A 72,089-nucleotide genomic window follows, 5' to 3' on the forward strand; every position below is an offset into this window, starting at 1 on the left:
TCATTTCATTTGCATGAATTTAGCATTTGAATTTTTGGATTCATGATGCTATAGATAATTCTCTTATTGTATATGAATTTGAAATATTAAATGAATTGAAAGACTTTCTAATATCATGTTCCTTGGATGAAGTGATGATTTGTCAAGACTTATCTTGGAATTTCTTCAAGTGATGATAACCTCCATCATCTTAAAAGTTTTCATCTTCCATTTCACTTTTCATTTATTTTTAAATCGAGAAATTATTCATTTTATATCTTCTTCATGTTTCTTTATACTTTTTGTTTTGTTCATGTTCATGTTCTTCTCTTGAATGTAAGTTTTCACATTTATATAACACCTTTAGATTCAATTTGCTTTTGTGGTGATTGGTATTTATTGTCGTTATGAATTCATAACATTTTAAGTTTTTTATTTATTTATTTATTTATAAAGTTTTGCAATATAGAGTATCACCGATATCCGTTTTCAAAGGATACATATATATTGTATGTAATGCATAATATTCTTCACATAAAAATTAATCTGGAGATTTAGGTTTAGAATGCAATAAAATGCAATGAAATTGTAAGTGCTAGCTAAAGAAATTCAAGAACTGAAAATGCAATTGGAAAGAATATTCAAGAAATGAAAATTCAATTTAAAGATTCAAATCTACACTACTACAAAAACAAAATTAAATAGCAACAAATTTTAGAGATAAAAAATAATTGGTCAGTATAATAACTAATTTAGATACTAATTTATGAACTAAAAATTATTGATTTCTAAAATAGTTATTTTGAATACAAAATTATAGTTGGTTTGTGAATTAGACTCTAAATTGGTTACTAACATTAAATACTTCACTTTTGGCTATCAAAGGAATTAGTGTCTAAATTTGTCTCTAGTTAATTAGTAACCAATTTATACACTAATTTTTTTGGTAGCCAAATCTTTCATACCTAATGTTAGTAACTAATTCATGAAGTAATTATAATTTTGCATTCATAGTATAGACAATTTTAGATGCAAAAAGAATTAATTTATAAATTGATATCTAAATTAGTTACTATAATAATCAAAATATCAGTTAATATAACTTTAATTGTAAAATCATAATTCAATTGATTTCTTACGTGACTTCTAAAATTAAAACACAATTTAATATCATAAAGTTCAATATGAATAAAATAAAACTCAAAATGTTAAACAAACATTGCACATCTCAGATTGCATCATCTTGATTTCATAAATTAAACTTCAAAAACTAATTTTTCATTGATGAAGAACGTGACACAAAAGAAAGAAAAAAGACAAAGAAACATTTGAAATTGAGAGAAAATGTGACCAAGAGACCAATTTGAAAACTAAAAAAAGCTAAACAAATGAATTAAGTATATTTAAAATTAAAACACAATTTAATATAAAGTACAATATGAAATTAGATAGAATAAAAGAAAACTCAAAATGTTAAACAAACATTTCACATCTCAGATCAAATTGTATGATCTTGATTTCATAAATTAAACTTCAAAAACTAGTTTTCCATTGATGAAGAACATAACACAAAAGGAAAAAAAAAAGACAAAAGAGATATTTGAAATTGAGAGAAAATGTGACCAAGAGACCAATTTGAAAACAAAAAAAATAAAATAAACAAATGAATTAAGTATATTTAATTAGACCTCACTTATATAAGCTTTGAGTATTTACACACATGAAATTAATTGTGAATTCTAATTAAGTCTATAAACTCGATTATAAAAGTTCAAACTAAAACCAAGAAAGTCAAATCGACATAAGTTTCTATGCAAAAACATAAAAGTTAGTGCATCCATTATAAAATAATGAATATAATAGTAATAGTCCTTGAATGTGACATATGCTAAAATTGTATTATTTTTTCTTATTACTCTAACAATGTTATTTTTAGCCACCATCTCTTGAATTCAATCTATTTTTCCAGCAATCCTGTTGGAATAATTAACCATAGGGGAGAGGCAAATATTTTGAAAAAAGTCATGAACTTCTTTTTGTGAACAACTAGACCAAACCATCTAACGAACAAGTAATATTAACAAGACATATCACATTCTAAAAGAAAATATGGTGTTAGCGATGGTCAAAATCCATCGATAATCACATAAACTCATTAGCAAAACAAAATTACTAATAACTTAAAGATGACCAAAACCCGTTGATAAAATGCTAATAAATTTTATTGAAGGATATAAGCCAAAAATCTATTGCTAAATACCTATTGGTACAATTCATCTGTAAAAATCCATTACTAATGAATTTTACCACGATATGGTCAAAGGTAAAGCGATAACTTTGACACCTATTTTACCGATAGGATTCAGTAACGAAAATATTTGTTGGTATTCAAAATTATGATTTACCAATGGATACATTAATGACGAATATTTTCGTCAATAGTTAAAATCCTAAAAAAAATTGTCGATATATTTTATTTTACTAATGATTTTTTCTTTCATCAATAAAATTTGTTTGTAAATAATATTTTATGGACATATTTTTTTCTATCAGTAAAATTTCGTTGGTAATATAGTAATTTCTTGTAATGATATTTATATTGATTCACTTAAACTCATACAAATAATACATCTAATTGTTTCTTAAGACAATTTCTTTAGAAGTTCTAGTAATCAAGTTAAGGATACATAAAACACTCTTTACTATGTTACCTTAATCTCCTTCTAAAACTAAAACTCTAAAAACAAAAATAATAACATTTATCTTAAAAAAAACTTCTCAATTAAGTAAGATAATAATAATGGTTATTGAGATATACTTTTTCTAGAAATAAATGTTAACTTTTAATCACTTCTATCTATCAACCATAGTCAAACAATCATTATTAAAAAGTTTTTTAACTATAATTAAAATCTCATTCTATATGTGGTTTACAAAACATATTCATAAAAAAGATGTTAAATCTAGATCATGAAATGAACATATGTATTATAACTAGCTAAGAAAAAAAATAAGACCATGAACACTTTTAGAAATAACAAGGATTTCTATTTTGTACTCTTGTCTAGGTTTTCACATAAACACTTTTAGAAATAATAAGGATTTCTTTTAATTTCTCTGGTCTAAGTTTCCACAATAAGACATATACCCATCAAACTTATATTAAAAAAACTATATGATATTAATTTGTATAAAGTTCTAAATGCATCACTTTAAAAATATTTCAACGAACCTCTCCTCAAGAAATTTTAAGAAAGAAAAAATAATAAAATTGAGATCTTTACAAATTAAAGTTAATCTATGTAAAGGTTAAAAGTAAAATTGTGAAAAAGTTATGTGAGAGAACTTTTGCAAATTAGTTTATTTATAAGATAATTTTGATTTATAGAAAAAAAATCATGAATATGATTTATTTTTCAATTTTCTGAGAAAGAAAACTCGTATAGACCTATCTTTTTTCTTTCATAGCTAAAAAATGGTTAAAGAAATGGATTTATACCTTCAGCATGCGTTCTACATGCTTCTACCAAATTATGCACGTGCATATGATATGATATGTTCCTCTTTTCCTGTTATCTGCGCGTGAGAAGGAATGCAACCACTTGTGTTGTGCAATTATCACCACAATCACAAAGTGCTTTTTGGCGTTATGTGTCTTATAACGTGGATCCTTCTAGACACTTTCCTTATTCAAAGCTTATTTACCACCTCAAACTTTTATAATACCATACCAATGTGGTTTTCTTTCTCGAGATTTATTAAAAGTTGATTATTTATGAGATAAATTAATGTATTTAACAATTCATATATTTTATAAAGATAATTAATATACATTAAATCTCATAAAAATACATGATTAAATGTAATATTAAATAAATTTGACATAATAATTATTAATGTAATTTTATTTTATTTAAAAGATAAAATTGTCCATAAATATTATATAGTATCTTTAATATTTTATCTAATGCTCATTAATAAAAATTAAAAAATATTAAATAATAAAATAATTATATTTTAATGTTGTTAAAATTAAATTTTGAACATAAAAAAATTTAAATTAACAGAAAAATCATTAAAAAATAGTGTTAAACATCTAAAAAATTTACAAAAAAAAAACTAAAGTAGAGATATTTTTTTACCTTTTAGTAAAGACCTTAAAAATTCTAAAGTTCTTATTTTATACCAGAAAGTTATTATCTAACAACGTGAAAAAGGATATTTTGGTATTTATAAAATCTATTATATGTATTTATACTATTTTAATTAATATATTTAATTATCTCTATTTTCACTATAAAAAATGATGAAATTAATACATATTATTTATTTTTTAACCAATAAGCACTTGTTTCTCCATTTTATAATATTTGAAGAAAATAGCATTTGTGTTTAGAAAAGTATCCCCAGTAAGTAAAATTATAATAGACAACATTTTTTGTTAAAATATTGAATGCATATGATTAAGTAATATTATAATTTAATTTTATTATTTTAAACCAATAATTAATTAACTCATTTATTTTAGAATTGAGTACTAATATTAAACTATTAGTAATGAACATAGTACTACCAAACCAAAGGAACACTAATTTTAGGTCTACAAAAAATAAGACCTATAAAAAAATTTATTTAGTAATAATATTTTTTTATTAAATTAATTATAAAATTATATTTAAGAAAAAATGTCTAATTTTTTAAGTACTAATATATCTCTATTAATTGTTTACTGTTAGATTTTTTGTTAGTTATATAATTTGGCAGTTATCTTACATCGTCACTCTCACTTAAATATCCGTCACATAATACATCCTAGAAAGTTAAGGGTAGATTGGTTTAATCCTTATGTCTAGGCCAATTCGAATCGACCATCGGCTTGGGTTGACCCTTCACAATCTTCGTCCTAGACTGGCTCATCCCTACCTTCGTCTCGGGCTGACCCGACTCGACTTTTGGCCTGACTCGCTTCATCTCGACTTACGGCCAACCTCGGCTCGACTTGTCTTTCGATATGGCTTGACCTTTGACCCAACCTGGTCTAGCTTAACCTTCGGTTTGACCTAACTCCACCTACGACTCGACTTGTTGGCTCAAGCTTCGGCCTAGGTTGGCCTGGACTCACCTGACTCAACTTTTGGCCTAGGTCAGCCAGACTTGACCTTTGGTACAAGCCGAATCAGCTTGACCCTCGGCCTGGGTCGAATCGCCTTGACCCATGGTCCGAACCGAATCGGCTTGACCTTCGGCCCGAGCCAACTCGGTTTGACCTTCGACCTAGCCTGACTCGATGTTTTGCTTGGGCCTAGCCTGGCTCGACATTCTGCTTGGGCCTAGCCGGGCTCGACCTTCGACTTGGGTTGATTTAGCTCGACCAACGACTTGGGCCAACTCGACTTGACCTTTGACCTAGTCTGGCTTGGGTCGATCCAGATCGATCTTTGACCCGAACTGACTTGTCTTGACTAGATCTTTCAAAGTGGATCAGAACCTGTGGGCAACCCGGTGCACCACAGGTTCAGGTTGGCTTGGGCTAATTTTTTTTTACAAATTTTAGTACGGGTTAATTTTTGACCCGACCTACCAAGAACCCGGCTTACCCGAGTTGAACCCGTGGTGAGCTGGTTTGGCTCACCAACCTACCCGCAGATAAAAGGTCACACAATTTTTTTGTATTTGGGTTTGGTTGGGCTGGTTTTTTTAGGCAACATATTTGGTTGGCAAATGCAAACATAATAATTTTATGATTTTAGTTTATATTTGGGTTGAAAATTATTTTGGATTGTAGTTGGATTATATTGAAGTTTATTTAAATTTTAATCACAATTAATTTTTAGTTTTTTGGGACAGAAGAAAAGATATTATATATATATATATATATATATATATATATATATATATATATATATATATATATATATATTTAAGTGAGTCAGTGAGCCAACCTGTTTAACCCATCAACCTGTGATGGGTCGGGTTAGGTTCAATTTTTTTTGGCTCGCTAATAAGTGGGTCAAGTTAGGTTGGCTCACTAAGTGACCAACCTGTGGTGGGCCGAGCTGAACCAGGTCGGGTAGTCCGTTTTGACAGCTCTAGTCTCGACCTTCTGCCCGACCTGACTCGATTTTTGGACATGTGAACTTATTTTGTCCTAACCATTGAGCAATTCCATAACTTGGTGAATTTCAATTTTCTTTCTTTTTTTAGTGAATATCAATTTCTATTGTTTTAGTTATTGAAATACCTTCCTAAAATTTCTCAATTTCAATTTCCTTTTAATTTCCTCTTCCAAAGATTTTTTTTTCCTTGAAAGAGTTTTAAATTTTCCAAATAAATGAATTACTCTCTTAAGTTGCCTTATCCAAACACAACATAACCTTGTGTTTGGATCAAGGATTTCAACGATTCCAAGAAATTGAAATACATAGTAATTAAATTCTCTTCATTTTTTAAATAATTAATTTGGATGAAGTAATTGAAATATTTTAAATTTTGATTTTCTTGTTTGGATAAAGCAATCTAATTTCTATTTTAGGGCGAACTCAACCCTACTTTTGAGTCTAACTTAACTTAGCCCGACCTTCAATTTAGTATAATTCGTTTTGATTTTTTGTTCAAGTCGACCTTTGTCCCGACTCGACCTTTGGATCGTGTCGGCCCGCCTCGACCTTTTGTTCGACTTAGCCTGCTTAACCTTCGACCCGAACCAGCCTAACTTAACCTTAGTCCTGACCTAGGCCGACCCGAGTCAACCTTCGGCCCGAGCTAAAAAAGCTCAACCTTCAGCCCGAGCTAGTCCAGCTCAACCTTCAGCCCGGGCTAGGCTGACCTGATTCGACCTTTGGCTTGACTGGTCCGGCTTGACCTTCAGCCTAGGCCGACCCAGCCAGGCCCGACTCGACTTTCGGTCTGGACCGATTCGGTCGACCTTCGATCCAAACTGACTCGTCTTGACCTTCCTTAATTTTTAATTTAATTTCAAATTCTGTGTTGGAACCGGCTGCTTACCAATGCCAATGAGCAGCGTTTCAGGAGGCATTTGTGTCAGATTGGTACTTTTTCTCGAAGTTCCTTCCTATGTCTCCCTCAGCGAGGGTTTGTGCGGTCTTCAAAGCGGCAGGATGAAATCCTATACCTGATAGCAATCCGCCCTGATACGATAGTGACTTGATCTAATAAAGGGAGCTTTAGTCTGGTTATCAAAATTATGTATAGAAAGAAGATTCGTCTTGCTGAGCGCGGTAAATGCTTTTGACTTTTCCTCAAGTTGTTCTCTATCCGCTAGCACGCAGACAATTCTTCAATCCTAGAATGGAGACTGTCGTTGAATAGATAGCGTCAGAGATTAGAGAAGATGCTCTTTCTTTGTATACGAAATTCAATTGCTTTCTTGAAATCAATAATTGATAGACAGACTAGATAAGGGAGCTGCCTTTACACCGGTATTCAAATAAGCTGCTGCAAAAAATCAAAGAGGGACCAGCCTCATCGTGGTAATTATCGTTCACCTCTAATGTGACACGTTCCCTCCCAGTTATATGATCCACGGGATCAGTCGGCTAGAGAGCGGGGCTATTCTTCTTCCGGGGAGGGAAAGTCGTCCCCTCTACTGATCGAACCCTCAGTTCGGGGGTCTAGTTGGGTTTGTATTCCAAGGAAAGTTAGTTGGGCCTTGTTTGATAGAATAAGAAAGAAGTCTGTTTCCTATTGATAGTGGCACTCCCACAGGCTGGCGGGGAACTCCCATATGGATGGAGAAGAATTCATATATAGGCTTGACCACTTGAAAACTTGTAACATCCCTAGGGAATATTATTTAAAAATAAACATTAAAATGAATAATTTCATTAAATAATCATCTCGATAAAAATCCCAACGCGGGAAAATTTTATTTCATTAAATTAGCGCGCCAAAACTCATAACTAATTCATAATTCATTACAAGTTCCAAAATTTGCATTTAAAACATAAATTACAATTTAGTAAAACCCTAGCACTACTCCCATGCTAGCCCTCACTCCGCCATCTGGGCATCCTCAGCACCACCTGTATCAACATTTGCTCCCGTGTAACGAATTACACGATCATCGCCACACACAAACAGAAAGGGTGAGCTGAGAAAATAAAACAACAAACATAAAAATATAAGGTAGATCATTTACTCATCTTATCCATTAATTATAAATCTTGGCCAAGACCCTAACCCCAAGACTTAACAGTCTTCAATTCGTACAATTGGTTAGCCTTGGACTCGGGAATCTGATGCTCACACGAACCTGCCCGCTCGTGGTCCTGCCTCTACGAACCTCCCCGCTCGTAGTCCTGCTCTACGGACCTACCCGCCCGTAGTCCAACACATGTGATCCACCAGCCCCCGTACCTTCCCGCACGTGGCATCTCTCAACGTGAGCACGGAACATACGAACCTCCCCGCTCGTATCCCCACGTGAGAGTAACTTGATATGAACCTCCCCGCTCATATCATCACATGTCACACCATCCATGAACCTACCCGCTCATGGCACAGCATCTCCCGATCCAAGCAAGCATTATTGTCAGTCAAAACAGCACCAGGAAGCAAAGATCAACAGCGTCTCCGCCTGGCTCCAGACCACACGTCGCCAGGCGAAAATGCTTCAGACCGCCTGGCGGTATTCACCTCCCGCCAGGCGCCAACGTCCTCCTAGACCCCACTGTTTTCTCGTCACCGCCTGGCGGAGCACACCGTGCCGCCAGGCGCCTGCTCAGTGCAGACCCTCTTACGCTAAGGCTATCGCCTGGCGGTTTCGTTAGCCCGCCAGGCGCTATGCCAGAACAGTACCTCACTGGTTTTAGCATCTCAACTAATCTGTTGGTTACATACTCACTCTTATGGATCAATAAGGATTCCCCCCTGTAGTTAGTCTATCACAATCCTGGTTAATCAAATGTCTATACACTACCCAAACAAATCCATCTGTCTATCTTTTCCAAATAATAAGAACCTTGTCTAACAGTAAATCTCCATTCGTCCCACGAAATTAGCTAGAAGTCTAGTCCCTTACTTCACACCATCTCTGCTGCCATGACAACTAACCAATGCATAAACCCTCTTAGTACATTCTCAACTTCCTCATTTATTCTTAACGAGCATACCAAAAACATGAGTCCTATATTCACTACCCAATTATAATTATCTCTACCACACTATCTATTTATATCAAGTCCCCTATCCTCATCGACATTTTCATCTCTTATCGAACATCAACAATTTCACTCTTTCTCTCTTCACTTACCAATAATTACGTATAAATCAAATACCACAACTTTCCCCCCCTCCACGGCCATCCACTCACTGCACTTACACTGAGACTGCTCACATCATCGCCTGGCGGCTAGCAAGGCACCGCCAGGCGGCATACCAGATGCAGACCTCCTCACACATTTTTCTGCATCCTCCGCGATCTTAACTCTCTCCTCTTCTCCCACGATCACCCCACAGATTCATTCACGTCAATTTTAGCACCCGTTCTGACCAATATCATGTTATACGTATTCCAAGTTCCCACTTACATCTTAATTAACCCAAACAACCCAAGGTTTACATTCATTTCTAGGTTTCCATCCAACTACCCATACACGAAAATCTAATATGATTATAAACATTCCAACATATCAATCCAGTACAACAACTTTTACATAAATACACATATACAATCACAGAACCTCAGTACTCAGTTACATTCATCCAAAATAGCATTAGAACCATCAAACAGCACTCGAACAGCGTGATGCCGCCTGGCAGAAACCCATCGCCGCTAGGCGATTCAAGCCAAATGAAGAACAGTGCTCATCTCTGATGAGCCGCCTGGCGGTAGGGATTGAACCGCCAGGCGGTTTCTGGGAAAAACCCAGAAACCCGATCAAACAGCGCGGAAAAATAGGTGGAAAGCATACAGTTCCAATCATCAAAGTACAGTACAACGCAAATGTATCTAAAACACTGAAAACAACTCCCCTTACCTGGATTCCTTGCTAAATTCGAGTAGATGTGCTTATCCTCTCACCAAACCTCCCTAGCCCTTGCTTTCTACTCCAACCTTTGCGTTTTTCAGCCCCAATACTTTACTTTATCAGTTCCAATTCTCAGAAAGACCTCTGCTTATGTGTACCACGAACCCTAAGTGTTATTTCCTCTCTTTTAACCCTTGCTCTCACTATCTCCCTCCCTTAATTGTTCATTTAGTGGCTTATACGAATTTTTAATAAAAAGAATAATACAAGGTTAACCAGTTTGTTTAATCAACCCTCTGTTTTCCAGCCCTTAAGTTGCCTCCCTCTTGGCTGCTAGGTTTCCAACCCTTCCACCTTCATGCACCAAAAATTTGGCAAAAGAAAAGTAATTTAGTTCTCAACAAGGTTTGAACCCACACTCATGCACATACCAAACCAAGGCCAAACCACTCAACCAACACATGTTTCATGCTAAATCCTACAATTTTAAGAGTTTAACATGATCCATACGAGTTCAATATATAATCACACAAAAACACAAAATTTAAATAACATCCAAGTGGCATACATAGGACTCGAACCCAAGTCCTCACACACAATAAAGTACTCTCAACCACTTGGGCTAGTACCTTTCCATGTCATAGCTTCTCGCATTTATTGCTTTAAACATTCTCATTATCCGTCCTAATTAAATAATTATTTAATTTTCCCGGATCTTACAAAACTCTCCTGGGATTCGAACAACTCTTGGCAAGTCTGAACTCGACGAAGAAGAATCATCGATTGAAGAAGAGATTCTTCACTTAGAGACTTTTCCCTAGCAAGCTCCTACAACAGCTTATCTAACTAGAAGGGTTCTTTCAGAGATCGGAAAAGGAAAGGGTTGTAAATGAAAAGAGCTTGGCCGGCCAGGTTCATTATTTTGTCATGAAGCCTTCGATAACCCATGGATCTTACAAGCTGCTTTACAACAACAGCAAGTTTCATGCTTTGATTGAGCAAGTCGTCTATGCGAGAGGAGAACTGGATAGAGGGCTTGCTTGACCACTTGAAAACTCTCATGGGATTCGAACAACTCTTGGCGTCTGGTACTACACCTGCAGCAAGCACATTCACTCGCTAGCACTTAGTCCTCATCTCCAAGAAAATGAAAGAATTGGGGGCGATAGTGTAGAGTCAATTAAGCGGAGGCTTTTGGCTGGATCGAATCTGTCTCGTTATGTCGGGAGTTCCATTCTATAGTGGTCAGCCTTTCCATTCCATCTCTTGGCATTTATCTTACAACCATTGTTAGCTCTCTGCCAGCCCGTGCCAGGTCAGTGTCTTATTTGTTCTGCTAAACAAACGAGCCTAAACGGGTTTCCGTCGGCGGAGGACAGCTAGGCAAGCTCTAGCGGGAGAAACAAGGGCGTGGCCAGCCGTCCATGCCTGTGGAAAGTTCCTTGCCTCTTGTGCCGTGCGTGAGCTGTGCCCGCTTTTCCCTTTAAAGTTAGGATGAAATGCGATCCATTCAAAGTCTGAGTTTGTACAAAATTCCTTCCTCACAAAGTAGTCTCGTTGGTCTTCAAAAGAAGACAGTCTGAATATTGTGACTCTTCCATGCTGTGTCTCAGGAACCTTTTCAATACGGTCCGGATTGCTAGCTTCCGTTCATAGTTTTGCTACAGATGATACACGAGGAATCTTTACCATAGCAGTTACAGTCACTCAATGGAAATGTTCGCCTTACCGGTGCATCAATCCAGCGCATTTAGACCTGGTTACGCCTTGATCTTGCACCGAAAAGATCGTAAAGAACTCGAAACCAAGATGATGGAAAAAGAGAGGATCGAAGAAATCGAGTTCCCGCTTTAGAAAGGCTTTTGACAGGCTGCTAAAATAAATGTCTTTTTCGATGATTATGGAGTTGGAGATTCAAGTTCATGCCAATCCTATACAAAGTAGTATTAATAAAGAGGATAATCATGCAGTAGCTGGAATAAATCTAGATGAAGTTGCTGTTATAGCACATCTAAAACGTTTTGAATGCTAAAAAACGATCGGTCCTCTACCTGCTAAAACCCTCTCTATATCGGTCAACTATCTTCGTTCCTAACTAAACGACGCTTTCCCTCCTTCTTTTTCTCTTGGGCATCTCAATGTTCATGCAATGCATTCTTTTCGATCTTGTACTTGAACCTTCACTTTTTGACACTGAAGACCAATAGCGTGGAGAGAGGACTTACGTTAGGGTGAACAAACGATTTCAGGGGTGATCACGCGCTTCACGTGGTATTAAGACTGACCAAAATGACCGCTTATTTCAAACAGCTCAGACCATCGCTTTTATCGTCAACAGAGACGGACTTAGAATCTGCTTATTCAATCTCTTGTCCAGGGTAAAATATCACTCCACCAGGGCTGTTGGCTTTCGCGAATCCAGCTGGTGGTGAAGGAAAGGGGGAAGGAACTATAGAATAGAAGGAGCTGGACATGAACCGTCACGGTCTTTCCCTGGGATCGGTCCTAAGGCGCGTGCTTCAATTCAATATTGTCTTGATTGGCAGTCGCTCTTCTGTATTTTGAATCTTCAGAGATACCCTTAGAGTTTTGTCCTGAATTGGAGGGTTGTTGAGTCAAGTCAAGAAGCGCGAGAAGCCTAATTGCATTTAGGAAGGAACGCATGCGCATTGGCTAGAGCAGTCACTTCCGGAGTTAGCTCTGCAGATGAAGCAAGCAGTGGTAAAAGGAAAAGATTAGATTTCATCCATCTGGCTCAGCCCATTAAACCCTACTATACCATACCATCTTATTGGAATCTGAGTGAACCGGGCCTTTCCTCAACCGAGACATAGAACTCCTAGCTCTGGAGCTGATTGAATTGATTCTTTTAACAGCTACCGAGTCTTCGTGGTTCGAGCCGGTCGAGGGTACGAGATTACTGACCGAAGACTCTTCCATTGAGATGGGCTGAAGCCCTGCTAGCTAGCCCCGATGCCAATGCCCTTTCTGTTTTCGAGTCTTTGTAATCTTCTGCCATTCCTCGAGTACTAGCACACTTTGAAATGGTTAGACCACTGTCTTCGAGTCCGGTTGAGAAATAGCGGAATTCGCCGGCTCACGGGACTCGTAAAAATGTGTTCACGTAACGTAATAGGTCGTTGCTTGCTGCTTGCTGGCTAACGCACCTTACTAGCCTACGTAAGCGCTTTGAAGCCGTAGCTTGCTCCCCAGACAGTAATCCCGGGGAGCTATGGGGGTCGGAGTGGTCTCTCTAGTCATACCAAGTAGCTATATTAGGTTCATTTCCTTCTCGATTCAATCTTTCATTTCGTTTGATTTTAGGTATAAAGCCTATGTCATGGCAGTCAAATCTCTCTTTTTGAATAGACTTTTCCCTGACTAGTCAAGTGGTAAGTAAGGTAGGGCGCTATTCGATGAAGAAAACATAATTTAGGAAAGTGGTTCAGGTAGCTCAACTGGTTAGAGCAAAGGACTGAAAATCCTTGTGTCAGTGGTTCGAATCCACTTCTAAGGGGCTCCTCGCCCGTTAAGGTACGAGGATTGTCCAGGGCGCGCGCTCCACGGTTCAGCCAATCTCCACTTTGACTTCCATGAGATCTTCGGCCTCAATCCGGGCCATTGTGATCTCATGGGCGGAAGGAGAGTCGTATTTTGCCAAATGGCTAAAGCACCGGTAAGACCAAGAGCGTCTGCGTTGAGTAGATCTGGTTACCTTTTCTGTTTGTGCCCGAGAGGAAGGATTGATTTGATTGCTCATAAGAATAGCCTCGTCAGATAGAAAAAGATTGACGCTACCCTTTTCTTTATCTTTTCCCCTTTGCCCGTTTTTGACCGAGAAGAGAACCCGCTACTGCGCGGCCGAGGAAGCATCTAAAGTAGAATAATCCGAATCCGTTGAATAGGAAGCCTTTGATCCGCTTTCTGAGAGCGCTCACTTTCCGCCGGTGGTACGCACTACATGAAATCAATGCCCAAACCACTATGTGCGTAATCTATATATCTATCCTTATTGATTTCTTTCGCCTATGGAGTGTTAGGGTATTGCGAAGCTTCTCACTGGAATAGACTCGAGATTAAGCACAAGAGACGCTTGGGCCTATTACAGACAGGCTCGCAAGCTTAACACGATGAGAATGCGTTCAAACTAGAACTGCCCGCCACCCACCCCGTCTTCAATGTTGATCAGCTGAGATTGAAAGAGCCCTCCATCTTGGATGAGGCCACCTCTCAGGATTATAAAAAGATGGAAAAAAACTCTTTTAGAGTTTTCGACTGGAGAGAGCGATGTGCATGGACCAGGTGAGTAGGGATGCAGCCCCGCTAATAGAGTTCAATATTCTATGGAGTCCATATAGAATCTATGGATCCGCAGGATCCGCTGTTGGATATGGGTCCGGTGGAACCCTAACTTCTGCTTCTGCTAGTGGATTCGCAATTTCGTTGTTGGAACCGAAGTTAAACCGGAAACAATAGAGATCACTCCATCTTTGAAGGTAGCTGTTGTTTGTCCTTGGTTTGCTTAAGCAGTATTAGGAGTTGTAGGTGTCCGTGTCCAACCTGTTATGTTCAGTACCATAATCAAAACAATTGCTAGATCGAGCACGCGACGCCAAATTCAAATTGATGTTTTCATAAGGAAGCCATCGAAGGCTTTCCACAAATTGAGATTTGGCCGTAGAAGGATCGAATTGTATCCGAGGAACAGGGGAATACAAAAAAGTAGGATGAGAAACAGCCCGACAAGGAAGCAGCATGGATCCGGTATTTGTAAAATATCAGTTTGACTTTCTCTTTTACCACAATAAGCCGTGTAGTTACCGGATCGGGACACGATACCACAGGAGAATCAACCAAATCCATATCATAGGAAAGCAGAAAAAGAAAAGCTCTATCCTCCGCCGATGAATAAGTAACAACAAGGGTTGGGATCAGCTTACCCCATTCTTATAGCGGAGAGAGTGGTACCGTACTGGCTTTCAAGCGGCTTTCCTCACTCCCTGGCATGACTACAGAAGAGAGGGAATTCCTACCAGACCAGAGAGGGGTGATTCTCTAACAAAGGAAAGAAAGGAATGACTATCGAGCTTTATAAGGGGGTTCTATAAGGTTCACGCCCCGTCTAAGGCTCGACCGAGCTGTACAAAACAACGAATGCTATGAATGCTCCCTTAGGGGTTAACAATACAAAGATTCCACAGAAGCAGAATAACAAGTCTATAGGTCATGAAGGCATCTGGGATGCTGGCTTTGACGAGTAAAGGCAGTTCCTCTTTCTTTCAACAAGGGTTGCGGACAATCTGATTGTGGGCATCTTTCGATTGAGTAAGTCAGGAAAGAGACAACAGGCGATTATCCCTTTTTTTCTTCCAACAGCGGAAACGCCGCAATTCCGGAGTAGTCGTAGTTAGCCTAAGGACTGGAATAAGAGGTTTTGTGGGGCTACCTACTTTTTTTTTGCTAGGAACGACTTGCCTAGTTGGAACTCTTCTCCGCCGACTCCTGAGGCTAGAAGAGGTGGCAGTTAGCAGCAGGAACAGGACCAGCAACTAGGGTTGTTCAAAGAGCAGCCGTCTTTCCCTCTCAAGCGTAGAAGACATCAAAAGAATCTTTATCTATGGCTCTACCAGGGAATCCTAGTACTAGCTCTACTCCAACCAATCCGAAGACTACAAGACCTTCACCTCAATCTCCACCGTAGCGAAATCATATATATATATATATATATATATATATATATATATATATATATATATATATAACTTCTACTATTATTAAATATATTAAATAACATAAAACCTGACCAATAAAATAGTCAGCTAGTAACCATCATTAACCAACACAATACTTTAGCACTATTCATTAAATAATCTCTTACGCATCCACTGTACCATCTCCACCACTAGAACATCTCCACGAGACAAACAAACTAAATTTTTTTATTAGACTATTTATAAATTATATGAGACGAAAAAGATAGAGGATAAAACTCAACAATTCAAAAAAATAAATCTTCCAAAATAATAGTGTAAGAGGTTTTGTTTATCCTTAATTTGATCACATAGAAAATAATCTTAATTCTTACCTACCGCAGTGTTTGTTTTGGTGGACTTTCCTCGAAGCTCCAGATGTGTGCCAGCTTTGAATGCTACCAAATAACACAAGTTGCATATTTTTCAGCAGTAAAACCATGTGGAACAAAACTACAAAAGCAAAACCACTTTGCTAATTTATATATTTAAGGTAATTATTAATAATATATAAATGCATTCCATATATACTTTTTTAAATAACATAAACATAACAACCTTTATCTAATACACCTTTTACAAACAACTCTCACATAAAAAATATGGGATACAATTAATAAATAATTATCTTAATGCTCATGTATATATAATTTAAATAATTTAAAAATATATTTGCGTGTCCTCCGGCAATAGAAACTCACTTATATTCTAAATATTATATTACATATATTACAATAAAGTAACATAATCAAATATTAATTAGTTCTTTAATTTACATAAACTTCTACACACTTAATTTAATAATGAAAACTCTAAAAACAAGGATTAAATTAATAAAAAATATTTTTCATGAAATAACACTCGGGGTATAGGTTTATACAGTATGATACTTAACCTTAATATTTTAAGTGTGATTATGTAAATTAGTCTATTTACAAAACGTATTGTCGCAAAGTCGTCAATTTTTTTAAATTTGTATGCCAACTTTAGTAACTTTTTTTGGATATTAAAATTTGACAAGCAGCATATTGCATCAGAACATTTTATACAATAAAATAAGTATATAATTTTTAAAAATTATTTTTTGAGCAAAGTTAGCCTGTTTGTCAGCAGTAAAAGACTAATCCTATTTCTGACTGCTGAAAAGAAGAGAAATTACAAAGGAAAAAGTTTGAAATTCAAATTGAAGAAAAAAAATGAAAAAAAAAATTGTTTCAACTCTTACTAGAAAATTAGCTTTCCTTCTACTTCTAACAAAATAAAAAACTGATCTTTCTGTATTTTCATTCTTATAATAATCCCTTCCCAATACATATCATTGGTGTTCATTTAAAAAATTTGATTTCCTAACATATATATATATATATATATATATATATATATATATATATATATATATATATATATATACTCTTTTATATACACAAATTTGAAGATAATGTTCTTCCAAAACACCCAACTATTTCTCAGCATTTATTATTTAGTACATAATATTTTTTTGACTAGATATTTCATGTGTAATGTATTATTTGAAGTATTCATAATTTCTTATTATTACACTATATATTTAAATATACAAATATTAAGAAAAAAAAACTAATGCATAAAATTTCCAAAATGTAACAAATTTATGAAGGCAATTTATGCAATTCATTAATTGAATTAAATTAAATTAAATGTTAATAAATTTTTACTCCATCAGCTTTGTCATAATAAATTAATCATGTTGCATATGCAACGTAATTTTTTTTTAATAACAAATATATCGATTTAAAATGTTCTGCGTTGTCCAGTTCCAACCCAAAATCCCCTTCCATTGACTGACTCAATATATTAACACGTCAAAATTTCTTTCTGTGGGTCGAATGAAGACCACGCGACAGGGAAGCGCGTGGAGAGGCAACAAGAAAGGAAAAATAATAAAGAAAGGGACACCCTGTGTTCTTCCCAACTCCATATTTAACCACCACTATCCACTCGCTAATTCCAACGTTGTAATGCGTGCTTCTTAACTCCCTCCTCTTCACTCACTCTCCCACATCGTTTAACTCGAACGATCATCAAACTCTGTTGAAAAACAAACCCTTCTTTCTCTCTCTGATTCAGAGAACATCCTAAGAACTCGATTGATTCTGCATATTCCTGGTTTTCTTGTTCTTTGTCTCAATGGAGGTTCAAACTCACACCCACGCTCACTCCACCTTCGATGTCAACCCCAACCCCAACGCACCATTCCCTTACGACATTCATCATCCTCAATTTCGGAGCTCCGATTACCCGACCCCAACATTCCCACTCTCCCCTCATGACCCGCCACTACCTTCACCCACCCACGACTCATCCGAGCCTCACGCGCCGGTACGCGCCTGCCCCCAGACTACTGCTGCCCTCAAGGTGCAAAAGGTCTACCGGAGTTACCGCACACGGCGGAGGTTGGCTGATTCCGCCGTCGTCGCCGAGGAGCTTTGGTGCGTCTTCTCTGCATGGAAACTCTCTCTCTGTCTCTCTCTATATAAATATAACTTGTATATTTTTTTATTAGGACAATTTTTTTTTTCTTTAAAATTTTATTGGGTATGAGTTCATTTTGAGAAAGTGGGGTTTGAAAATTTGAAGGTGGCAAGTGATTGATTTCGCGAGGTTAAACCACAGTACAATTTCGTTCTTCAATTTGCCGGAGAGTGCTGCATCACGGTGGAATAGGGTCAAACTCAACGCTTCCAAGGTCTCTCTATTTTTTTCTATAGACTTTTTTTTTTGTGTAATACGGATACTATACGGTACTTGTACGTTTTGTTGGAAGCTATTTTTCCTTTTGCCTTTTGTTCCGTTTGATACTAAGGTTATGTTTGATTCTGAAGTCAACTGTTTTTTACAGGTGGGAAAGGGCTTGTTCTTGGACGCTAAAGCACAAAAATTGGCTTTTCAACATTGGATTGAAGCTGTGAGCATGCATTTCCTAACACTCCACATTGGCATTATTTAATTTATTTGTAATTTGTTATATATGACCAAGTCATCGTTATCTCTGTTGTAGTGTGTTTGGTTCCACGTCTTGGTTTTTCATGTTTAATTAGAAGAACCTAGTAGTAGTAGTAATAATAGTAGCTTTCATGTTTCGGATGTGATTTATTTACTTCTCAATATTTCAAACTCATCATTTAGTTGGTTTTATGGCTTGAACTGTAGATTGATCCACGCCACCGCTATGGGCATAACTTGCATTATTACTATGAAGAATGGTGCAAAACGGATTCTGGCCAGCCATTCTTTTATTGGTGAGATTAATTTTCTACGAAGAAAGCATTTATTGATTCATTCATTGGGCTTGGTCGTGTCTGATTGACAATATGCTGTTGATGTTGGATGTTTCCATTGTGAATACAGGGGAACATGTTTTTGCTTTACACTTAAGCATCTAAAAATCCCATTGGTGTTCATTGTCTTCCATACTTTCCATGAAAAAAGGGATTGTTTAGGAGCCCAATTTCATTGGTTAGATGAAATGGGAAATTTTGATTATGTTTCCAATTTCTTGTTTTGGCCAAGGGAAGCTTGTCACGTGGAGTGAAATTTTAAGTGGAACGATGAAGAGGTCAAAGTTGTGTTTTTTCACTGAAACTTTTTAATTTGTCTCATTCTGCAGGTTGGATCTGGGAAATGGGAAAAATCTTGATCTTGAACAGTGCCCGAGATCGAAGCTCCGGAAGCAATGCATAAAGTATCTAGGACCTGTATGTGCACCTACTTGTTGGATTTATAACCTTGTTTTTTTCTTTTGTTAATTGTAGTTGTCGTTGACTTGACTATTTGATTTGTAATTTGCACTGCATTATTCAAAAAGTTGTTGCCTTTTCCTGTTTTTCCACTAGTTGATCCTTTTCAACAATTTTCTGTAACAGCAAGAGAGAGAGCACTATGAATACACTGTCTGCGAGGGGAAAATTATCCACAGACAATCTGGGGATTTTCTGCACACAAAAGAAGATTCTAAGGATGCCAAGTGGATATTCGTTATGAGCACCTCTAAGAAACTTTATGCTGGCAAGGTAACACAATTCAAACCCAGTAATTGTTTCCAATTTTCTGTTTCTCACTTTTATAGAGGCACTATTGATACTTTGTACTAACCTCTCAGAAAAAGAAGGGATTATTCCACCATTCTTCTTTTCTGGCTGGTGGAGCTACCTTGGCTGCTGGAAGGCTGGAGGCTGAGCATGGTGTTCTGAAGGTATTCTTAATTTCATAGGTTGCATGATTCATTTAAATCTTTGTCCTATTGGAATCTTCATAGGTTGCACGGTGTTGTCATATTTTTTTTCTTTTGGTACAAATTTGGCTATGCATGCACACAGAATCTCACTGATAGACTCATTCACTAATTGCTACTTCTGTGCATTGAAAAAAAAGACAAATGACTGATTCTCTATGCTTTTGGCTTTTAAGTCCATCTCTGCATATAGTGGACACTATCGGCCAACAGATGAGGCGCTCAACTCCTTCATATCATATCTCAAGGAAAATGGTGTCAATATTGATGAAGTTGAGGTAAATAATTCATGTGTTTACGGCAAAAGTTGTTTCTTCAAGTAGAAATTTATCATTTGATGGTAGTTAGTTCTAACACATGTAGATAATCATCACCTGCATTTTTTCATTGAACAATGATGATGCATTGTTTCAGATTCGCAATCCAAAAGATGATAGCGATACATACGAGGATGGAAAGGTTAGTGAAATGGAGACAGCATTTGAAGATTGTAATCATGGTAATATAGCAGAGCATGTTGTTTCTGAGGAAGCTGAGAACACCTCATCTTCAAGCAATGTAGTAGAGCCTCAACCTTTATCTGTGGGTAGTTATAAAAGAACTCTCTCAGGTGGTCTTCAGAGTCCAAGAGCTGAGGTACCCAAGAAAGCAATATTGCAAAGAATCAATTCGAAGAAGGCAAAGTCCTACCAATTGGGGCATCAACTCTCACGTAAATGGTCAACTGGGGCTGGACCAAGAATTGGGTGTGTTGCTGACTACCCTGTAGAGCTTAGACTGCAGGCTTTGGAAATGCTTCACCTTTCTCCAAGACTTCCTCCTTCTCCTTCCTCGTACAGGTTACTAGGTGGTCTTGTCTCACCTACGGCTTCTTCAACACCCAATGCCACAAGAACTGAAACTGATGAGAATTCTCGTCATTCAACTCTTAAATGATGTTAGGATTATGTCTGTCTAAGGTTACTATAGGTGTCATTCAACTCCTAAATGATGTTAGGATTATGTCTCTCTAAGGTTACTATAGGTGCTTTAGTTGTTAATGTATGTTAAATAATATTGTTCTTTATGTCATGTCTACTTTGAAGAACTTAATGTTGTCTTTTATTGAATTCTTATTATCAGTTCACGTCATGATTGTCTCCACTAGCGTTAGGATAAAGTTAAGGTTGTTCCATGCAATCCCCTGTAGTGCATAGTATAGTAATGTTAGATTGACTACTTCTGTATGTGAACTTTAAATGTCTTCCACAACTAGCCTCCACCTTCAATGCAATTTGATGTATCAAATAGATGATAGAGCAATGAATTTTGAAGCAGTTATTAGTTAATTAGTCTGTTCTTCATTAAGAACGACATTGGAAATGACAAAGTACCTGTCTTTGGGAAACTGACTAGTAATTTTCTTGCATTGTAAAACGTAACTGTCATTAACAATGAAGCTTTCTTCTATCATGTCAAATAATAATTTAAATGCTTTAGAAATTATATTTTTCAGTTATTGCCTTTGGAATGTGGACATGACATGAGTGTTATACACAACAAGAGAATGGTTGTTGAATGTGCCAGACATCATTGGGGTAATGGTTGGGGGATTTCTTCTTACATTTGTGGCAACACTCTTTCCAGAAGACAAAAAATTGTATGTCAGAACAAAATTGAGAAAGAGAAAGATGTCAAGGAATTGATGTTCTTGTTTGTGTTCCTGGTATATCTAGGACCGTTGATAAATGTTACGTGTAAATAGAAGTCTTAAGTCTTGGAAAGTGAAAATAAAGGAAGAGATAGAAAATAAAGGAAGAGGCGCAAAAGAATAAGATCTTTTTATCTCCAAGTTATTATGATTAAAAAAATATTGCAGTGAAGTTATATATAAATTATAAATTATAAATTATAAATTATAAATACATAAGCAGGTTTTGCTGGCAAATGAAGTTTACACACAGTAGGTTCCAGATACGATTGTGTTGAGTCATTTAAGTAAATTGAAAAGGGTTGGTACAGAAGAAATTAAAGAGGGCCCATATATTTAATTAAATCTGTACATGTTCTTCAACCATTATATCCCACTTTCATTTCTTCAGCTAATAACTGTTGAAGATTTTTCTGCTGTGTTCAGGTACGATTCTTTAATGGCATTTGAGCTTTTTTCAAAACTGTTAATTGAGTTTTTATTAAAAATTTATATTTTACTATATTATTAAAATTTTAAAATGTTTTAATTAAATTTTTGTTAACAATAGACATGATGCTAATAACTAAGGATGTCAATGGACAGGTAGGATAGGATACCTGTACTACGTCCCGTACATGTAATTATATTTGTGCAGATATCTATTATGCGGGTACCCGCATATTTTTTTAATATACATACATATCTTTATATACTAGCGGATATTTACATAAAAAAACTCTAATATTTAACAATATATTTTATCCATAAATTCAAATAAAAATACAATAAAAAATAATCCATTCAAAATCAATTGTATGAATGTTTTAATTATGTTTTTTTTAATTTTTTTAATTTAAATTAGAGTATAACGGGTACGAGTATCCACAGGTGCAAATACTACACGTATCTGTACTGTTAACATGCGAATATAAAAATATCCGTACCTGTTACTCGTGGATATCCATTTACAATGTTCATTTCATACCCTTTGCGGATTCTATCCAAAAATAACCGCGAGTACGAATTATTTTACATTCCTAACGGTAACTTTGTCTTGTTACATAATATTTTGTTATAATACGATTATAACATTTATTATACTTAACAATTTTTTTAAAATTAACTAAACTTATAAAAGTATTTATAAAATATAAATTATAAAAAATATATAAATTATAAATTACAAAATTATAAAATTAAAAGAATTATAAAATTATAAAATTATGAATTTTGTAATTTTATATTTTCTCTTATAGTATTATGATCTGATGTTTTTAAAATTTTATAATTTTGTAATTATATAATTTTTAATATTTTAATTTTATAATTTTTGTATTTATATTTTATGATTTTATAACTTTATAATTTGGTAATTTACAAATTTTGTATTTTTATAATTTTATAATTTTATATAACTTTTAATTTTGTAATATTTAATTTTATATTGTTTATATTATTTTATTTTATATTATTTTACTCTTATAAGAGTTGTACATATGAGAAGAAAATCTAATGTTTACAACTTGGTTCATGTTTATCTAATTATGATAAAGAAGTAAAACTATATACTTATTATTTGATTGAGGTGTTGTAATAATTTGTTTAGTGGTGTGAACATTACACATCAATAAAATTTGGTGATGTACTCCTAGCTTGATAATCACATTTGTATATATAGGTAACCTGGTTACATTAAAAGAAAAACATGGAATAACCACTTGGGAATTTAGAAGAAAAATATTCGCTAACTATTTGTAATATTTGAAATTGATTAAAGATTAGACGAAATTTAAAAGATAAATTATATGGTTTAGGATATAGGGTTTAACGACAAATGAGTCAAATTTTATAAAATGCACATTTCACTTTGGAGAGAGACAGTTAACTTTGAATGTTCTAACTAGAAATCTATGTATTATGTCAAGGTACTTTTGGCCAAAACGTTTTGGTATGGATTGTGATGCTAGGTAAAAATATTCTCATCATAATTCAGGATACAAACCTGAGAAAAAATCAACCTCTTTTCCTTTCTTTGCTCAACTTTTAAGTAGAAGAAGAATCATGCATAAAATGTATGACATCAACATGCTTAAAATATGATGGGTCACACTTTTGCAAATTTATTAGTTTGAATTTTATGTGATTCCTTGGTTTTCACTTTGTTCATTGGTGCACATAATGATGGGATATACCAATATACAATTTCACATAACTTGCTCTAATTGTAACTTTTCCTAAAATGTCAACCTCATAAAGACTACTTAAAATGACATTGAATTCCTACTAATTATACAAGTTAAGCGCTAACTCGCATGATGACATACAAGAAAAGATAGGTTTAGTCCACATAACATGTATCGCATATAAGGAAACATATATTGTTAATTCATATGCATATTGGTAGAGTGTAACTACACATAAATGTACAACCACAATGTTCGCTGTCAATACCAACATATTTGACCTAATGATACTTTTCAACAATAAACATCATTGTATGTTTAGAGGTAAACCCTTGAGATTTTTTTTATACAAAGTAACATTAAAAGTATGTATATACAATTTTCTCAAAGAAAGCCTTACTTTCATTATGTTGCAATGTTATGATGTTATTTACTATGTCACAACAATTATATAAGTCTCTCTTACTATTTTGAAGCATCATTTTCCCGTTTCAATGAACAAATTCAACCTTGTAAATTTCAAAACAACATTATGAACAAATTTTGCTTGTTTGTTACTCATAAGTTACAAAGTCATAAAACATACTTATTACTTGTATTTCCTATACGCATAATCTTGTTTGTCTATGCTTTAACAAAATTTTCTTTGTGTGGACCCTTACATCAATAACATATTCAACAAAAAATGGTCATGGTGAATAAACAACAAAATTTTTAACAAACCCCACAAATGCATTACATTTTGTACAATCCATTACACTTCCCCATGCATCCATAACTACTTCCAAAGTCTTTTCAAAATTCATTAACATTTTTACATTTTGTTTTAACATTTTTATTAATTTGAAACTAATATAAAAAGTTCAAAATTGTAGAAAAAACATTGTTAATTGTATTTATTAATGCAATATCTCTATCACTAACAATTACTTGGGAGAAAACCTTTGCTCTAAAAAAACAGGTCTCTTGGTAGTGTCCAAAATAAAATTTTTTTCTCATTCCCTTACTAATAACACAAAAGTCACAAAGAAAGTCAACCTTGTGGATTGTTACTCTAATATTTTTAAGTAAAGACAATACATACTTGTTAATTTTGCAAGTGTTTTCTATCAACAATACAATGTTAACTATATAAATAATTTCAAATCAAAATGCGTCAATAAAATTGTACTGTCTCAATTGTCTAGAGCCCGACCCAATACTCAAAGATGGATATTAAACATCCAAAAACTGACTTAAAGTTTATGGGTCTAGGAATAGGGTCTAAATCTGTCTTATATTTAGTTTAAATTTTATTATCAAAAAGGGATATCTTATATGTGGTTATTATCTTTGTATCTTTTATTTTTTGTTGTTATCTTTGGAATCTTTTTATTATCTTTTATATTCTTATATTTTTAGGGAATAAAAATGATTTGAACGATTTTACTTATAAATAAAACGCTAACTCCACGATCAAGGGACATAACTATTTTGGCCTTAGTGTGGTTAGTTAAAAGAGTTCCTTCTATTTTTTGTCTTCAGTTTAAGATACCCAACTTTTTACCAGAACAAAAACATTTGTAATAACTCATGAGGACTTGTCAAACACATTCTAGTGAATATACATGTATGCTCTAGTAACATCTTAACTTTTGTATTTTAATTCATAATCTTTATGATATCTTATATGCCTACCTATCATTTTATAGTGGTTATATTGTCATTAATGTTTCTTTTCAAATTAAGTAAAATGTTTACTAGTTTCACTAAACTCTAAGTCATGTCAACCATCACAGAATGTTAATTAAGTTTTAATTTCTCACCATACGGATGCCATATTAATATATTAGTAAGCTCATGATTATGTTTGCCACATATTACCTCAGAGTTCACCCTTTTCCATTGCATACTCGTTTACCTCATAATTTAAATGGATAGTCACATGTTCTTACTCCAACTATAATGACATTTAATTCCTTTTTGTATCTCTTATATTTACCACCATTTTCACATCCTCACAATACATATCTTTCTTTTATATTGTTCATTTGCTATATTAGACCTCAATTTCACAATTATACATTCATGTTTAAAAGTTATTTCTATAATCTCGTTCAAGTAAGTTATCATCACACATTTTAAATATCGTCTCTCGTTATAATTTTTACACATATAATAACATATTTTACTTGCTCCATTGTTGTCAAAACTTACACCAATTCATCTTATATAGACTTAAATTTTAGAATATCAGATATTTTATCTTTATGAAACAATATATAAACTTTATCTAACATTTTACTCCAAAATTTGGATTTCATCCAATAAAAAAAATTAACATTAACATATTTGACTTCTGAATAAATCCAATAGTTCAAAAATATATTTTAGATTATACAATTCATTTAAAGGTCGTATTGTGATTCTAAATTTTATAATCCATAATACCATTTTGAAGTTTCATATTCCACTATATGAAACAAATCACTTTTCTCTTACATTTTGCCCAATCTAAAGAACTTATGGATTGCATAATCCGAGAAGCGTCTGAATTGCTCAATCCACGGGTATCCAAAACTAAAAACTCGAACAATTGTCCACATTCATACTTCATACCATAAAGGATATCGCTTGAGTTGTATGGTGTGCCAAATCTACCTCTGAACACCTCCATGAAAAGCGTCAACCACATACCACAAATATTGCAATAACTTTGTTTGGAACAAGCTTCATTGTCATTTAACAGGACAAATAAGAAAATTATGCGGAAAAAGCAAACTTTTTCCCTTCCGTACAGAAGCCGAATTAGTTTCTAAAAAATTGATGGCTAATAAATTTACTTTTGTAATACAGATTTTTAAAAGTATAAAAAATATAATTTATAAAACCCTTATGAAAATATAACGATATAACTTACACAACCTTCAAAGTCTGAAAATGATGTCTACAAGTTTTTTGATTCTTTTGCCTACAGAAATCAATCTAAAAATTTCAACACTACAGAGATTAAATTACGTTTAACTTACTTCTCAGATTCATACTTAGACCTATATTTGAAGATAGAAAACATTTAAAAATAAAAAAATACTATTAAATAAATAATGATAAAAACCTCAAATTAAAAATTAAAATAACAAAATCAAAATCTTAAATTAAATAGTAAATATTATATAGTTCAAATTATATCTAGTGCTTTACACAAACGGGTGGAGCTGCTACAAAAGCTGAGACCTTTTTCCCTGCCTTGTTATAACGAATAGATGTTACACGTTGACTCGTCACTTTTACTAAGAATTTTTCTGGGTTAATCTAAATCTTAAGATTATATTCACATTGAGGTAATTTACGACACAAAATTTAGGTAGATTAGATGGTTTCATTTCTTCAAGGCCCATTTCTTATCAATATCAGAGTAAACAATCTCCTGACAACGTACGACTCCACAAGCTCCTCCAAAGCACAACCATCTTTCACTACCTTTGTTCATGTTCCATCTCACTTTGTGCAATGCTGCCATTTTGGGAGGGAAGATTTCAGGTATATTCCCAAAATCCGACTTTTCATTATCAGCCTCGGGAATGATAGTGATTGGTGGCACATCATCATCTCTGCAATCCACAGATATGCTTTCTTCTGGTTTTTTCTTGCTGCCACTGTTCACTTTTGGCCTTTTGGGCTTCTTCATAGAATATAAAGCTTCCTCCGACCCGGATTCCAACAAATCCACATTCTCGTCAGCGTCAGCACCTGCAAAAATTAATTGTTAATAAGAATTCTCAGCTAAACTACGGCAGTTAATCATATTCGTATCATATTATGGTTAGCATAGCAAGACTGACCTAAAGTCTGAGAATCAAAATTTGAAGTTTCTGCCACTTGATTAAGTGAATTTTTGTATTGATTTGTCTTTGATAACAGGTCTCGGAAAGATTCAGCACACCGACCCTTCTCAGGTAGCTTCTTCCACAGGAAAGGAGCATTTGATATAGGAGTGTTGATAACTAGATTTGAATTCTCCTCGGTTACTGACCCACAAAGGAAGCGTCGGGATCGAGTGCGTGCATGATCGGTCTCCACTGATTTGGCAGTAAGCTGAGTATTATATCAAAACAAACTCAGGATTACTTTAATTTGGGGAGCAGGTTCGAGAAAATTCATTTGTACAAAGCATTAATCAAGGATTGAAGTCATAGTTTTGAAAAGTTCATTAATAAATTTGAGATGTACTGTCAACATTATACTTTTTCCACAAACGAAGTCCTCCCTAAAGTCCTTGTTCCTTAAGGAGAACATCAAGGTCTTAATTTAAGATTAGTCATCAATAATAGTCACAAGACAAGCAGGCCATTCCATTAGAAAGCTCCTAGTGCTCTGACATTGCCTCACGGGTCCACGTGTTTTGTATTCAAGTCATTTTAAACACTATCCGTTGCAATTTCACACTTCCCCATACTGTTCAATATGCCAAATGCCAACCCCTTTATTTTTGTATCACTAAACCCTCTCGAGCCATACCCACAGCCCTTTCTACTAAGTAACAGTTTAACACATAATTTAGTAGACCTCTACCCTAGAGTTTATTTAGGCTATTCAGCAGTAGCACTTCTCACCAATATCATACATTTTAGAAAAAAATCACCATGGTTTCATGTCATCCAAACTGTACAATAGGTCTTGTACTCCTAATCTTATACAACAATACGAAAGCCTCTAGCCCAATATATACGACAATGAAATTGAGTCATTAGTTACATAAATAAGGGCTCAGGATGCAAACCTTTGGAGTGATTAGTCATATAGGAAATATTATTCGCTAATAAATTTTACATGAATTATGGGCTGTGTCTGAAAAATCAACTCTATTATATCCTGCAGTTATGTGGAGGTACATACACTAAAGCCCTTTTTGCTTGTACTAAAAAATTAACAATGCATAAGCCAAAACTTCCTCGTGTTGAAAGTTGAAGTTCAACTTCAGCATAAAGAGTGGGGTCTGAAAACTCTTGACTATTGGTTATCAAAGCTATTGATTAAAAAAAGGCAATGCAGGTGATTGCAATCTCCAACAAATTATAAGAATCTATCAAGTAAAAAAAAAAGGCACTGCAGGTGATTTCAATCTCCAGCAAATTATAAGAATTACCTGAAAACGAAAGGCAGTACCGTCTGCACCACAATAAGCAAGCATGCCTAACATAATAAAAGCAAATCCATCAATTTACAAAATTGTAGTAATGATAATGAATTAACTTAGTGCCCCATTATAATAATGAGTAAACAATGACAAATTTGTCATTACAAGAAAGTCTGTTCGCCCAGAAATACAAACAGCTACTTCATATAGTAAGATCAATAGTACAAAAATATTTTAATGGCAGAAGTAAAATGTTTCTAGCAATAAGATTATATAATCAAATTGTCAATGCATACGGAAAAACACACCTGTTATGCGTGACACTTGAACACTCCAAATGGCAAAAGATGCATACGAAGAACCGTGCAACCCAGGTTGTTTTTTTCCACTGTATATTTCTCCAGTGACAGGAAGGTCATTTGCAGCCTTCGCCAAGCTAATGGTTCTCATTGTTCCATCTTCAAAGGACATAATGATGCAACTAGAAAAAGGTACCAACAGAATCATTCTGCGTTCATTACATTGACAATTTAGACAGCATTTGATTCGGTTAAAACGATGTATTACCTTGGCTTTGACAGCCAATCCAAACTATATATGATTCTTGGCGCAGGATGGAGGCTCCTCAAAGGACGAAATGGATTACTACAAACAAATTTCCATCATAAAGCAAAACATTGTAAACAAGTTTACCAGACACAAAGGCCAAATGTAATTCCTCAGTAAACAAGAAATCATACACTTTGACTTGGAAAGATACAAAAATATGACATTTATAGTATTGAAAACAGCAAAAATTGTTAAATTATGATTGTTATTATATTGCTTTTGGGTGTATGTACCTAATCTAAGGATAGCCATCATTTGTCTAGCCAGCGTCTTTTGGGCACATTTATGCCCTTATCCTCTTTGAAGAGCATAAGCATTTGTACCTAATATAGGTATTGATAAGTGAATATCTAAACTAAGGTTGTTCTAACAGCTAAATAAGATCACAATTTGTAGGTGAACCAGTATAAAAATTGTTGTATGAATCTTTTTCAATCTTTATCGCTTCTTATATATTTTAAATATTAGTATTTCTTGAAATTCTGAATATTCTTTAAACATTTGTGTTTTATATAAGTTCTATATTTGAGCCGTGTATAAGAGCATTCTATTATAGGTAAGGATTAAAAAGCCATATGTAAGAGCATTCTATCACATCATTTGAAAACATCAATTGAAGAATGATCATTTGAATGAAATATCTAAGTTTATACAATTTTACATTTAAAGATCCAATTCATCCTCGCATCTCGTATAAATTGTATAAACTTAGACACTATGTAAAATGACTCCTTCATAAAAATAAACTCATTATGATTGTCTCCATAAGATTGAAGCCAGAACCATGTGAGATTAAGCATAGAGAACATCAATATTACATAACCACACAATAAATTGATTATGAGCTTGAGCATAAGGGGATTTCAATGTTGGCTGTAGTTTACCAAAACATTGTCAGTGAGAAGCAGTAACGATCAGGAGTTTTTAGTTCAGATTGAGACACTATTAGATTTCAGTAACTGGGCTAGTTCTGATAAACCAACATAAGTTAACTCAAAACTAGCCAACTTACAATTCATACTGGTTTGGTAACAGAACCAATCTACATGCCACTAAAATCAGTCAAGAGATCAGTTCACCATTTTACAGGTCTGAGCCAAGTTTTATTTGCATTAAAAAATTGCAACATAATTCAAACAAAATTCATTAAGTTCTATCATAAAAATTTACTAGGAGTCCCACATTAAGTAGGATAAGCTATTTGATGTGGCTCTTAAACCTAGAAGTTCTACCGCCTAATGGACTAGTCTTTTGGGTTAGGCTCTCTCCTCTTTTACTCAAGTCCTAACAATTGGTGTGGTCATTGGGAGTTTGGCTACCAAAGGTACTACCTGTAGGCTAGATTAAGGTGCAAACCAAGAACTGATAGATGAGTGAAGTCATCTTAAGGAGAAATGGGATCAGGTCAGTATCAAGAAGTGAAACTGCTGTCATGCATGAAGGCACTTAAAGGGAATGACAATGTTAGGAGTCTCACATTGATTAAAGTTACTTTATGCTGTACTTAAGTCAAGAGGCTCTTTTAGCTAATGGTCTAGGCTTTTAGGTTGGGCTCTCCTCTTGAAATTAACAAAGCTTTATTGTAATTAAGATAGAAACTAGCATTTTAGTTTAAGGGAAAATGAAATATAACCATTACATATTGACGTTTAAAACGAACATAAAAAAAGAAAGAAATAAGATAACAAAGTAAACAAAAATATTGAGGGCGACATAGCAGACTCACCGTAGGTCCCAAAACTTAAGACCTTCATGTCCAGCAGTTACTACTATATTAGAACTCTCGGGATCCCTGGAATATTATAACAAAATCTCACATTGCATTCAACATGAGGGTAGAAAGATGCGCAACTAATTTATACATAGATGAATTCTGGTGTATGATGTTTGCATGTGTAATAAACTAATGCCTTTTTTACTGAAGCAAGCTTCTTGGGAAAAACAAGGGTGCGTGTGTACACCTCAAACAAAAAACAATTGACTTACAAACCATATCTAGACAAAATTGGTGGTATAATTTTACTTTTCAATAGGAAAGAGTTTGATTAAAGAAAGAAACCAGCTAAATCAGAATTAGTATCCTCTGGGAAAAATTAAATAAGAAAACAGGAATAAATCAGTGATGGGTATGCACCAGTCATGAAGGTGGAGCTAGTCAAGAAAGAGGGTAAAGAAGAATGTATAAGGGGGGTCAAAAGAAAACTTTTGCATAGGGCTTCAATAACACTAGCCAACTTCCTACTCCTTGTGTCAAGGGAGATCGTGATATGGTGCAAATTAATGAGGAGGACTACTAGGCTAAGCTTGAGATTGTAAGAACCACTTACATGGTCGCATAACTCTGCAAAAAGGGGAAAAACCCATGACACATCTTGAATTTTGCTCCAAAATCAGCAAACCCTGGTCTTCTTTAGGTAGGTGGAAGGTCGTCCCTCCGGAGAAAGGGTACTATGAATTTGGGTTTCACTCTTTGGAATATATGAGATGTGTCTAGGCAGCAAGATCTTGCAGTTTACATGGCATCAAAACTTATCCTAGGGAAGTTTGTTGGGTCTCATGTTACCCGCTATTGGACCTTACATGTCATTTTCTAAGGTTGAGTTAGACTTAAATTTTACTTTTTTAAAAAGGTACCAAAGCCATATTAAAAGTCTATCTTATTGAGATTCATTGGGGCTATTGTGCCACTGCTATCAAACTCTTATTAGACCCCTCATTCTTTGGCTTGAGAGGATGTTGGAGATCCAACATCGACTAGTGATATGCAAAATCATAATATATAAGTCGGGTGCAAACCTTATCTTACAAGCTGATTTTGTAATATTAAGTAGGCATGAAACCACTCATCAACAGTTTTGATTATTACAAATAGAGATGATGAGAATGTAGTGGGTATGACTGTTATCAATAAAACAATTCTTTATTTTCTTACATAATTTAAGTATTCACAATTGCTCGAGGAATTGGAACACCTCTTTCTTTGGATGATTGTATGCTGGCCAGATCAAAAGGTTTTCTTGCAAGAATTCTAGTTGATGTGGATCTTCAGTATAACCTACCGTTACAATTTATGATGGAGAGAAAAGGCTTTGTCTTGGTGGTTGACCTGGAATATGAAAGAGTTCCAGACTTTCGTCACTGTTGAGTTGATTGGACATTCTTCAAAATATTGTAGGAGTAAGAGTAAGGTATATAGTCAAAAGAAAAAACAGGTTTTTGTTCGGAAGACATTACTGCTTCTCAATAAATGGAAATGGGAGATGACTGGATGCTTCATAGTATTCAACCAGAGAAGGAAGTGCAGGATGCACAGCTTTCTGATGCTCAAGAAATAGATAACGCAACTGATTGCATGCATGATCACAATACTATCAATCCTGTGCAGGATTTTGGGACTAGTGAGGAACATCAGAGAAAGGAATATGACACTGAAGAAAGTCTATCTGATTTTGAGTCTGAGAGAGGACAGCAAACTAAGACTTTAGAATCTAAGGAGGAACAACTAAATATTCAGTCCACGGAGATAGCAAGGGATATCAGAATTATGTCAAAATTTTGGGGTGACAGTTGAGAAGGGGAAGGAACTTCATTTAGCTGGAAAAGGAATTTCATCTCAAACTATGGTAAAAAAAAGTAGGAAGGTCCCCAAAGAAAAATAAGAAAGGTGTCGTTTTACACTATGCTAGAAGATACAAAAACAAATTATCATGCAGTAATGTCTCCACTGGAATTTTAGCGGAATAGCCAGTGTGGAATGCTTATAAAGGTATAGTTTTTATTGTTTAGTATCAACTATTTCCCATTGCATTAGGGAAGGGTTTTTTTATTTTTTTATTTCGTACAGGTACCAGAATTTAGGTTTGCTTGATTTCATGGGTTGTGTGGTGCTCCCATGGTTTGTGTTTTTATTTCTTTTCCTTTTCTTTTTTTCTTAATGGTGTTTTCTTATGAAAACTCAATGCCTTCATAAGAGAAATTCACATAAAAAACATACAAAATAGATATAATGATGAAATTAGTTCATGAGTTAGTTAATTAGATATGGTTGTTTATGGAGTATTGTTACCTAACAAAGGGATTATAGAGAATACTCAACATTTACAAATATTTCTTTATAATCAGCTTTGAATTTTTCGCTTCTTATAGGTAGTGGCTGATGATTTGCATCATTCTCGTTCTGAAGTGTCTGACTTAATTAAATATGATTGTAGCTGGAGTGTCATTTTTTAACAATGAGCAAATGCAGAGAAGCGAAAATCCTAAACATTTACAGAGTATTTCTTAATAATGTGCTGTTTCGTAAAGATAAATAGTAACAGAACCATATCCAATGCAACATGCTATTGTTGAGAAGGTTCAATGTTACTAACCCTTCAAACGGAGCCCAGGCAACTGTTCTAATAGGAACTGTATCCCCACCAAAACAAAGAACAGGCATTGTATCTGCATATTGCAAATTTTGTCAATAAACAAATAAAGTATCAATTTATTTTTCAATACAGCTACTTTCCCTAACAATCAAATAGGCAACAATGAGACAAACACCAAGTAACAAAAATATTACCGTCACATTTGGATGAAGAATTTATACAAAATTTCCACAAAGCAACCTAAACAAATATAAAGCAAATTACATTAGAAGTGATATACATTGTGAATAAACAGGTTTTCTGATGACAATAAGCTGATATTTAAACAAAACAGTGCTACTTAGAACATCATAAATTGTAAGTACAGGATTATTGGTGGAAAAACATTACGGAAAAAAATTGAATGCTTCCCTTTTCCATAATGAAACTTCATAGAAAAACCTATTTCCAAATTATTAGAGCAACGCAAACCTCAATTTAGAGAATGAAAAGTACATAAATTGAGTATTTAAGGATTTATACCGTTCCATCATGGCAGCCAGCAAGTAAATAGTCATGCGGGGATGTAACTGACCACTCCACTGTCAGTGGAATGCTGTGAGAGATCAAATGATGGACTAAATTAAACAACATATTCAGGATACCAAAAAACATAAATTAAACATGATTATGTACATTCAATAATATTCTGCAGCTGAGTTCCAGCTTTTAGCATTCTCCACAATGGATAATGAGCAAACTATAAACAGAAGGTTCTAATTCAGTAAATTTAAAATGAATATTTTTAAGTTTCTATTTAAAATAAATCCCAATAAAAGTTAACATTTCCTTTCTTCAATAGCACCTCATAACTTTTGCAATGAACAAAGTGTCCATTGGAAAACTAATGCTTTTAACCCTAAATTAACATAACAAATAAAGATGTTAATTTAATGCAAACTCGCTCCCAACGATTTAATCAGTGGCCCTTTGTATGAAACTTATTCTGGTTTCACTATGCTGAAACAGAATCTGAATAGGGATTCAGTACAGCCAAAACAAACACAGTAAATCCTTACTAGTGTGGTTCACTTTTCAAAAAGGATAATGTCCAGTAGCATTTCATTATTCATGAAATTATCACTCTAGTTACAAACAAGCTCTAAATAGGGATGTATCATGTAAATGGGTCAATTACAGTAGTGTTTACCAAACCATTACAAAATAACATCACACCAATCATTACATGAATAACATTATCGATGCAAACCTCCAAAAGCTATCACAAAAAGAAAAAGTCATGCATACCCAATCAAAAACAGAAATAAGGTCCCATTATTTACATTATCTATAAATTTGATATTACATACATAATTATGTTATGAAAACAGGAGTTTTCTCCCTAAAATAAATTTATGATTGTCACGAGCTCATGTTAGAATTTTTGTCAAGTTAGATAAAATAATGATACTCAAATTTGCTTTAATAGTAAACTGACAACAATGAAAACATTAAGAACAGGTGCAAACATGGGGACGTAGCTCATATGGTAAAGCGCTCGCTTAGCATGCGAGAGGTATGGGTATCGATACCCTGCATCTCAAAAAGTTTATTAATTTAGGAATGATAAGGTGACTTAGTGGTTAGATGGAAGAGAAGATAGGAAAATGTCGTAACAATTTGGAGAAATAAGGTAGGTTTGGTGAGTTTAGAAGGGAGGGTGGGAGAGGTTGTGGGTTCAACTCTCCCGCTGACAAATATATATATATAGGACTTCATTTCTTAGAAAATGACTTTAGACTCAACTTATCCTTACAATGATTTTGAGTTTGGATCTAACTCCCCACTTATATACTCATTTTAAGCACTATCTCTTGCCAACATGGGACTTGAGTTTTCTCCAATACATCCCCTTGTATCCAACACTCTTACGCTTGATGCATGGATAATATGTTAGGTACGCTTTTAAATGAATCTAGAATGAGCTCTAAAATCATCTTAGAATTTGTGTAAAACCTAACTCAACTCCACAAAACATTGACAAGGCAAGCGCTGCCCCAAATTTTATGATTTTTTTCGTGCTCTATCTCTAACCTATGTGGGATCTTGTAGTCACACCAGAGGATTCGAGGAATATGTTCAAGAATCCAAGCCCTTGGTTGTGCAAGCCAAACCGAATGGTGAAGACAATTGTTGGGGTATTTCTTGTTAAGATTGCACCATGATATCCAAAGTTTGGTATGCCCACACAACCCGAGATATAGCCAGTGATATTGAAGAAGCCATGATACAAGTCCATAATTTTGGGAATGTGCAGAAGTGCAAGTTTAGGTTTTAAATATAAGGGAAGTGGATAATCATACACCTCAGGCAGTGAGAGTAAGGGTGCAAACAGTTTCAGGGTGTAGAATGATGGGTGTCAAAATTTCAGGGGGCGAAATTATCAGAAGAAGGGTCACAAAGTAGGGGAACACACTATTCCCTATGATGAGTTTGTCAGAAGAAGAGTAGGAAGGGGCTTTTGTTGTGGATTGGCCTTTAGGCTAGGACACTGCTGTCCTGAAAAAAGTATGAGGGTGATGATCTTAGCTGAGGGTGAACAGATTACTGAAAAGGGGGAGATAGCAGGAATGTTTTCAGGGCTATAGAATTCCCCAGCAAATATTGTGCTACAAATGCCGCGCTTAAACCTTTTCTTTGTAGGTATGTGTTAGTCTTCTTCAAATGGCATTTTATTCTATAGCAAAATCATGGGAAGAACAATTGGGGCATTTGTGACAAGTTTTATCTAGGTTAGAACATTCCTTTTTTTTCCAATCAAAACGAAATGCAGTATAACATCTAGGACATATTATATCTAAACATGAAATTTTCAAAGCTTTGAGAGGGTTCTTGGGACTCATGGGCATTATAGGAAATTTATTTTTAGTTATAGTCATACGGCTCGTCCTTAACTGATTTGTTGAAAAAAAAGGAATTTTAAGTGGACAAAAATCAGTACATAGGCTTTCAAACAGCGACGGTAAGCTATAACCACTGCCCCTGATTTGGAATGTCTAATTTTTCAAACCCGTTTTCCGTAAAATATGATGTTTCAGGAAAAGGAGTAGTGGCTATTCTCACTAAAGAAAAAAGGCCAGTTGCTTTTTTCAGCAAGGCTTCGGCAGATTGAACACTATTTAAATCTATTTATGAAAAAATATTGATGGCCCGTGTGTTAGCCATTCAACATGGCAGACCTTAACTGCTGGTATGGAGGTTCACTGGGTTTACTGATAAAACAAGTCTAGGATACCTTTCGGAGCAAAGAATTACAATGTAAAGTCAACAAAATATTGGCTAGCAAAGTTATTGGGTTGTGTTTGATATAGTTCACAAAGTGGGGGCCTCAAATAGAGTGGCATTTCTGTCAAAAAGGGATTAAGACAAAAGAGTTACAAGGAGTTTCAAGACCTTTTGGCCAGATATCACAGAAATTGATGAAGAAGGACGAATGCATTCTTGCTAAACTTTTTAAAGGACCTACAAGCTGATCCAGATTCACGTTCCCAATATACCTTGGAACAAGGCTGCTTCTACCATAAAGGGAGGCTAGTCCTATTAGCCAAATCAGTTTGGATTCCAAAATTATTATACGACTTTCACTTTCACCTAAGAGGGACACTTAGACATTTAATGAACTTATAAGAAAATGGCTCAGTCATTTTTATGGTTAGGTATGAAAGGAAACAAAACCCAATTTGTGGCATCCTGTCATGAGTCAAAGGAGCAAATATTAGGCTTCTTCTCCAGTTGGGCTATTAGAGCCATTGCCCATTCCTAATGCCATTTGGGAGGGATATAAGCATGGAACTTTTTGTGGGACTTCCAAGATCAAAAGAATTTGATGAAGTTCTAGTTGTAGTGGATAGGATAAGCAAATATGGCATTTATCTTCGATTAAACAACCATATTCCCCTTGGTCTATTGCTGATGAAATCATACAACTACATGGGCTGCGGTTTCCATTGTTAGTGATAGAGACCCCACTTTCATGAGTCATTTTCGGAAGGAACTTTCAAGAGGGCAAGGTGCTACTTTAATTATGAGTATGGCCTGTTAGAGTGAATCTCATGGACAAGTAGAGGTTTTAAATAGAATCTTGGATATCTACCTTAGGTGCTTCAGTTCAAAACAGCCGAAGTATTGGGTAGATTTTATTCCATGGGGGAAAAAATTGGTATAATACCATATTTCACAGCGCTGCACAATGCAACCCCCTTGAGGTAGTGCATGAGAGACCTCCACTTGGGGAAACTTTGGTGGAAGCCATGTCTCAGGATTTAATTGATAAAGATGAAGTATTGAAGCAAAAGAAATTTAACCCGCAAAATCAGATGGTTCACTATGCAAATGAGTATAGGGAAACTTCTCTGATTCAGCCAGGAGATAGGTTTACTTAAAGATCGGACCTCTTAGCCAACTCCATGCCTACTAAATTTCATCCTAAACTATCAGCCAGGTATTATGGACCTTATTTGGTTTTGGAGCAGTTTGGAGCAATGGCTTTCCAATTACAAGTTTTAGAACGAGCACGATTACATCCAGTGTTCTCTCAATCTAAAACGCAGCATGGGATTATGCAATTGAAATGGATATTCCAGCCGAGTTTCAAGCAACACTAAAGAATCATCAACCTTCACGCAATTAGTACCAAAACAGTAAATCAAATTGGTTCTGAGGCTCCTCAGGTGTTGGTGCTGTGGCAAGCCAAACTTCCATAAGAGGCTACTTGGGAGGACAGATCCTCCATTAGCAATCAGTTCCTGATTTCAACTTTGAGGACATAGTCATTTCAGAGGGAGGGAGTACTTTTAGGAATAATTTCAGGGAGTATAATAAACCTGTATCAACAGATTTATTACAGGAGGAAAAGGAAAAAGGGTCCAACTGTAATTTTGGTGCACAAAACTTAGTTAACTAAATTAGTTTGTTTTTAGTTGTTATATAGGAGGCTATAAATAACTCTTCTTTTGTTTTGGGAGGCAGTATTCTTGATAATTATTTTAATTGGATTTTTCCATTGTGAAGAGAGTGCTCCTTTTGGGGGTACACTTGTAAATCTTTGGTTTTGTGTGACTTTGATTCTTAAATCAGTAAAGAGGAAATTCAGATAGATATCATTGCTGTGAGTGTAACTTGGTTCTTGGATAGGATTTTGAGTTTTTATTGAATAGAGTCCAAAAAGATACCTTTGTAAACCTCGGCGCCTTAACATTGAGCATTTAAATACAGGCTCCAATTTTATAAATCGTGGATCAGTCCCCTCTCTGTGCATATAGATTGCTCTCAATACATGAGGAAGAGGAACCTCCCACCTGCAATGACAAGTGAAAACAAAAACATAAGTCACCCAAGTCAGTGTTCCTCAAAACAATTTACACTTGATAAAAGAAACTTGATTTTTCTGTGAACAAACAATGTAGTCATTATGAAGGAACAGGATTTATTAATTTATTAGCAGCATCTCTACTAAATATAATTTCAAAGAAACATTGAAGGACAATTTCATGTATTGCATTCAAACCTTGTAAAGCCACTGCTGAAATTTACAATAAAATTAGAAAAAACAGTGTGGTCACAAACACCAGAAATTATGAAGTTAGGTAGTGAGAAACAAAAATTATGTTGAAATGTAATGTTTAAGTTGCTTTATTATTCATGTATGGGAACCTAACTTTAGGGTTAGGGTTTAAGTTTGTCCCTTGACCTTCTGTATTCTGCTCTTTGTATTCTATAAATACAGCAGTAAAGCTGTAACAGTGTAAGAATATACACTGTTTTTCTTCATTACATTTATTCAAGTTCTATTGAATAAATTATGAAGCAACATAGATCTCTCCTCATTTTCCTCCCAACACATAAAAAAAAAAAGATTATGACATCCTTCTTTCAAACAGAATTTAGCACTACAGCCATCATGACTGACAACCAGAAATGTTTTCCTCTGGAGATTTATTGTTAAATGCTTGCATATGCATAAATATAAAAATAAAGAATAACTGAATGACACAAAGAATGAGCATTTTGACTTTTTATTGACACTATTTTAATTTAGCTTTTACACCATGCAAATAACCAGCTCCACTAATATGTAAATACAAATAAGAAATCAAATATAGTTGGTTAGTCCATCAGCTGTGAATCATAGTTGTATGCTACCTGCTAATAAATAAGGTAAGACTGTTGTATTTTCAACTAAATGATAATAGCAGGTGTGCAGTACACACTTTCTTTCAATGTCTCTGTTGCTCTCCCCTTTCCCTATATCCTCACTATTTTGTTTCCTTTTCTCTTCCCCACCTAAATTCTACATCATACATTAACAGCAATACAAACTTTTAGGCAGACTGTATGATAAATTTCTGCTTGATAAACACTTTGTTCTTGTGCACAATAGTTTTCAATACACTTCATTCAAACTATAGCTACTTTCAATCCTTATTCTCTGTTTCTGTAATCACCATTTGTGTTGTCCAATTATGTCTCCTTCAAGTTTTCATAAAGTCATTATTTTTCAGTATACCAATTTTGCAGAATTTGAGAAAATATTTTCCATTTTTTATAGATTGAGAATAAACAGTCAACTAGCTTCTGTTTGCATTCATGTATTTATAAATAAAACAGAAACTTGAAACAATGACTGATGCTAATTGTGAAGCATCTTACTACAGATAAAGTAACTGAGATACAGTAAGCAAACAGCCAGCACAATACACAAAAGAAAAAAATAAATTAAACAACTGGACTAACGGATAAATGGTATTATCTCACAAAGTATTACACTAACAGACATAATTGTATTTGTTTAAAATATACAAATTTCAAATACTTCACATCTAATGAAGGAGTAGCACTGACAACATTTAGACACAATGGACAAAAACAAGAAATCATAAACCTTCAAGAACAACACTTGCAAATGGAGAATAAGGCTCAAGATATCTTACACTTCCAAAGATCCATTGCCCAACACGACAGCAAGATAGCCCATTCGATGTTTGCAAGAATCAGAAATGTTAGTAGGCCGCCATTTCACATCCCACGCCACTTTTCCATTATGGGCTAGGCATGAAACTACTCTAGGCAATGTTACATCTTCTTGAATAGAAGAAGTAGTTGGTGCAGCTTCCAACTCAGAGGTGGAACATAATTGATAATTTGCCTCATTATCATACTGCAGTGGCTGACTTATATCTTGGTCACATCTCCCTTCTCTATGATTAATTTTCAATCCACTGTTTTTAACAACAGTTGTTGAAAAAGTATTGCTTGCAGAAACAGCCTCCTTTGTATGTCTTTGCTTTGTAACAGAACATTGTTGCAAAGCATGTTTGTTGCAATTGTCATGAGCCACATCTCGAGAAAGAAACTCAGCTGAATCTTCTGGGACTTTAACATCAAGAGTACGTTCATTCTCACAATTTGGATCATTTGTCATTTCTCCTATTAGAGAAAGAAACTCAGCTGAATCTTCTGGGACTTGAACATCATGAGACGTAGGTTCATTCTCACAATTTGGACCATTTGGCATTGCTCCTATTGAATTTGATTCATGTCCTTTTGGCCTCTGTGCTAATTTTTCATTGCAATTGTCAAGAGTCATATCTGGAGAAAGATATTCAGCCGAATCTTCTGCGTTTTGAATATGAAGAGGCATAGATTTATTGCCACAATTTGGATCATCTACTGTTGCTCCTTTTGAATTTGAATTTGGTCTTCTTCTAAGCCTCTTTGTTAGTACTGACTTTTCACCAGACTCTTCATTTTCTTTAGCTCCGTTTTTTCTTTTGTATGTAATAAGTTTTTCATTGTTTTCAAGATTCCCATCTGAAGCACGAAACTGTGTAGAATTTTGTGCAACTTGAACATCACAAGCTGCCTTGTTCTGGATCTCACAGTTCATATCCTCCACTGCAATTACTATGGAATTTTTTCTAGGTCTTCCTCTAGGCCTCTTTATTTTTGTCAATTTGTCATTTGTGCCTCCATCATTTTTAGGAAGTATTTCTTCATTTTTTTCATGATTCCAATCTAGAGTAAGAAACTCGGTAGAGTTTTCTGGAGATTGAACAGCAAGAGCTGGTATATCCTGGATCTCACAATTTGCATCACCCACTGCTGTCACTGTTGAATTCTTTCTAGGTCTTCCTCTAGGCCTCTTCATTAGCATTGATTTATCATTTGCACCTCCATCTTCTTCATCACAATTCATATCATCCACTGCTACCACCATTGGATTTTTTCTAGGTCTTCCTCTAGGCCTCTTCATTAGCATTGATTTATCATTTGCACCTCCATCTTCTTCATCACAATTCATATCATCCACTGCTACCACCATTGGATTTTTTCTAGGTCTTCCTTTAGGCTTCTTTATTTGGGTTGATTTATCATTTGCACCTCCATCTTCTTTATCACAATTCATATCATCCACTGCTACCACCATTGGATTTTTTCTAGGTCTTCCTTTAGGCTTCTTTACTTGGGTTGATTTGTCAGTTGTGTCTCCATCTGTTTTATCACAACTCATATCATCCACCACTGTTGGATTTTTTCTAGGTTTTCCTTTAGGCGTCTTTTTATTTGTTGACTTGTCATTGTGTTCCGAGATATTTAGAAGACACCATATTTGTACGACACCTCTGCCAGTAAGTGGGGCACCCATTTTGTGATAAGAAGAGCCCGGTGGATGAGCAGCAACAGCAATAAACTAAAAAAATTATCATGTAGAAGTTCATTTCATGAGCAAGGTTCGCTGAAGAAAATGTTTATTATAGTTTATATTTTCATGTCTATAGTAAATATCAAAGCTTAGTTTATCAGTTCACTACATACAAAAGGTCCAAGTGCAGATAAACAAATGACCAAACAGACACAACATTACTAAAAATATTACAATGTGCATTTTCCCTTTCATTTAATGCCTCTCACTTTATTGCAGGTAAATGAATTTACAAAAGAAAAACCAAAAGAGCTCATGTTTAGAAGAATAGTTCAATTAGATTGAACTGAAAATTAGTTATGAACAACTAGGGGTGTCACGAAGAAGATTTGGGAATATACAAGAGAATTTTTCCTTTAAAGATTTGGTAATTTCTCTCCAACCTCCACAGACAACAACCATATCATGCTGCACCCAAAACATAGTTATCTAATTAAAAGAGTCATAAAGCCATATAAAACAAACTTAAGACATCAACCATCTTATGAATGTGATAAAAATTGAACCAAATAAAAATATTCAACCATCATTATCCACTACCAATAAATAGCCCTATAACATTGGTAACAACACTACATTAAATTGGCAAAGTTATACTTATCATCCGAGTCATCAGAGTCACTCCAACAAATTAATCAATTGGATTGCATTCAAGTGTTAAAGACTTCTCACTATGGCAGCCAAAAAACTACAATCAGGCTTGATATGTGTTAAAGGAAGACAGCTAACCAAGTACCTCACATTTTATTGAAGCATCAGGTTTTTCATGCATTTGAGGACACCAATCTAATGCCCATACAGAGCCTCCAACATTCATCACAAAATCTCTGCTCCAGCGAAACTTGAGGTGTTAGCCAAATTAAATAATATAGGGCTAAAACGCTTTAATTTATCAGCAAGTTCAAACATAATTGTTATTGATTAATAGAAACATGCACTATAACGACATAGTCAAGACAATGAATAAGACAACAAAAATAGCTATGTCTTATTCATACCTGCATTCTTCAGATATGACCTCCTCAGGTTGCTCCGTTTGCATATCTTGCTACAAAAAAAGATATACAATGAGAATGAGTTGGAAGTCTAGTGAGTAGTGATGAATAAAAGGTAAATTCCATAAGAAGATATGTGTGGCCAAAATTGGCCAGGAAACAAACAAGGTATACAATATAAAGTAAATGTACCTCAGGAACAGAGGCAGAAGAAAACGGGGGCAAATTTATAGCACTGACATCTTTTCCCTCAAAACAATCAGAACTCTCGAGTCCATATGCAAATTTAATGCTTTTTGATGGATATTTAAAATCTCTCCATTCTCTGCACATTTAACATCAGCAAAAAAAAAAAAAAAAAATTGAGCGATTATTTTGGAAACTTCTAAAAGCTAGGACATCGGGCAGTTTTCAAATACAAGGCGTTTTGTAACTACTAATATTATTCTTTACAATGGTTCTCAAACTAGCAGTGCAAAAGGTTTTTTCTTTGCGTTACTATCCAACCACAAACTGTCATATATGATAAATTTGTTAAACTTCATAATAACTATCTTAAAGGTCATACTAACACTGGTTTGAGATTGGATGACCATGCATAAACTTTTACCCATTAAACTCTTCTGATACAGTTCTCAGAACAAACATTTCAAAGATGGTTTTATTATGCAGAAGATAGTGGATACAAGATAAATAAATTGCAACTACACATTCAAATAATGTAAAAATAATTTTAATGCATAATTAACAAGTAAATAATCAAATGGAACATAACTGAGGCAGAGGAGAATTAAAAAAATGAATGGTGAAAATTATCACCAGTGGTCAAGAGGCATGAGGATGACTTTAAGTTGAAAAAACAAAAGAAAAACTCATTGATGGCCATTTGCCTAAGCTTCCTCTGGAGAAACTAACCACCAGATTTGGAACACATGCAATAAACTTTTGTTGTCATGGATTTTACATTCCTTCGAACCTTCCACTGAAACTTCCAGTGAAGTATAGAAAGATATTAAAAATAGATATCACCAAGGTGACATGTTGTATTTCTGAGTTGCGGGAGAATTGCAAAATCAGGAGATACTTCCATAACCACTTATGCTAATAATTTGAAAGCAATTTGACAAGAATTAGAAAATTTCCTGTACTAGTCAAATTAATTGATCTTGCAATCTGATTCCCGCTATTAGACCCTATAGGAAGAATGCCTATGTAACAAGGATCCTTAAAGGCTGTAAATGAGCAGTATTCACTTGTCAGTATCCTCCAAATATTCAGAGGACTTCTAATGCAAAATTACACCGTTGGAAATGAAATAGAAGAGGATTTGAAGTCAGCCAAGTCATTCAGGCAGAAAGAAAACATGAAAAGTTCTTCAAAGCTGACTTTTACACGTGAAAACATAAAATCATTTTGGAAGTGTTGTAGCAATATGCTATGAATCATAACCTCAACCACATTGTGACTCAGCTAACAGATAAATCATATACAATTTGTACTATTGCAAATGCAAAATAAGATTATTTCAATAATTGGATACTCCTTTGAAGGATTTACAGCTCATGTTGTCATTCCATGTCAGAAGATGAAAAAGTATCTGTTCTTGTATCTGTTCCACTTTTCTTCACAAGAGGGAAAAATTACAATATTAATTCACATAGCAAGAAATAGAATAACACTGTGACTCCTCTTATACATACACAATCACTAGGAGGATGACTTTATATTGTACCTAATTTATAAACATAAGATTGAATGCAACAAAAGTTCTCCCAACAAATTTGTTTTGTTTGTACCTTAAGAAAATGACCGAGGAAGACATTCTTTGAATCTCCATCTGGTCAGTACCAGCAACGTCGTCTTCTTGCCCACAGAGTCTGACAATGGTGTCCATGTCTCGGAAGAAATTTTCAACCGAAAAATCGAACAGAGCAATCCTAACACCACTGACAGCAGTAACATCAGCACCATTGTTTGCAGTTGCAGAATTTGCTGCTGATGTTTTCACGGCGACTCCCTCTGTGGCTCGCTTCGCCTTCTTCTTCTTCTTGTTCTTTTCCTTCTTGTTGCAATCCATTAGCTGGGCAATGCAAGCATTCTTCTCTCTGTCTTCCATTCCTCTGTGAAGAATAATTGTGTAATTTTTTTTTAAGAAACCTGGGTTCGAACCCTAAACCACAATAAGGACCCAAGTTGTTATATATAAAATGTATTTCCTATATAAAGTTATTTGATGATAATTTATTTACACTTTTATCTTCTATAATATCTGCAGTATAAAAGATATCCACTCTTTTTACAATTTTTTTAGTGTTACTTTTCAATTAAATTGATTTATCTTTTACTAAATAAAAAAGATTTCATCTCAAATAAAAACATAAATTAATAAATGCTAAATATTTTAACAACAGATAACCATTATTATCTCCACATCATTTTTCAAAACTATTTTTACAAAATTAAAGTTTTTAAAAAATATACAAAATTTATATTATTTAGTACAATTTAAATTTATTTTATAATTTATATCTTAATCTTATATATTTATATAAATTTTACAAAATTACTATAAGTATCAAGCTGTGGCTTCAGTCGCAGGTTGAATAGGGAGAAGATAACCGGAGGAGAGACCCGGTGAAACGACGCCGATCACCCTGGCAAAGTGGCGCCCCACTGTCTAGCGCGCAAAGAGAAGTTGTAGAAGGAGAGGTGTGGGATTTCTGCCATTAACCAAGGCTACATTAATATGTCTGCCAATCATCAAATCTTTTATATATATATATATATATATATATATATATATATATATATATATATATATATATATATATATATATATATATATATCACGCGAACATTTAACTTTTCACTAACAATTGAAACTGCCTTGAGTAATATAATGAAAATATACTATTATTTTATTCTAATAAAATATGAATTAAATAGTTTTTTTTTCTTAACATAATTATATGAAGTGAATATGGATTAAATATGATATTTGTTTATATATGAAGTGAATATACTTTTTTAAAAAAAAAATCATATATTACAAATTCATGATTGTGCATTAATTAATGTTTCATCAAGAGATTTTTATGTTCAAAATATGATTAAACTTCCATTATAAATTTTTTTATACATAGGTATAAATATTTATATAAGAATTTTAATTTTAGATTTTGCATACCCAAGAACAGATTATAGAATTCTATTTTGTGAAAGGAGTAGAAATGAGTTTGCGAAACTTAAATGAAAAAAGTTTAAAACTTTAAAATAGGTTCCGTACATATTTTTAAAATTTAAATATAAAAGTAAAACTAAAGAGGTAACTGTTAAGAATAAATTTGAAAATAAAAATGTGTACTCTATTGTATCATCTTTATATAGAAAATTAAATATAAAAATTTGTATAATTTTATTGTAAATATTTCTTATTTATTTTTTACGTAATTTAAAAAATGATCAAATAGAAAAAAATAGTTAAATTTAAAAAAAAATCATTTAAAGGATAAATTAATAAAATAATTATTTTAGTTTAAAAAAAATAAAAGATAAACTAAAAAATAAATATGAACAAAAAGATAATCCTTATATATATATATATATATATATATATAATTTTATATACCCAAACTATTATCTTTAATAAATAACTAAACATGAAAAATAAAAGATAGAAAGATACATGTGTATCACACTATACTTTATAAAATCTATATAAAGAAAGAAAGAAAAAATCAAAATAAAATACTTTTAAATATTAAAATAATTATTACAAGTTTTGCTTTGTAAAACAGATTGGAATCAAAACTTAAAAAATAAGATTGTTTAAATAAATTAAAATAAATAAGTAAATAATATTATTGTCTCCAATAGGCTTCATGACCACTTCCTTTTGTCAGCCTTGTTTATTTTATAAGGACTTTGAAGTCAAATTAAAAAAAAAAAAAAAACAAAAGAGTGAGGAAATCAATCAACACGTGTTATAGTACAGACATATCACATAACACATAAAAAATGTTGAACAGCCATAAACAGATAAAAAATATATATATAGAATATGAATGCATTCTTAACTACTCAAACTCATTCAATTTACTCGATTATACAATAATAGAGGATTTAATTGTATATTTAAAACTTTTAAAAAATTTAGCTAAACAATTGTCATTAGGTGTAACTTAATAAATGTATTATTAAAATTATTTTTCAAAATTTGTTTAAGTAAGATTTTCTTTACTTTTTTTACTTGTAGATTAATAATATGCAATTCAAATAAATAAAGGTAGCCAGATTTTTTATACTCATTCTTGAGAAAAATCATATTATGTTAAGCTATTATCAATATGATCAAGTTTTATTGTAAGAATTATTCTCGATAAGAAGGACACTTAAAATCTCTACCCTTTCATCCATTGGATAGATGGAGAGAATGGACAGAATTTTAGATTTTTTCATGTTGTCAAAGAGTTGAACAATAAAAATGAATTACTAGTGTCTGATGGGATCATGTAGGAACAAAGTTCAAGTCTAACGATCATTAATTAAAAACGGCTCATCTCGCTGTGAGGAAATTTATTGTTATCTCGGTACAAAATATCGAATATTGAATATCAAAGATTTTAACCCAGATTTTCATATGGATAGGATACGGTATTTGTATATCTGACTTATGGTTTAAATATATCATTTGGTCTTTGAAAAAGAGAAATATCGAATGAATTAATTGCAAATTTTTATAAGATTTTATGATTTCTTCCCCTTAAAGAAGAGCTAAATAATTGTAGAGAAAATAAGATCTTCACAATGATATCAAAACCTTCTAATATTATTTGGAAAAAATTTTGATAATTATAGTCCACAAAAATATCATTAATAGACTAATGTTGTAAAATAGGAGGTGATTATTCTATAAATTTCAATCACTTATAGCTAAATTATTTAGGTTGAATTTACTCTTGACTAAATTCATTTTGGCTAAAGATTGGGTTTTTTTTTTTATATATAAAGTCACTTTTAGTAAAACAACTTTGATTACACAATATAAACGATCATATGATTTCACCATCAAAAGAGAGATTACATCCAAAGACGAATAAAAATGAAAATAACTTTTCTATATTGTTTTTGAACACAAACGGTATTCTTGATCATAAACTAAGCTCGAGGATATTTTACGATTACAAGAGCATTGTTATCATTTTGGTGTGCTCGTTAACCTTTAATGCCATGCTTTACCCAATAGAGGAGACCTACCTAATAGGGACAAGCTTATTGGTGAATTTTTTACCCACTAAATCCTCAACTCACCAATTAGAAAAGTTATAACCTCGACTGCAAGTTTCTCTAAAACTTTCTTAAGTGCTCCTATTTAAACGTTTAATGTGAAATTGGAAGAAAATTTCAGTAATAGCACTAGAAACAAAGTCACAGTTTCATTCAAAGTATTAGATTGAATCTCTAAAATTATAACATTACGCACAATTGGTACGAACAAATCAACAAACAATTGGTGGGTATCTTTCAGTATAACGCTTGCATCATGTGAAGGAAAAGGAAAAGGGACTAACCATAGATTCGTTAGAACAGCGACATTGGGGGGAGGGGGAGTTGCAGGGGCGATGGGTGCAGGAGCAAGAAAGGTGGATCACGGAGAACAACAAGCTCAACTGAAAACAACAAAAAACAACGTCAACATCAATCCAAACTCTGAGTTCAAAACAAAAGCCACAAATTTCTCACCGGAATTTACTCCCCAATGTCAACGGAGATCCGATTCAACACCGATCGCAGGTTAGGGCATTCTGAGAGACAACCGTGTGCAGTGACAATGAGAAAGAACAAAAAGGAAAATGGACAAACGGTGGAGAGTAAGGGAGGGAGTTGCAGAGGTGGATCAGTGAGTAATGAGAAGAGGAACGTTGGAACACGACGATGGAAATATGTTTTAAAATATTTAATTTTTCAATAATTCATTTATTTAAAAATCTGTATGTAAATTTTTTTATATTTTAAATTCTGTATGTGAAATTGGTATGAAATATATATTTTCTTTTATATACGAATTTCACATATGAAAATATGGGTAGAAATTGATTTACTTTTCTCAAGATTTCTTAGATCATCCTAATATTCTATGTAATTTGATGCATAAAATTAAACCTTACACGTAGCACTTTTAATGTGTCTTTTCCAAGTTATTCATGGTTAAATTCATTGTTTTAATTAGAATTCACCTGCTTGGACTAATTTGAGCTATAATTTTATGTTGTTTTATTTCGAATATTAAGTCTTTTGACCAACTTGTCTATTAAATATATTTTTTGTCTCTCAATTTTCAGTCAAAATTGGAATTAGTTCTTCCTTGAAATTTGGATCCAATTCAGTCCTCTAACTTTAAAAATGTGTAAATTTAATTCTTTTAACCAAATTTTGACATTACAAACGCATTTCTTAGCTAACATTCAACTAATGTTAAGGTGAAATTTTGTCAAATGGTGTAAACAACTCAAATGATATCATGAAATTCGAACGTCAAATAAATTTAACAAAATTGGGTTAAAATAACTAAATTCATATACTTCTAAAGTTAAGGGACTAAATTTGATTAAAGTTTTGAAGAATGACTAATTTCAATTTTTACTAAAAATTAAAGGACTAAAAACATATTTAACTCTTTTATTTTTATCAGGAGTTGTACTGTAAGTCGATAATTTTGATGATTTTACTAAGAGTACTTTCCTTTTGTCTTTCATTTTCTTCTTCTTCTCTTTTCCTTTACAATATTGAATTTTATGCTTCATCTCTCGTGGAAGGTTGAAGGTTAATAAGTAATATTTAATGTAATTCATAATGACTTTTGAAGTTTGGATGCGTTAGTAATTTTTTTTTTCATATTCTATTTTTTCTAGTTTCTTGAAACCTAAGATTTAATTCAAGAGTTAATTGCTTACTTAATCCAATTTGTATTTTGTTCTTAACAAATGATTCAGAATTCGATTTGTTTAATTATAAATTAGATTTACAGATTAATTAATTCCAATAATAAGATATTAGAATCCATACAAGTTACTCCTTAACTGTAAGGCCCATTTAAAATCTGTTAATTTTTCTGCCCTAAAGTTAGTGGGCCTAAGGCCGGCCCAACGTATAAGTCCCTAAGTCTGCCCTAATTCCACACTCACTCTCAATATTGCAGAAACTCCACAGCCGTCACCTTCTCCTTCCGCTCTAGAGCTCTGCTAGGGTTCCTCCCTAGGTCTCTCGAGCTAGCCCCGAATCAGCTTCTACTCCACGTAAGTAACCCCTCTAGACCATCAGAGTCCTATTTTACTTTCCCCCTTGTATTTTCCGCAGTTAGGGTTAGGTACTAATCTGCCTTGGTTTCGTGTACCTTCTATTTTCAGCTCCTGTGCGTTCTAGAGCTGCTGTGCTCCTTGGTCCCGCGTTGAACGCCCTGTACGAACCCATTTTCCAGGTACGGGAAGTTAGGGTTTCAGTCTTTTAGGTGTTGTCTTGGCTGTTCTTGAGTGAGTACTGATTTCATGGATGAATCCTTCGTGTTGGTGTGATTAAATGCTTGTTATGCTTGGTTGATTTGATATACATGGCTGTTACAGTGAAGAACAGTGGCGAGACCTGTAAATCTCGCCCAAGCGAGTCAATCTCGCCTAGGCGAGATGAAACAGGGAGCTCGCCCAGGGCTATTGCACGAAAGGTCGCCTAGGCGACCTGCTTGAACTCTTGAGCGAGGGAACACCTCGCCCAGGCGAGAGGGATCTCGCTTAAGCGAGATCCCGTGATGTTTCCTGAGTGCTCCATCGAACCCTCGCCCAGGCGAAGGGGGGGCTCGCCTGAGCGAGCACGTCTCGCCTGAGCGAGACCCCTCAGCCTGAGCGAGGGATTGAGCGAGACAGTGCGTTGTTTGGGGTGTTTGTTTATTCTTGGATGATTGATATTGGGTTAGGTGTGAATTGTATGATGAGAAACATGTATATAATGGAGTATTATGCGTGCTTGGCATGAATCGCGAATTGTGTATGTCGGGTTGGGTATGTTATTGGCATGTGAAATGTGTGAGAGGTTTGGAACTAAAGGAACACGTTAATGATACGAGATGAGGCCCTAGATTCATGGGGTGGTGATGATCAGATGCATAGATCCAAAATGCGAGGTGTATGAGGAACAAATCCCAGGGAAGGGTATGAAATTGTAAACATGATATTTGATGTTCTCCTACTGTTGTTTATAAGTGTTGGTCCGTGTCAGCGTGTAATTCCTTGGGGTCTCTAGGTGAGACCTTCGGGGCTACGCTTCAGTGGTCGGGACGTAATCCCATGGCCCCTGTTAGTGGGTGTCCATGGTGGTGCCCCATCTGTATAACTAAGTAAGGATTCAAGGTAAGGACTGTATCCTGACACTCTAAGGGGCCAGTTAGTCTCACTTAGAGCGGACTGACTCCTGTGGTGAGAGTAGCAGGAGGCCTGAAATTCATTAAGGGCTAACCTTGTGGTGGGAGAGATTTTGATTCATCGTAACACTTGTATTACATAGCTCAGGGATCGAGCAGCTCAGGGTCGAGCAGAGGTATCCACCACAAGTGCAAGCATCCGCTGAATCCGACTAGGTTATACGTATCCGGATGAGTCGAGTCGAGTCGTAGTGTATTGAATGAAGAGTCATAATATGTTTGGTTGCTGTGAGGATGAGATGATGAAAATATATTTGATTGCATGACGTATATGTTGTTGGCTCTAGCTTACCCGTTTTGTTGCATGGTTGTGATGTATGTGGCTGTTCTTTCTTGCGATGATCATCAACTTGGTTGATGGAAGCAGATGGGCGAGGTTCTCGTGGTCAACAAGGGAATGGCGACTCCGCTACTTAGCCATCTGGGCTGGATCTCACGCTTCTTTCTTTATGTTTTCTTTAGGACTATGGCCCCTGTATTCGTGGTGGTAGGATTGTAAACTTTTAGTTAAATAACTATCCTACCTTTATCGGCATCGTGGAGTGCCTAGTTTTATAGGGGTGATGTTAAGAACCCCAGGACTGCGTTATTATGCTATCTTATGTGTGGCGTTTCCTTTAATTGCGTTTATAAATTAAATGGGATGTTACATTAACCTTTTGCATGTGATTTTTAAGAATTAATTAATATTTAATTTGTTAATTAGATTTTGTTATTTTATTAACTAATGAATCAATTTAGAAAGAGTCAGAGATCCATTTATTTCTCTGAAAGTATTTGTTTTAATTTAAATTTAAAATTCTTGTTTTTAATTCTGAAAATAACAATTAATCTCTCTTTTTGATCTTCAAATTCATAATTTGCAATTAAATTATTTAATAGACGCCTTTGAATTAATTCAAGTTTTACCACATCTTAGAGTGTATTATTTATTATTTAATTGAGTACATTCTCCATCAAATTTGAAGCTATTCGCAAATAATTTCAATTCAAACTTACTTACCATTATCAAGAAAAATATGTTAAGTTTTTATTTTAGTTTTACTTATATTATTTTATTTTGTATTGTTTTTTATTTTATGTTTTGCTAATGTGTTAGGCAGAATACTTTTCTTGTTTTTTAATTTTAAATTTCGAAGTTTTATTTCTATTTTTTTAATTTAAAATTTCTGCTTTTGTTTTTTTTTCGGTTTTCCACTTCTTTTCCTGTTTTCCATTTTATTTAATTTTGAATTTTTGTTTCATTTATTTATTCATTAATTTTGAAATTCTATTTTCATTTTTAAAATTTTGAATTTCAAAATTTTTTATTCTTTTATTCTTTTTGGTATTTTTTAATTTTTGAATTTCTGTTTCTTATTTTCTAATTTTAATTTTCAAACTTTGTTTATAGAATTAAAATTAGAAAAACTCTTCTTCAAACTCTTTCTTTTAATGTTCATACTACTTCTTGTGTAAGGCCCATTAAAATTGTTTTATTCTTTTTTGCTCTAAAGTAAAGGGCTTCCCTTGTAATTGGATCTAGGGCTGGCCCAAGTGATAAAACTAAACCCTAATCTGCCCTAACACACTCACTCTCACTCATTCACAGATTACAGTCCTCTCTCTCAACTACGTCAATAGAGCTCTGCTAGGGTTTGCTTCCTCGCCTTGAACAAGTCTGCTCAAAGATCAGTTTTGTTTTCTGCTCCATGTAAGTGATCCCCAATCTCATACCTTTACTCCATAAAAGCTCTTTTCCGTATTCCTCCATTTAGGGTTCCATAATAACTTTGTTCTGCTATTGTCCCGCTGTTCTGCCAGTTTCCAAGTCCATCTCTCGAGCTGTTATGCTCCGTGGTCCAGTGTCGAAGCCTCGTGCAACCCCTTTCTAAGTACAGGAAGTTAGGGTTTCTGCGAAATCATTGGTAAAATGATTGTTTGTGTATGATTCGTGTGATTTAAGGTTATGTATATTGCTCTAAGTTTGTGAAGTGTATTGTTGCATGTGCTTAGCCTGGTTTTGTCTGTTATGCGAGTGAACAGTGGGCGGTGACTGATAATCTCACCCAAGCGAGCTGGCCTCGCCTAGGTGAAATGAGCATAGGCTCGCCCAGGTCTTCTCGCGCGAGAGGTCGCTGAGGGGTCTCGCCTAAGCGAGACAGCGCAGAAGCTACTGTTTCAGTATTTCGAGCCTTCGCCTAGGCGAGGAGGGCTCTCTTGAGCGAGAGACCCTCTCGCTTGAGCGAGACTCCTCTGCCTGAGCGAGAGGCTAGGCGAGAGCGTGCGATTCAGTTTGGCTTTTCTTTCCGTTCGTGGATGTTTGGCATATAATTAATGGGATTACTTTATGATGGCATGATGGGGATGAGTATACATGATTAGGGGGCTTACATGTAATGAATGGTGAGTTTGGCATGATCTTATGTGAATTATACATGAGGGGTTGAATACGTATGTGGTCACAAATCTGGCATGAACAACGGTGAACATTGATGATTGGTAATTTAGTGGCATGACATTGATATGAAGGGAGACACTTTTCTCATGATTGGTAACACGAGTTGGTACTGGTTCGACATATGATATATGAGGGTTGATTATGGATGTTGGTATGAAGTTTCTATGCATGATGTATGTGTTTATTTCTTGGTCGTTTATACATGTTGGTAAGTTGTCAGTACGTAATTCCTTGGAGTCTCTAGGTGAGGCTTCAAGGTCGTGCTTCAGTGGTCGAGACGTAATTCCATGGCCTTTGTTAGTAGGTGTCTATGGTGGTGCCCCATTTGTATGGTCTGGTAAGAATTCAAGGTAAGTTTGCATCCTAACACTCTAAGGGGTCAGTTAGTCTCATTTAGAGCGGACTGACTCTTGTGGTGAGAGTAGTAGGAGGTCTGTAATTCATTAAGGGCTAACCTTGTGGTGAGGGAAATTGATTCATTGTAACACTTGTAACACATAGCTCGGGGGTGAGCAGAGGTATCCACCACAAGTGCAAGCATCCGCTGAATCCGACCAGATTGTATGTATCCGGATGAGTCGAGTTGAGTCCTTAGTGTTTGAGTTTGAGAGTCATAGTATGTTGAGTGTTTTATGTATGGTTGATTGTGAAAGTGTATTAGATTACTTGATGAAATTATTTTGTGCTTTACCTTACCCTACTTTTATTATTGTGTGTTCTGTTGTGTGGTACTCTATTTTGCGATGATCATCAACTTATTGGTGTGAGCAGATGCGAGGAACACCCGTGGACAACAAGGAGGTGGTGGTTCCACTGCATAGTCCGCGTACACTGGTCTTTAATTTCTTTATAGGTTTCTTTAGGGCTATGGCCCATGTATTTGTTCGTCTTTGGATTCATATACTTTTGTTAAACCCTTATCCAGTTTTCTTTTGGACATCGTGGTGTGCCTTGGGTTGTAAGGAGTTGAGTTTCAAACTCTAGGACTACGCTAGTAGGTTATCTTTATGTGACACTTCCTTTAATTTTGCTTATTAAATTAAATGGGGTGTTACATTTATGGTATCAGAGCGGTCATTCCTTAGGTCTGTGGACTTGGATGTCTGCTTAGCTTTCTTTGTGTCTTTCAAAGTGTTCTAGTTAAATTCTTGTCTCATCAAGCTTAACCAAGTGATTTTCTATGTTCCAGTGAGCTATGGCAGCTCATCGTAGGAACACTCAATTCTCCCAAGGCGATGCCCCGGACATCGCAAGAGCTATAGAAGCCATGGTAGCTGCTATGACGCAACATAGTACAGCTATGATGCAGCAGCACGAGGCATCAATGCAGCGACAAGCAGCGTTGCTTGAGCAGCAGCAGGTGGTGATGCAGCAGATGGAGGCTTCTAGGGTAGCTGTAGAGGAAGCCCATAGGCAACACATGGAGGCTCTCCAGCAGCTAAAGGAGACCAGGACAACTGCACCTGCCTTCGGTCTTGAACCACGACCTGCAGTTAGGGAGTGGAGCTTAAAAGATTTCCTAAAGCATCACCCGGTGAAGTTTGACGGCAAGACTAGTTCTGACGCCGCAGACCAATGGCTGAAGGACCTGGAGTGCATCTATGATGCAAAGATGTGCCCCGTTGAGAACAGGTTGGCGTTCTTTGTGTATATGCTCACGGGGGAGGCAAAGCATTGGTGGATCAACACCAAATCCATCCTAGAGGAGAGAGATGAGTCGGTAACATGAGAGGTTTTCAAAGAGACATTCCTCTCTGAATATTTCCCAGACAGCATCCGGTAGGCCAAGGAGGTGGAATTCCTCCAGTTGACCCAGGGAGGGAAGATCGTGGCAGAGTATGCTGAGAATGGTCAGCCGCTTCTACACTTTATCGCTCACGAGGAATGGAGGTGCCACAAGTTTGAGAATGGTCTCCGCGGTGACATCCGATTGATGGTGGCTCCTTTATCCATCAAGGACTTTGCCGCTCTGGTGGAGAAGGCCAGAGTGATGGAGAAGATGAAACGTGAGGTGGAAGGCCAACGCCCACAACAGTCACACAGCCTCAGAGGATTGGTGGACCATTTGGGTCCAAACCTAGGCATGAGGAACGTAAGAGGCCGTATGATAGACCCCACCATCAGTCCTAGGGGTCTAGGAGTTTCTCTCCCCAACAGGGCTGAGTACAATGCTATATATGCGGAGGCCCTCACTTGAGGAATGCCTGCCCGCGCATGGAGGGTTATTGCCGGTGCAACAACTGGGAAGGCCACTTTGGGAAGGATTGCCCCAACCTTGCTAGGGCAGCGACACGTCCTCCAGTTCAGACTCCTCACCAACACCAGTAGAGAGACAAAGGCAACATGCCTCAGGCGATGGGCAGAGTCTATGCCATGACGGGAGCGGAAGCTGCTGGTTCAGGTAACCTGGTTATGGGTAGTTGCACGATAACTGATATGTTATGTTGTGTATTGTATGATTCTGGAGCGATACACTCCTTTGTGTCAGATGATTGTGTGAAACGTCTGGGTCTACCAGTGTGCGAGCTGCAATGCGAGCTTACGGTGTCTACTCTGGCATCGAATTTGGTCAGGACGTCGTCCTTATGTGCTAGATGCTCGGTGGAGGTGGAAGGACGTAGGTACAAGGTGAACCTAATCTGTCTGCCACTACAAGACTTGGAAGTGATGTTAGGGATGGATTGACTCTCTGCCAATCACATTCTTATAGACTGCCGAGAGAAGAGACTGTTGTTTCCCGACTCAGAGGAGCCTAAGTTGGTATCTTCTTAGGGTGTTATGAAGGAAATCCTTGATGGCGCGCAGTGTTACGGATCTTCACACATCTGGAGGTAGAGAGAGGAGAGGCGACGTCAGTAATACCAGTAGTGCAGGATTTTGGAGATGTATTTCCGGAGGAAGTGCCAAGGTTGCCTCCAAATAGAGAGGTGGAGTTCTCTATTGATCTAGTACCAGGGACAAGTCCGGTATCGATGGCCCCTTATCGCATGGCTCCAGCCGAGTTGGTGGAACTCAAGAAATAGATAGAGGAACTGATGGAGAAGCAATTTATCCGACCCTGCACTTCACCTTGGGGAGCACCAGTGCTGTTAGTGAAGAAAAAGGATGGGAGTTCGCGCCTGTGTGTGGACTACAGGCAGTTAAACAAGATGACAATCAAGAACAAATACTCGCTTCCAAGAATTGATGACTTGATGGATCAACTGCATGGGTCGTCGGTGTTCTCAAAGATAGATCTACGGTCGGGATACCATCAAATCTTGGTGAAGGCAGAGGATGTACAGAAGACTACCTTCTGATCGCGATATGGACATTATGAGTACGTGGTTATGTCGTTTGGTGTGACTAACACTCCAGCAGTGTTCATGGATTACATGAACAAGATTTTAAGACCGTTCTTAGATAAGTTTGTCGTGATCTTCATAGACGACATACTTATCTACTCCAGGACTCGGGAGGAACACACAGAACACTTGAGGTTGGTGCTCGACGTCTTGAGAGAGAAGCAACTTTATGCCAAGTTATCCAAGTGTGAGTTATGGATGGATGAAGTTCAGTTTTTGGGGCACGTGATATCAGCGCAGGGTATTTCAATGGATCCAGCGAAGGTTGAGGCAGTGGTTAAGTGGGAAAGTCCTAAGTCGGCCACAGAGATCAGGAGCTTTGTGGGGTTAGCGGGCTTATAGGAGATTTATAGAGGGATTCTCCAAGATAGTGGCGGCTCTGACACTACTTACTCGGAAGGACCAACCCTTCACATGGACGGACAAGTGTGAGGAGAGTTTCAGGAGCTTAAACGGAGGTTGACTAGTGCTCCCATATTGGTAATTCTGGATGTTGGGAAACCGTTTGAGGTCTATTGTGACGCATCTCATCTTGGGCTCGGCTGCGTTTTGATGCAAGAAAAGAAGGCGGTGGCCTATGCTTCGAGGCAACTTAAAGTACATGAGAGAAATTACCCCACTCACAACTTGGAGTTGGCGGCTATTGTGTTTGCCTTGAAGATTTGGAGGCACTATCTATACGGTGCCCAGTTCGGTGTGTTTAGCGACCACAAAAGTCTCAAGTACCTGTTTGATCAGAAGGAGCTGAGCATGAGGCAGAGGAGGTGAATGGAATTCCTTAAAGACTATGATTTTGAACTGTTGTATCATCCGGGGAAGGCAAATGTGGTAGCAGATGCCCTGAGTAGGAAGAGTGTACATACGTCACATCTCATGATAAAGGAGGTGGAACTGCTAGAAAAGTTCAGAGACATGAAGCTACAGGTGGAGTTGGGGTCTGAATTCATTAGGTGTAGTACCCTGACTATATCTAGTGACTTCTTGACCTCGATTAGAGAGAGGCAGTTGTTGGATGCCAGTCTAAACAGAGTCAAAGAACAACTTGGGTCAGATGAGACTAGAGATTTTGCTTTGGGTAATGATGATATCTTGAGATTCCAGGGTAGGATTTGTGTACCTAATGATGCTGAGGTAAAGAAGTTAATTCTTGAGGAAGGACATAAGAGTCGCCTTAGTCTGCACCCTGGCATGACTAAGATGTACTAGGATCTCAAGGAAACCTTCTGGTGGCAAGGGATGAAGAAAAATGTGGCTTAGTTCGTATCATCATGTTTAACGTGTCAGAAGGCGAAGGTGGAGCATCAAAGACCCGGTGGGAATCTACAGCCCTTGGAGATACCAGTATGGAAATGGGACAGCATCTCCATGGACTTTGTGACCCATCTGCCTCAGACTTTTAAGGGACATGATACAATTTGGGTTATAGTGGATCGACTGACCAAGAGTGCCCACTTCTTGGCGATGAACTTGAGAATGCCTATGGCCAAGTTGGCCCAGTTGTACATTAAGGAGATAGTAAGACTTCATGGGGTGTCTTCGAGCATAGTTTCTGATAGAGACCCGCGGTTAACGTCTCAGATTTGGCAGACGCTACAGAGTGCTATGGGTAGCAAGCTCACCATGAGTTCGGCTTATCATCCTCAGACCGATGGTCAGTCTGAGAGGACCATCCAGTCACTTGAGGACTTATTACGGACCTGTATATTGGATCACCTAGGAGCTTGGGATGAGGTGTTACCCTTGATTGAGTTTACCTACAACAACAGCTTTCATGCGAGCATTGGCATGACACCATATGAGGCTCTTTATGGTAGGAAGTGTAGGACTCCCCTATGTTGGTATCAGGATGGGGAAGCAGTGCTTGTCGGACCGGAATTGTTAGAACAAACTACTGAGAAAGTCAGGATGGTGAGAGATAGGATGCAAGCCTCTCAGAGTAGGCAGAAGACTTATGCAGACCGCAGAAGGAGACCCTTGGAGTTTGCGGCGGGCGATCATGTGTTCTTGAGGGTGACCCGAACCACTGGTGTGGGAAGGGCTCTCCGCTCAAGAAAGCTCTCTCCTAAGTTCCTTGGTCCCTATCAGATCATGAGGAGGATTGGACTAGTGGCTTGCGAGATAGCTTTGCCCCCTTAGTTGGAGAATCTTCATCCGGTGTTCCACGTCTCGCAGCTGAGGAAATATGTGTTCGATCTAGCTCACGTGTTGGAAGTTGAGGATATACAGATCAGAGAGGATCTTACTGTGGAAGTGCCACCCATCGCCTTAGAGGATAGCATAGTGGAGGAACGCCGAGGAAAAACGGTCAACCTTGTCAAAGTCATCTGGGATTAGAGGACATGCGACTCTACTTAATGAGTCTTCATTTGGTGAGTCTTCATTTTCGAGGTCGAAAATTTTCTTGTTGGGGAGAATGTAAGGCCCATTAAAATTATTTTATTCTTTTTTGCCCAAAAGTAAAGGGTTGCCCCTTGTAATTGGGCCTAGGGTTGGCCCAAGTGATAAAACCAAACCCTAATCTGCCCTAACACATTCACTCTCACTCATTCACATATTACAAATTTCTCTCAACTACGCCAATAGAGCTCTGCTAGAGTTTGCTTCCTCGCCTCGAACAAGTCTGCTCAAAGCTCAGTTTTGTTTTCTGCTCCATGTAAGTGATCCCCAATCTCATACCTTTACTCCCTAAAAGCTCTTTTCTGTATTCGTCCATTTAAGGTTCCATAATAACTCTGTTTTGCTACTGTCCCGCTGTTCCGCCAGTTTCCAAGTCCATCTATCGAGCTGCTGTGCTCCGTGGTCCAGTGTCGAAGCCTCGTGCAATCCCTTTCCAGGTACAGAAAGTTAGGGTTTCTGCGAAATCGTTGGTAACATGATTGTTTGTGTATGATTCGTGTGATTTGAGGTTCTGTATATTGCTATGAGTTTGTGAAGTGTATTGTTGCAAGTGCTTGGCCTGGTTTTGTCTATTATGCGAGTGAACAGTGGGCGGGGACTGATAATCTCGCGCAAGCGAGCTAGCCTCGCCTAGGCGAGATGAGCAGAGGCTCGCTTAGGTCTTCTTGCGCGAGAGGTCGCTTAGGCAACCAACTCATTTTGAGCGAACGAGCATCTCGCTCAGGCGAGGAGGGTCTCGCCTAAGCGAGACAGCGCAGAAGCTACTGTTCCAGTATTTCGAGCCTTCCTAGGCGAGGAGGGCTCGCCTGAGTGAGAGACCCTCTCGCTTGAGCGAGACTCCTCTGCCTGAGCTAGAGGCTAGGCGAGAGTGTGCGATTCAATTTGGCTTTTCTTTCCGTTCGTGGATGTTTGGCGTATAATTATTGTGATTACTTTATGATGGCATGATGAGGATGAGTATACTTGATTAGGGGGGCTTACATGTAATGAATGGTGAGTTTGGCATGATCTTATTTTAAAATATTTATAGAAATATTTAATAAAAACATTAATTTTAGTAAGAATATCACCATAAAATTTATAAAAAAGTAAATTTAGTGTCAATTTAAGGAAGGACAATATTGCTTCATTTTTACAAAAATTAAGACTAAATTGAAACTAAAAAGAAATATAGGGACCAAATTGAGTCACTTTGACACGTGGCACAACTGTGAAGTGACACGTGTAAAAAAAATTAAAATTAAAAAAATAAAAAAAAACAAAAATTGACACGTGGCGTTGACTTTAACACCGTTTGGTAAAAGTTAACAGTGAGGACCAAATTGAGTCATTTTTAAGAAAATGAGGACCAAATTGAGACAACGAAAAATTTAAAGACCAAACTGAAATTTCATGACAAATAGAGGGACTAAAAGACTAATTTAACCTAACATTTAATATAATACAAAAAGTGTCTCTACTTTGATAAGCAGAGACTTTGAGCCCAAAGACTTTGAGGCCCAAAACCCAGCCAACAGAAACCCTACCTTACAAATTTCATCTTTTATTACTCCCTAAATTACCAGCATGCAGTAACAATAACTTATGAGCACAATAACAATTGAGCAACAATCTTACAAGCACAACAAGAAGGCAATATAGGAAGGTTGCAGACCACGAACACCATCGCATACGTGAGCACCCATGAATGCGAGCTCCCACATGCGACGAAGACCGAATGACAACAAGCGACTTTAACAACAAGCACCATGACAAGAAAGGATTCAACAAATGCACGATGGAGAGTGCTTTAGAAAAAAGGAATGAAGAAGGGGCTGAATCAGAAAACTCTCAGACCATAATCCCAAAGAGTTTTGTCCACAAATGCGCACCAAAGGACTTTGTTTAAAAGTTTTTTCTCATTGAACTTGCCAAATCATGCCAAATTTGTGAGTTTGACCGAGTGAACTGAGTCTACATCTGATTCTACCAAGTTCACTTGAAAAACGAGTTTGTTTTCCATGACTAGGAACGTAAACTCGTCCGACTTAACGAGTTAACTTGCAAGTTTGATAAACATGGGCCATAACATCCCCACCCTTATTAGTGTATATGACCCCTCTCAATATCTCTTATTCTGTTTTCATGCCTCTTATCTTACTTAATGTTCTCATTATTATCTACTTCATTCTATACTTGTTCAATTTTTTCAAAAGATTGTTCAATGTCTTCTCTCATCATTATTTACTTTGTATACTAATAACATCAATTAATAACCTTTGAGCTCCATTAAGTTTATTATCACCATCATCACCTATTCATGCCATAATCAAAATTCAAGTTTTAAGAAAAATAATGGACATCCCCATTCTTCTCACATGTTTACATTCTATGGATAATTGCGCTTGTGTTTTTACTCAAATTGGCTTTTCTATAGTGAAGTACTATTACCATTTCATGTTAGTTCTCACCTTAATGTTTTTTATAAGAATCAAATAATCTATAATCAATAGATACTTTTAAAAGTGGCAATGACATAATTTAAAACCAAAATCACAACACCAAAACATGTAGAGTAAGGAAATTTCACTTTAAAGAAGAATCGAGATAAACATGAATTGTATAGAAGAAGAAAAAAAACACAATTAGAAGACATTTTACAACAAAAGGCTCATGATAACTAGGAAAACAAACATAGAATTTATTAACTAAAAAAAAATCAAAAATCAAAACTAGAACAAGGAAACTTAGTTAAGTGGAATTGATTTTGCCAAGTTTCCAAAATATATATAAAAAAACTTGAACAACTTGATTACGACAAGCAATAAATCTTCTAAAGCAATTTCAAACATTCTTGTCACATGCTCTTCCATTTAAAAAAAAAAAGAAAAAGCTTAGCCAAACTTGATTTAATGTAGGTTTTAAATAAGTAGTTAAAGTAGGAATTTTTGTGAAATCTACTTAACAACCCATGTAATGTTTTCTTGCAAAATTCAAGCAATCAAATTTCTAAGGGTTTTAAAGAAGATTAATGATTGTTAGATGTAGTTCTTCGTTGATAGGCCTTCTATAAAAAATGTTCTCATAAATTTTGTAAAAAGAATCGTCTTCTTTAACACATTAAACAATATGTATATAATACATAACTTAAAAAGTTTAAAGGATGAGAAATATTGACTCCTTTAATTTTTATATCGGGTTGTTTGTGAAACTAGATCTTAATCAAGTTTCACTATGCAAGATATTGCTATGAGATACAAGTTATGAATCCTTTAGACGTCAAAAACTCTCGACTAACAATTGAGTATTGTTTAGAACAACAATCACTTCTAGCTAAAACATGTTTACAAAGAAAGTGATCAAAAGATCACTAAGATGTTACTTGAAAGAGATTTTTTGTCCTTAAGACATATACAATTAGCTTCACTATTTTAGTTTTCTAGAGAACACTAAAGTGTTTTATCAAATGAAATGTATAGATTAGAGTGTAAGATTGTTTTCACTTAGAGACTCTTATGTGACGTCATCATAAACTTTTCTTCTAGCAAGATGTCTTCAATACATAAAGGCCTTAAGAAAAGTAATTAGTTGTAAATCTTTCTATTGTTTCATAGTCTTGAAGGATTCTTTATTCTTTAAGTTGTTTCCATAATCATCGAGGAAGGATTTGCAATAAATGTTCTTCATACAACATTTGATGCACAATTTCTCTTGAAGAAAAATTTGATATTTAGCGTAATTTATCAAGTCTAGGTTGTTGGTGTAATGTGGCTTTAAAAGAAGTGGATGGGGAGGGGGTGAAAAGATCCTGTAAAGAAATTCTACGCACACAAATAATCAAGCGAAAAACTAATCAAGCTATTAAAAGTTAAGAGTATGGATAGAGAAAAAACACACAAAAGAGTTATATTGGTTTACCTCCACGTGAGGCTACGACTAGTCTCTTATGCAACCTTCTTAAGAAATTTCACTAATAAACACCTTTTACTAGCAACTAGTATCATCCTCTCTAGGTTACACGAGTTTCAACTTCTGCAGGTGCACGAGTACAAACCTCTCTATCGAGTATCAACCTCTCTATCGAGTATCAACTTCTTCAAGTATCCTTTATAGTCTCTTCATGAGATCAAGAACTCTTAATTACAACGAATAGTCAGAAAATATTCTCACCGTAGGACTGTACAATTAAGCTCACATGTTATAATTTCACTTAGTGAAGAATTTACAATATATAAGTTCTCAACCTAATTCACTAATCACTAACGCTGTGACAATTTTTCATCACTTTAATCTTTTTGTAATAACTTCATTCTTTTCGTTGTTTTTCTCGTATGACTTTGCATCTTTTGAATTGTTGTTGCATTCTACAACTGCTGAGACTTCAAATTGCAACACTTCATAATAATATTCTTGAAAAGGAATGACTTATGGTGTGTTTGGATTAGGCAATTCAAGAGGGTAATTCATTTATTTGGAGTATTTGAAATTCTTTGCAATAAAATGCTTTGTTTGGATAGAGAAATTAAAAAGCATTTAAAATGCATGCATTTTTTTGAAGTATTTCAATTAGCTAAATTAGAAGAAATTCAAATACTCTAACCTTGTGTTTGGATGGAACATTTCAACAATGCTCAGAAATTGAAATGCTTTGCATTTGAATTGCTTGCATTTAAATTTCCTTCATTTTCTAAATAACTTGTTTGGATAAAAAAAAATACCTTACATTTCAATTTCTTGTTTGGAAAAAAACAATTGAATTCCTTGTGAGATAAAATTTAATTTTTACAATATTTATTTTATGCTTAATTATGTTTTGAGTTCATGATAAATTTGGAAATGGGCTCGATGACCCAGATGGAACGAGCTGACCCACCCGACTACCCAACCGAATTGGTTTTACCCAACCGAATTGGTTTGACCCGACGACCCAGACAGGTCAGACCGGTCAAAAAACCCAGACAGGCTGGGTCGACCTGATGATCCAGACAAGCCTGACGACCCATACTTGCCGGTCATGCTTGTCAAGTTCATCAACCTGACCCGACACGACCCGGCCTAACTTGACCTGTTTGGGTCATTGGCCCAACTTGACCCCACTAGGTCGTCAAATCGACTCAACCCATATGGGTTGTCAAGCTCGTTTGTGTCATCGGACACACCCGACAAGTTTGTGTCGATGGGCCGACCCGACATGGCAAGGTCGTCGGACTTGTCTAGGTCGTCGAGTCGATTGGGCCTGACTAGGTCATCGAGTCGATTAGGCTTGTTGGGTCAACAGGTCGATTAAGTCGTTGGTCCTGCCCAACACGTCTAGGTCGTATGGCCCGCCAAACTCGTGTGGGTTATTGGACCCACTGACTCGTCTTGGTTGTTAGGTAAGTTTGGCTCGTCTCTGTCTTCGAGCCCACCCGACTCATCTAGGTCGTTAGTCCCATTCGGGTCATCGGACCTGCCGACCCGTTTATGTCGTCGGGCCAACCTGGTTCCTCTAGGTTGTTGGGTCAGCTCAACACATCTTAGTCATAAGGCCCACCCAGACGGTGTGGGTTGTCAAGCTTGACCAACCTGTTTGAGTTGTCAAGCCCGCCCGACCCGTATGTGTCATCAGGTCACCTGGTCCGTTTAGGTCATTGGGCCCGCTCGACCCATTTAGGTTGTTGGGCCTGCTCGACCCGTTTGTATCGTCAAGTCGATCCGATCCGTCTGAATCGTATGGCCAGCCCAGCCTATCATGGTTGTGAGGTTGAGTTAGAAGAATTTCAAATTCCACCTTTTTCTAGGGTATTTGAATTTCTTCTAATTTAGCTAATTGAAATACTTCAAAAAAATGCATGCCTTTTAAATGCTTTTTTATTTCTCTATCCAAACAAAACATTTCATTACAAAGAATTTCAAATTCTTCAAATAAATAAATCACCCTCTTGAATTGCCTCATCCAAACACACCCTGAAAAAAATGTGGAATTTGAAATACTTCTCACTCAACCTCACACTCTAGACTCAATCCCAAACGGACCCGACAAATTCGACAACCATGATAGGTTGGGCTGGCCACGCGATCAGAGGGATCAGACCGACCTGACGACACAAACGAGTCGAGTGGACTCGATGACCCAAACGGTTTGGGTGGGCGGGCCCGACGACCCAGACGGACGGGGTGACTTGATGACACATATGGGTCGAGCGGGCTTAACAACTCAAACAGGTCGGTCAAGCTCGACAACCATACCACCTAGGTAGGCCTGACGACTCAGACATGTCGGGTAGGCCCAACGACCCAGACATACCTATTGACCCGACAAGTCTGACCGACCCATTTCCAAATTTATCATGAACTTAAAACATAATTATGCCTAAAATAAATATTGATAAAATGAAATTTTATCTCACAAGATATTCAATTATTTTATCCAAACAAGAAATTGAAATGTAAGATATTTAAATTTCTTTATCCAAACAAGTTATTTAGAAAATAAAGGGAATTTAATTGCAAGCAATTCAAATACAATACATTTCAATTTTTCAGCATTGTTGAAATGCTTCATCCAAACACAAGGTTAACCAATTCTTTAATTTAATTATTTAGCTTGAATTCCAACACTAATTTTCAAGACTTCAATTATTAATATGTTGATGTCTTCAAGATATCATGTTTCCTTTTATAAATGAGTTCAAACTTGATTTTGAATTTTTCTCTTTGCTTCAATGTTCACAATTGTCTTGTTAAGGAAAATTTGTTCCATGTGCTTGTGCATTTGAATTGTTAGAGCAATAATATTTTGTACTTAATTAAACAGTTCGTTCGTCAAACATTTCCTAATTTTCATTTTATTTGAATGTTTGATTCAAAAGCTTTCTTCTTCCAAAATATAATTATCACAAAATAATTTTCTTGAATGTTATAGTTCGCATAATTAATTCTCCATTTTGAAAAATTAGATCAATATACAAGTTCTTGTGATCAATAAGAGATTAAAATCAATTAGCCATATTAAGTGTGTTCTAATCATTTAGTGTTAAATTGAGTTCTACTGTTTAGGTCGTCTAATACTTTGTATTACTTAAAGATTGGGGGGTCATGTAATGATTTAGGTATAATGCTCAAATCTAGTGATTACCATTTGTGTACTTGTCTAACACCTCGATTGTCTACTACGTAAACTTGTCTAATGCTAAGACTTGACATTTACATTAAATAGACTTCCTACTTATACTAACATACATATTTAAATATTAACCATTAAACATATGAAAGTATAAGTACATAACATATATTTTGATCTTCAAACCATATTCATCAACCACTAAAACTCATTATGTTATTAGAAGTTCTCTCTTAGTTAACATTACTACTTCACAAAAAAAATTATTAAATTTTTTCCTCATTTGATAATTTTTAATAGATTTTAACAAGAAGAAGAACGTGTTAGAAAAAGTAAAAGAAAAAGATATACATGTTTTCACAACTCATTTAAAAATTCAAACAATTAAGAAACAGAAAAATTATTATTAATTAAAATTTATATTTAATTTAATTGATGAATAGTTGAATATATAGCTAAGTTATTTTTTACTTAATACTTATTTTTATTCAAATAATTAGATTTAATATTAATAATTCTAACATTTATATCACAGGTAAAATTTTAATAAAATAAAAATACCAAAAAACTACTAACAATTAAATATCCTCAATATTGCTTTCTTAAATAACTTGAACTTCTGCAAATGAATAATTTTAATACTTAACTTTTTAAAATATAACTTTTCAGCTTTAAATATTTATTATATTATTATTTAACACTGCAAAATTTAAAATGAATACTATTTTAATTATAACGTGAAGAACTTACATAACCAGCCTTCAAAACTCTAAGAAATAAACAAGAGTAAATTTTTATTCCTAAACAGCAGATCATACATAAAGGTGTTATTAATTAATGAACATTGCAGGTACTACTATAAGTTTTATCTACATAACATCAATAAAAAAAAAATAGAATAAAGAAAAGAAGAAGCACACACACATACTCACAAATAGGTCACAGCTTTCGTGGCGCACTATATAAATGTCGGATCCACTGAGCAAAATCCACATGCAGTCAAAAACCACCAGCTTCAGGAATCAATTTCAACATTAACTTGTACCTCAACAAGATTCCACCGACATCAACACATTCATTCTGGTTTAGTGGTGCAAACAACACCCTTCTGCACATTAATCACATCCCAGTCATTTTCCAACTAATCACTTCCATAGCTTGTGGTGCACAAAACAATGCTGTCTCTTCATTTTCCACCAATATCATCATCACCATCGAATCAATCACCAATAATCTCTCATACATAACATTTAATCACATGCTATATGTATGGTCCATAAATAACGAATACCTAACTCCCAAAAAACATGTAAACATAAATGTTCCAGTGTAAGAAGGTTGCCAAATATCAGTTATAAATACCTTTATCGTGAGTTGCTTTTCTGCTCTCTGTGCTTTTCCTTTTTCAAGTGCTTGTTCCAACTGTCGAGTATCATGAACAAGTATACATCTTCGTCAATCCAAATCCTATGATCCTTTACAAGATTCGCTTAGTTATGGAACCATATGGAACTTAACTTGTGACAGAGGTTAATTACAAGAGTTAAGTATCCAACTTAGAGTAAAAAATCAGTTCATACAAACCAGAGTCTGTGTCCCAGATAGAATCTAAACTCAGTCCTTGATAAACCTGAAGTTGGCCTAAGAGTGCTTCATATAACTCATATAACTTAATCTTACACTCTTGCTTCAAATCTCATGCTATATGTTGTTGTTCTAATCCTCTCTCATGAACCTTCACGGGGAGGCCAAACCTAAAGGTGGCAGTGAGTCCAGGGGAGAAACGAGGGTTTCCACAAGATGCTTCCACCAACTCGATGTGGAACTTCCGAAGCAGTGAAAGTGCCACAGTTTTGAGCTCCATCAGAGCCATTTCCTTCCCCACACAAACCCTCAACCCTGCTTGAAAAACCGGGTACTTGAACGGACTTTCAGGGTGGAACACCCCATCCTTCAACCACCTTTCTGGTCTAAACTCTAAACAATCACAACCCCATATTTCCTCCAACCTTCCCATCGCGTAGGGATGGTAAGTAACCCTAGTTCCACTCTCTACTTTCGTCCCATCGGGTAACACATCCTCCTCCAAACAAAACTTTGAATCAAACTGAATCGGTGGAAACAGCCTCAGACTTTCATGCATCGCCGCTTGCAAATAGTGCAATTGCTTAAGCTCTTCGAAGCTCGTGAGATCCTCATGAGGCCCAATCACTCGATCTGCCTCCGCACGAATCTCCGATTCAACTTCTCGATGTTTCCCCAACAGATAAAAGAAGCTGGTGAGAGCCGAAGCCACTGTGTCACGACCCGCCAATAAGAAGCTCACAACAATGTCTCGTAAATACGTGTCGTCATCGTGGACCGTGCTCATGAACCGCGACAACAAGTCCTTGTTTTCAGAGAAACCCATTTCGCGCCTTTGCTTTATGACCTCTCTGGCCAACTGGTTAATCACTTCAACCGCTTCCCGAAGCCGTTTCTCGCTCCCCACATTGAAAAACCTCTTCACCTTCCACAGATAAGGCGACAACGCCATGGCTCTTTCCGCAGAGAGCTTCGACGCCAAGTCAAAGCAAACCGCGAACTCCGACATCGGCAGAGACTTCTCCAGACACTTGGGGTCCAACCCGAAGGAGAAACGGCAAATGCTGTCGAAGGAGAATCTCCGGAACACGTCCTGCAGGTCCAACACGACGCCGTTTGAGGCCGACGCGTGAAGGAGCGGGAGGAGTCTGTCGTGGATTTCGCTCTTGACGATTTCGAAGGCGAAGAAGGTTATGCCGTTGTTGTTGAGTTCGAGGGTGGCCATCTTCTTCTGGAAGCGCCAGGTGTCGCCATCGACGTTGAAGATTCCTTTGCCGAGGAAGTCGCCGAGGATGGTAGAGAAGGGTTTCCCCTTGGGAAAGTTGTGGAACCTGGTCTTGAGAATGTACTCGACGTTTTCCACGTTGGCCGTGATGGTGTTGCGGAGCACGTGGATGTGGATGGTTTTGGTCGGGGAGGTTCGGAGGAGGTGGGTGTACCAGTCGCAGAGGTTGTGGAAGTATTGGGACCAGCTTGAAGTGAGGTAGGCCTGGCACGTTTCGCAGCTGCATAGGATGTTCTTTCGGCGAGAAAAACGTGCGATTGCGATGAGAAGAAGGAGGATGGTGAGGGAGAGGAGAAGAGAAGAGAAATAGATGTTGTTGGTGAAAAACTGCAACGAGGGTTGGAGTTCCATTGATGGAAGATTGACGATGAAGGAGAGAAAGTATGAAGAGATATGCAACCGAGAGGGGACAAGTGGGATTGGCGTTTGCTACAATCCTTATTTATTCTTTGGATCACTTTTCATCACATCATCTTCATTTCTTCTTTTTCCAACCTAAACTTTATCAAGAAAAATACAATATATATGGAATTGAAATACTTCTAATTTTTGCAAATTAACTTCAGTTTAGTATTTATCCAAAATTATCCATCAAAATAATGGAAACACTTGTCAAGTTTAAGTTTGTGAATAGAGACTCTTTTACCAATTAAAAAAAAAAAACCTCTTCCACCTCCATAAATAGTGCTAATTATTTGCCACGTGTGAAATTTTCAGTTTACAGGACTTTTGACCCTCGGGAATAAGTATAATAAATAGTCAAATTGATAAAGTATTCATATATTTTGTTTAGAGATGTAATTAAATATGTGTTTTGATCTTTACTAATTAACATATATTTTTATTAAGAGAATATTTGAAACTAATATATTAACATGTGGGACTCAAGAAGGGATGTTAAACAAACTTTTGCACATAGGTATTTTATGGACCTATATTTCAATTTTGATAAAAAAATTTCATATTAATTAGATATGAATATGAGTATACTCAATATTTTATATTAGATATAATGACGAGAATAAGTTTATAAATATCCACTCCATTCTTGTCGGTTCCATGTTTATACTCTTTTTTATTTTAAATTATTAAAACATCCTTAAATTATTAGGTAGTTGAAAAGACTTATTTTATTGTTTTGTTTGGTCTTTTATTTTGTTTGGTTCTTTGATATTTTCAATTCTATCTCTATAGTTTAATTCATTTAATATCTCCCATGTTAACTCAAGTACCTAAGGTACTTTTCCTCCCTTATAAACTTAAATGCTATTTTTTTTTTCTTTTATTGGTTTCCTTCAAACCACGCATTACACTTTAGAACATGGAAACCCAATTTATTAAACTAAATTATTTATAGAAAATACATTTGAGTCTTATTTTTTTAGTGTTGTGAGGTTGTGTGGGATCGAGTTTAGATTAGGTAAAATTGTGCCAAGTTGGTTGAGTTCGAGTTAGCTAAGTTAAGTTGGGTCAATTTATCAGGCTTGACTCAAATTAGGTCACTTCAAGTTTGACTTACATTGGACCACGTCAAGTTGGATCAAGTTTAGGTTATATCGAGTCAAGCTTAGATTGGTCTAGTCAGGTTGGCCCAAGTTAGGTCAAATCAGGTAGTATCAGATCAATTTGAGTCAGACCAGGTCAAAATGGGTCAAGCTTAGCTTAAGTCAAGTTGAGTTAGACCAGGTCAAGATGGGTCAAGCTTAGCTTAAGTCAAGTTGAGTCAGACTAGCTCAAGTTCAAGTCAAGTTCAATCATATCTAGTCAAGCTAAAGTCAGGTTGGCTGAGATCAAACTAAATTGCCCTAAACTGAA

General features: G+C 35.7%; 2 protein-coding genes and 1 pseudogene across 7 annotated transcripts; 1 reads left to right on the top strand and 2 right to left on the bottom strand.

The window, feature by feature from the left end:
- Nucleotides 1–17,694: 17,694 nt before the first annotated feature.
- LOC114192388 (IQ domain-containing protein IQM3-like) lies at nt 17,695–21,119 on the top strand. The gene is made up of 9 exons (XM_028082096.2): nt 17,695–18,186; nt 18,335–18,443; nt 18,597–18,662; nt 18,908–18,996; nt 19,365–19,452; nt 19,621–19,767; nt 19,857–19,949; nt 20,165–20,266; nt 20,403–21,119. The coding sequence occupies exons 1-9, from the start codon at nt 17,885–17,887 to the stop codon at nt 20,922–20,924; spliced, it is 1,518 nt and encodes a 505-aa protein (XP_027937897.1). The 5' UTR covers nt 17,695–17,884; the 3' UTR covers nt 20,925–21,119.
- Nucleotides 21,120–26,972: 5,853 nt separating this feature from the next.
- LOC114191681 (Transducin/WD40 repeat-like superfamily protein) lies at nt 26,973–49,586 on the bottom strand. Of its 5 annotated transcripts, XM_028081024.2 has the most exons (18): nt 49,416–49,585; nt 49,244–49,342; nt 46,293–46,393; nt 45,470–45,793; nt 43,866–43,998; nt 43,677–43,726; nt 43,415–43,505; nt 40,907–42,666; nt 39,149–39,274; nt 34,461–34,533; nt 34,133–34,178; nt 33,939–34,011; nt 31,295–31,360; nt 29,527–29,604; nt 29,268–29,440; nt 28,969–29,015; nt 27,665–27,917; nt 26,973–27,572 (listed from the first exon to the last, which is right to left on the bottom strand). In XM_028081024.2, the coding sequence occupies exons 2-18, from the start codon at nt 49,244–49,246 to the stop codon at nt 27,202–27,204; spliced, it is 3,768 nt and encodes a 1,255-aa protein (XP_027936825.1). In that variant the 5' UTR covers nt 49,247–49,342; nt 49,416–49,585; the 3' UTR covers nt 26,973–27,201. The 5 variants fall into 5 exon arrangements, with proteins under 5 accessions (XP_027936825.1, XP_085532028.1, XP_085532029.1 ...); XM_085675902.1 differs by lacking the exon at nt 31,295–31,360 and having other exon boundaries at nt 49,416–49,586; XM_085675903.1 differs by lacking the exon at nt 46,293–46,393.
- Nucleotides 49,587–68,182: 18,596 nt separating this feature from the next.
- On the bottom strand, nt 68,183–70,749 carry LOC114190501 (cytochrome P450 94C1 pseudogene; annotated as a pseudogene). The gene is made up of 2 exons (XR_014996620.1): nt 68,768–70,749; nt 68,183–68,513 (listed from the first exon to the last, which is right to left on the bottom strand). The product of XR_014996620.1 is annotated as a cytochrome P450 94C1 pseudogene (transcript).
- Nucleotides 70,750–72,089: the final 1,340 nt, after the last annotated feature.

Source organism: Vigna unguiculata, chromosome 7 (genome assembly GCF_037176805.1).
Source record: "Vigna unguiculata cultivar grain cowpea cultivar isolate G323 ecotype 2 chromosome 7, ASM3717680v1, whole genome shotgun sequence".
Lineage (NCBI taxonomy): Eukaryota > Viridiplantae > Streptophyta > Magnoliopsida > Fabales > Fabaceae > Vigna > Vigna unguiculata.

What these genes read in the sequence shown, in the direction of transcription:
- LOC114192388 (XM_028082096.2), top strand. Translation starts at nt 17,885, where the DNA reads ATGGAGGTTCAAACTCACACCCACGCTCACTCCACCTTCGATGTCAAC. An exon ending in TCAAACTCAACGCTTCCAAG is followed by an intron (nt 18,444 to 18,596) that starts GTCTCTCTATTT and finishes TGTTTTTTACAG; the next exon opens with GTGGGAAAGGGCTTGTTCTT. An exon ending in GCATAAAGTATCTAGGACCT is followed by an intron (nt 19,453 to 19,620) that starts GTATGTGCACCT and finishes TTTCTGTAACAG; the next exon opens with CAAGAGAGAGAGCACTATGA.
- LOC114191681 (XM_028081024.2), bottom strand. An exon ending in TTCACCGGGTCTCTCCTCCG is followed by an intron (nt 45,794 to 46,292) that starts GTTATCTTCTCC and finishes TATTCTTCACAG; the next exon opens with AGGAATGGAAGACAGAGAGA. An exon ending in ATGCTTCAATAAAATGTGAG is followed by an intron (nt 42,667 to 43,414) that starts GTACTTGGTTAG and finishes TAATTTTTTTAG; the next exon opens with TTTATTGCTGTTGCTGCTCA.